Source organism: Drosophila subpulchrella, chromosome X (assembly GCF_014743375.2).
Source record: "Drosophila subpulchrella strain 33 F10 #4 breed RU33 chromosome X, RU_Dsub_v1.1 Primary Assembly, whole genome shotgun sequence".
Taxonomy (NCBI): domain Eukaryota; kingdom Metazoa; phylum Arthropoda; class Insecta; order Diptera; family Drosophilidae; genus Drosophila; species Drosophila subpulchrella.
Window position 1 is genome coordinate 27364682 of NC_050613.1, and position 50491 is coordinate 27415172.

Below are 50491 nucleotides of genomic sequence, written 5' to 3' on the forward strand. Positions count from 1 at the left end.
GGGTCACCTTTTAGAAAAACATTAAAAAAGGGCCACCAAAGTTACTATCATGAACAAATCATAAATCATAACAAATTATACTTTTGAATGTTGATTACTATATTTGAAACCTCGAACTTCTAGAGGTAATATGCCATTGGGTCACCTTTTAAGTATATTCTATATTTCAATGCACTAACTATATATACAAGTGTACTTTTTCAACATATCTATTAGATTCTTCCCTGGAATATCTCACAGATTCATTCAATATAATATTGAAAGACAGATTATCAGATAATAAGAGAGTTAAACCACAAAAAAATGTAAGAGTATAATAATCCAGCTCAAATTGTTATATGATTCTGAAAGTTGGGGTCACCTTTCAGAAAAACAATAAAAAAGGGCCACCAAAGTTACTATCATAAACAAATCATAAATTATAACAAATTATACTTTTGAATGTTGAGTACTATATTTGAAACCTTGAACTTCTAGAGGTAATATGCCATAGGGTCACCTTTTTGGGTATATTCTATATTTCAATGCACTAACTATATATACAAGTGTACTTTTTCAACATTTCTATTAGATTCTTCCCTGGAATATCTCACAGATTCATTCAATATAATATTGAAAGACAGATTATCAGATAATAAGAGAGTTAAACCACAAAGAAATGTAAGAGTATAATAATCCAGCTCAAATTGTTATATGATACTTAAAGTTGTGGTCACCTTTCAGAAAAACAATATAGAAGGGCCACCAAAGTTACCATCATGAACAAATCATAAGTCATAACAAATTATACTTTTGAATGTTGATTACTATATTTGAAACCTCGAACTTCTAGAGGTAATATGCCATTGGGTCACCTTTTAAGTATATTCTATATTTCAATGCACTTCCTATATATACAACTGTTTTTTTCAACATTTCTATTAGATTCTTCCCTGGAATATCTCACAGATTCATTCAATATAATATTGAAAGACAGATTATCAGGTAATAAGAGAGTTAAACCACAAAAACATGTAAGAGTATAATAATCCAGCTCAAATTGTTATATGATTCTGAAAGTTGTGGTCACCTTTCAGAAAAACAATAAAAAAGGGCCACCAAAGTTACTATCATAAACAAATCATAAATTATAACAAATTATACTTTTGAATGTTGATTACTATATTTGAAACCTCGAACTTCTAGAGGTAATATGCCATAGGGTCACCTTTTTGGGTATATTCTATATTTCAATGCACTAACTATATATACAAGTGTACTTTTTCAACATATCTTTTAGATTCTTTCCTGGTATATCTCACAGATTCATGCGTTTCCAGAAGGCCTGGCTGTAGGAGACTTCCTGGCTGGATTCCGCGTTCAGGCGCTGGCCACCAACCACTGCGCTGGCGACCAGATCCTCGAAAGCTTCGCCCGCCGTTCTGCCGGGCAGGCTGCTCTGCGAGGAGCTGGACGTGGAGACATCCAGCTGGAGAATGGGTGGTTCCACCTGTTCGCTGATTGTGTGAAGAGTGGGCGCCGTGTGAGGGCGTTGTGGAAGCACCAGGCTCTCCACCAACCCCGTTCCCGATCCTGCGATGGGTGCACTCACAGGTCGGTCCGCTCGTCTGGTTGGGATTGAGTTAGCGGCTGGTTTAATCGGATCCACTCCGCCAAAGAGCAGCTGCATCTTGGCCATGGACTGCTGGAGCTTCGTATTCGGTGACTTGCCGGCCCCCAAGGAGGGCAATCCCAGGTTGGAACTGCCACTGCTGCTGCTGCTGCTACTGCTGTCCAGGAGCGGATGTGGCGTCTGCAGGCCCAGGGCTTCCTTGGCCCGCTGGAGGAGCAGGGTTATCTCACCATTGCTGCTGCTGCCCGTGAGATCGGCAGTGAGTTCCGGCGGCTTGACGGGACTCGGGGCATCCGGCAGCTTCGATGGCAGACCCGCCAGCCAATCCCCCGCCTCCGGCATAATCCTGCCCAGCAGCTTGTTCCTCGCCTCGGAGATGGCGTTCGTGAAGGGATAGCTGTCCTGCTCGTGACCCTCCTCCAGTTCAGACAGCCACAGCGGCGAGGAGACCTTGGAGTCCAACATGGCACCGGGTATAACACGCTGCTGCTGCAGCTCCTCCAGCTGGGCCAGACTGGCTACATCCTCCTTGCGCACCCGCCGATGCCAATCCCGAAAGCCGTCCAGGGTGCGGCTCATCTGCTCCCGTTCGCGCAGGCAACTGGAGCGAATCCTTCGGGTTTTCGGGGGCTCCTCCTTGGACTTGTGGCCAGATGTCTTGGCCTTTGCCTTGTCCAGGTAGGTGAGGAAACTGTGTTCCAGCAGGTCGCTCTCCTGTTCCAGCTGCAGCATGCGCTTTCTAAATGGAGGAATCAGCTTTAGTTATGCTTACTATACATTTTATTATATAGGTAAGATATAGGTATAAATGTAAGGATCTCTTTTGAGTAAAACTTTTGAGAGTGAACGCAGAATAGTCCGGTTAAAACTAAGCCATTTTGAGCATGATGCTCTTGAAATAGCGTTTTTTAATATTATCTATATCTCTTCTATCCGTTTGTATAATATTTTTTCAGTACTACCCCAAAAATAGCTTGTGAAAATATCGAAAAATGTAATTTTAAAAAAACATACTTGGCACTTTGCAGAGCCTCCTCGAAGCTTGGACCTTTTGGTGATTTTCTAGAAGATGGCTTGAGTGGTGCCAATTTCAGTGGCACAGGAGCCATCGTATTGGTGGCCACGGAGTGCATTGAAGGCTTCGGAGGAGCAGAAGGAGCAGGAGGTTCTGCTGGTAATCCGGTAGATGGCTTAGTTGGAGGTGAGATGGATGCAGTGGAGGGCACAGCAGGGACCACAGGCGTTGGGCGATCCCGAGGAGCAGGCACTGGTGGAGGAGCAGAGGCACCACCTCTCGGATCAGCAGGATCTCTGGAAACCATAGATGAAACCATGAGATCGAATGGAGATTACAAGAAATTATAAATTAAGTAGCTTACTTGGGAATGTTTTCAGCTGAATTTTTTCGGGAACTAGAAGTTTTGGTATCGCTGGGTTTTGGGAGATCACTGCCAGATCCTGCGGGAATGTTAACAGGTGGTACCGGCGCTTTTGACTTGATGATCGGCGCCGGAGGCTGGACAGGATCCGCTGCAAAATGGACGGAGAGGCGACGACTCACTGACACAACAGCGCCTGCAACTGGTATTCCACCTGGAGGACCAAGTGCAAGGAATTGAAAGCCAACTTTCTTAGGCGGAGGAGCCGAGTCGGGTTCTCCATTGGTGGGCGAAGTGGTCGTGGTCGACGCCGCGGAGTTCCAGTTCCTGGAAGCGTCATCACCATCGCCATCTCCGTCCGTCCACAGGGGCAGGAAGCGAGCCGCCTGCTCCGCCGCCAGTTCCGTCTCCTGGATCTTCTCCGTCAGCTGCTGGTGGTGCGTCTCGTAGTGCTCCAGCAGCCGGAAGATCTTCTGCACCAGTTCCCGTGCCTCCGTCGACGATTGCGAATCCTCCTCCACTCGTTTGCACAGCGTCTGGATGGGATATTCATATTGGGCATTAATAAATGGGGGGCATTTCGGGGGCCGATCCCCTCGAGAGACTCACCCGCCAGGAGTTCTGCCGCCTGCTCAGCCGGAGCATCTCGGCCTGATGGCGCAGCTTCACCTGGAAGAGCTCGTCCAGCCGCGCCTTCTGCAGCTCCAGAGCCTTGACAAGGGAGAGTTCGACCCGTTCGAGGAACAGCTGGCCATTGGAGGTGTGCAGCATCTCGTTGATCCACTGTTCGTAGGACTTATGCGACGACTCCGGCGGCAGATTGGCCTGATTGGAGGCGTCCCTGAGGTGCCTCCTGCTCGTCTGGGTGTGGGCATTCCCATGGTGCGTCGATCTTCTCGAGGTTTGGGTGCCCCTACTGGCGACGGCCGGTGGCTTGGCCTCCACTTGGACGGCGCTTTCCCGCAACTCGGGCGGCGGTGGCCTCTCCTTGTCCCTCTTCCGCTGGTCGAACTGCTCCTGCTTCTGACCCTCCTGGCGACCCATGTAGTGCCCGTGGCCGAAACCCTCGCGATAGCCCGCCTTGAAGCCCTTGTGCATGCCCACGGCATGCTCCTGCTCCATGCAGAGGTTCAGCAGGTTGCCCAGCAGCTGGACGCAGAGGCAAACGTCGCCCATGAGGGTCTCAATGCGCTCCATGGACACATACATTCTGCCCTGCGGCTGGATGGATTTCCTATGGGCCTTCTCCACGGACTGTCGGATCACGGCCAGGCTGGCCAACTGCTCCTCCTGGAGGTAGGGCAGTCGGGGCAGGGCCACCTCCAGGACGGGCAGGCGAATGGGTCCCACCTCGGACTCGACCACCTCATCGTTCGGGTTCCCTGCACAGGCCACCGTGTTCTCCCTCTCCACGGGCTTCGCCAGCTTAATAGCTGTCTTGGCGGGATCGAAGCCAATGCCGGTCTTTAGGAGGCGCTCCCTTTCGCGCAGCTCCCGCCGCAGCAGATCCTCCAACCTGGTGGTGGGCATCACCTCGATGGGCGGAGCACAGGTCTTCGCCACCTGCCGGAGGTTCTTCATCAGCTGATTCATCTTCTGCTCCACGGTGTGCAGCGACTGAGAGACGCGGCCGCCCACGAAGACACTGCGTCCGTCGGCGCCCAGGATCAGCTCGTTCTCCTCCGCCTGGTAGAGTTTGGAGGTGTCCACACCGGGACGGACTTCCAGGCAGGCGGAAGGCTCCGTTTGACAGCCGGAATCCTGCATGGAAACGGGTACGGGCTGCTGCTCCTCCTCTTTCTCCTTCTCCTTCTCCTTTTCCTTTTCCTGCTGGACAGGTCTCCTGATCTCCACCAGGGATCGCATGAGGGCCATCAGCAGGCACTGCGTCTGGCCAGCCAGGTCCTCCTCGTAGTGGGCCCAGGCTATCTGGGTTAGTTCCGCGTCCGGTGGCGTCTCCTCGCCGCCCAGCACGGCGGTCAGCACCTGCTGCAGTTCCTCCTCGCGGAACCGGAACTCCGGACGCCTGCGGAAGTCGGGCAGTCGGTTGCGATGCGGCGTCTCGCTGCAGAAGACCGACAGGCTGAAGTGGCAGTTCTGGGAGTGCAGGAACTCCGCCACCAGGGTGTGCAGGGTCACCGCCAGCGGCGAGAGGAGCAGCGAGTGCGAGTGGGCCATCTGCACTCCGGCGGCCTTGCTCAAGAGCTGACCTGGAAAAAATGGGGTACTATCAATGGAAGTTCATATATATAATACCTTTTTTTTACGCAATTTAAGGTTATATCATATAAAATTGGGGTATCTACTCCTTTTAAAACTTTACCCAGAGCCGTGTTATTGAAGCAGTGAATGAGTTCCACGCGAAGGTGCGAGTGCATTTCCCGGGCAATCCCCTCCTGGTCCAGCCACTGGCGGAACTTCACCTCGAACTCCGGTTCCGACAAGCCGGCCAGCTCCTCCAGCTGTTGTCTCAGGCGATCGGCCTTGATATCGTACTCATCCGGTTCCCTCTTCTGAACTTGATTTGCAGGAGCTGCTTTTTGTACCAGTCTTCCCGTGTAAATTCCGACTGTTCTGATTCCTAATGATCGCCAGAATCACAAAAATAATGTTATTTAGAAAATGTTGTATGTACCACATTTTTTAAAACTCTTCAAAAATCAACACGCTTTGGAACTTTAGAGGGTTACTTTTCTCTGGGCGAGCCTAAAACACCAATTTTTTTTTAATACTTGCGACAGCTATAAAAGCAGGGGTAAATTCATACTAATATTAACTATAATATTTTTTTTACACCAAAATGTAAGGCACCAAATAAAAATATTTCCATATTTAAATTGGTTAATTTTTGGCCATTATTAGTTAGTATTAAAATAAACCTACAAAATTATGATATGCTTTGCTCTTAAAATTTAAATTTAAGAGGTTTACTGCTATTGCTTTAAATGGGAATTTGATTACACACTTAAAACAGTATTTGCCCTGCTTTTCAAATTTTAGAAAAAATGTCTTTAGCTTCCACTTTAAAAACCATTTTCTTAAAAGATTATTTTTTTAAGTTAAAGAAAACATCGAAACTGTCTCCAAAATTCTAAAATGTAAGGCAAATACTTTTGTGTAGCTGGCTCTACTTTGTTTTGAAATAATAGGCCCACCTGCAGTGACTTTTGGTCCTCCTCCCAGTCCCGCATTCCTGGTGATCCCCTTGGCGAGCGGCATCCTCCTGTTCTTCGCGAGATTCGCCTCGATGGCTCCCATCCTTCGATTGTGCAGGCGCACCCGTTGCGCCGCCGCTGCCACCGCCGCCAAGGCACGCTCCCGCTTCTGCTGCTCCTCCAGCTCCCGCTTGGCGGCCTCGTGCTTCCGCTCCCGCTCGCAGGGCATTCCGATCCCGCCCAGCCTCCCGCCCGCATCCCGCTGCTTGGCCCGGAACGAGGCCGTCGTCATGGTCGCCGGCAGCTGGCGGGTTTTCATCGGAGGATCGGCTTAGGGATCAGCAGTATATATGTATGTATATGAATAGATCTTTTCAAACGGCGTGCGTTCCTTAGCCGTGTGCGAGTGACTGAAATTTCCAGGTGAGGCAAGCGCGAGACACACTCACCACCACCGGCGAAATGTGACAGGTGCGACGTGGCATGCCCTGCCACCTGGAAAATGGGTGAAATAAGGGAGGAGCTCGGGTGGAACCGACCGACCAGGGGTTGGTCCTCCGCAGCGTCAGCTGTGGGATAATCAAATAAATTACAACTATGGCAAATAATTGAAAATAATCTAATACAAAAACTTAATATTTTGTTATATTGAAACACATAAAAATTAGGTCTGTTTTCTTTAAAGGCAAAAATATAACTTACATGTTTTGTAAACTTCTCTATCTTTAATAATAAATAAATAACTTACATGTAAACCAAATTGTTTCTAATAAAAAACCTGTTTGTTCTTTTTCAAATTTAAATTTAAAAAATCGATTAGTATCGATTAGTTACGTTCAACACTAACTGCTATAAAACTGTAGCGCGCAGCAGCGGGAAAATTAAAAAAAAAACTATACTAAATAAAAACGTAGAAGTTTTGTGGATGTACACCAAGGGGGAAAACTTTGTCTAACAAAATTCCTGATTTGAGAACGTTTTGTTCTTGAATCTTGTTTTTTAAAACCGATAGCTGCCGATGGAAACTATCGATAACATTGATTTTTAGCGTGGCCGCTCGGAATATTTTTGGTATATATCTTAGAGCCGGACGGTATTATTTATCGATGACAACGCGGTCACACTGGTTAACTGTAAAATAACAATAACATATTTTATTTGTGTTCTGAATTTCCTTTAATTTGTGTTCGTGTTTTCTTTTTGTATAGATTTTGCTCGCAAAGTTTTTCAATCAGTTCTAGTTTGTTATTTGTTATTTGGTAATTTGCTAAACGCAAGGCAAGGGCAAAAACGCGGAAATCGCTGACTGCGCATCTTTCTTTGTTGTTGCACCCAGGAACACATGTGCGCGGTGTAAGAACAAAAACATCACATCTTTTGGGTAAATATTATGACTTGCTTTGTGACGTGGTCCATACTTTAACGTTCCATTCTATATAATTGTGCAGTATCAGCTATTTCGCCGAACTTTCTGCATCGTCATCTTCATTGTGATCGAAAATGTCGCACCTCGACAATATATTCATCCAGGTTCGGGCACGCCTCCAATCCGAGGGCGTTAAGCTGTGGGAGGAGCCGTACTATTCCGAGGATCTTGGCAGCATAGAGGGCGCCCTGGAGGTACATACGTAATCCCCCAATGGATATTTACCTTCTGATCTCACAGAGCACTAACACCAGCCCAATTTCAAAACTCAGTTTGTCAAACGTGTGGTGAAATTACTATTCAGTTTTAAAAAATCTTTGACAGCTCGAATTTTATATACCCTAGAAATTGTAAAACGTATACATGCTATACATGTGTCATTATACATTTTTTACTTAATAATATTTAATTGAACTTTGCAATTAGAGCTAGAAATGGAATTAAACTGCGAATTCTTTAGAGCAAGAGGAACTAACTTCTATCACACGGATTGATTCAACAAAATAATACCGCGAATTCTTAAGGAATTCAAAATTCAAAATGTCACACGTGTGGTGAAATTACTATTCAGTTTTAAAAAATCTTTGGCAGCTCGAATTTTATATACCCTAGAAATTGTAAAACGTATACATACTTTTTTTTTATCCAATAACATTCAATTGAACTTCGCAATTAGAGCGAGAAATGGAATTAGACCGCGAATTCTTTAGAGCAGGATTAATTCAACAAAATAATACCGCGAATTCTTAAGGAAGGGGAACAATAATTTCCAATTTCAGCATGTTAAAGTGAACTCTAAATATTCACTAACCGCAAGAACAAGAAGGTGAATTAACTTAAGTTTGTTTGAAGAAAAAATTTTAAAGGCTTTAAAAAAGTATAAAAATGTACAATGTAAGCTATTTATAAACTTATACGATTCTCCGACCACCAGAAGCTAGTAATATGGTTGAAATAGTTATATATATAATATTTATAAGTATTGTAGTTGCTTGTGTGAAAGTGGTTCAAAAAACATGTGTTAATATTTGTAACTACCCATTGCAGAACCTGGCCAAGGAGTACTCCAACATCATGGGCTTCGACCTGTGTCGCTGCAAGTTCATCCTGACCGAGTTGCAGGAGAACGCGCTTCGCAAGCTGGCCGCCCGCCGGGAGTACAGCTCCACCGGACTGGCCACGTTCAAGGTTCGCCGCATTGACAAGCACAGCGGCGCCACCATGGTGGACATCAAGTGCGACCTCAACTCCCTGGGCTCCGACCTGCAGGCGGCCATAGCCGAAAAGCTCCAGATGCCGAATGCCGAGCACGTGAAGTGCATCGCCGCCGGAAGAGTGGTGTCGAGCAATGCCTCCTTGGCTGACCAGCTGCTGAGGAACAACCAGCAGTTGATTGTGATCGTGGGCGATGGGGATAATAGCGGCGAGGCCCTGTACGAAAGGATCAATCGCATCAAGGCAGATGTCCAGGCAGTGGTGTCCTCCCAGAACCGTCTCATTGAAGTGAGTTAATCCTGGGGTAGATCGACATTTGGAGGTCAGACTTTGACAGTATTTTTCTACCCTTCCCTAGATGGAGGACCAGAACGGCAGTCCCGTCTTTCTGCCACCGGCCGAGAACCGCGCCCTGCTCCTCGGCCTGGGATTCTGCGAGAAGGCCCGTGCGGCCATGTTGCGCGAAGATTACGAGGAGGCTCTGCTCCTGCTCTTGGAGGCCGACCAGTCCTTTGCCACCTGCGATTCGCAGTTCCTCGAGTCGGTGGACAACTATGCTTTGCTCAACCTGGACATAGTGTGGTGCTATCTCTGCCTAAAGAACGTGACCCAACTGCCGGATGCCGACCGACGGCTGGCCGTCTGCGGCCGCAATTTCCGTCGCAGCTATGGCGAGAATTTCGAGAGACTGTACTCCATGAAGGGCAAGGCCTGTCCGGAAAGGGCTTTGATTATGCGCCTGCAGCTACTCCAGGGCGTGGTCATGTTCCACCAGAATCGCCGCGATGAGGCCTTCGAGCGCTTCGAAGCGGCCAATATCCTGCTGAGGGAACTCAAGATCAACGGCGATCAACTGGCTCTCCTCGTCGAGATGGGGTTCGAGCCCGCCGAGGCTCGGCTGGCCCTGCGCTCCTGTTCGGGCGGCAGTAACATTGAGCTGGCTGTACAGTTTATCCAGGAGCGTCGGCAGCAGCTCAAGGATGCCCGCAAGCAGTCCAAGGCAGAGCGTGCCCTGCAGCGCCGCTTGATGCGCTCCAGCGCCAACGATAGCGACTGGGTGAATCCGCGCAGTGTGTGCACCCTTACCGAAATGGGATTCGAGAGCGGACTAGCTACCGTCGCCTTGCAGCGCTCCAAAAATGATCTACAAAAAGCGGTGAGTTTATCTGTTGGTTAGCTTATAAATATAAAGACCACATACTTATTGTTTAAAAAAGATTCAAACATTTTAGAAAAGTACAGAAACATGCTTAAGGGGATTTCTAATTATTTACACCTTGCTTATACGAATATTCCTTTTTCAGGTGGAACTGCTGCAGACTGAAGCCGACGTGCTGCGTGCTGCCTTGCCCCGCAACAGGGTCACCAGCGACCAGGAGAAGCTGCTCCAGCTCCTCCAGCTGGGATTCAAGGAGGACAACTCGCGCGTGGCCCTCGAGAACGCATCGAATAACATTGAGCGGGCCATCGAAAGCCTGCTGAGAGCCTTCCAGAGTGAGGAGGAGCTGAAGGAGACTCTGGAGCGTGTTGGCCGCTTGGCCGGAATCGAAGGTCAGAACTGGGATGGTCCCTCCACCTCAAACGCCTCCATTGGGGCACAGACTGCTCCGCCATCGCCCCTCATCGAGGCGGTTATGAAGCATGCTCGCTCTGAGATAGAGACTTACAAGGCCTATGAGCGCTTCAACGCCGACATCAGTCAGAATGATATGGACTACCTGGACTTGCCGTTGGTCCAGGAGGAGAAGGTCCTGCATGAGTATCTCAATCTGTTGCAGCAGTAAGATGCATTCGCCTTATCTTTGCAATATCTCTATAGAAAATAGGAAAACAAAAACCGGTTGTGGACATAACTGTAATCATGACTTGTCTATATTGCAAATCGCAGTCTTATAATGGCACTTAAGTGGCATTCAGTCGGCTCCCGCCACCTCCCTCCTGGCTGTTGTTTGTCCAACTCGGCAAATAGTAACATATAAAGATTTATAAGTACATGCCTGCCCCTTCTATTGACAACTGCGAAATGTGATTACGCCGAGACAGCGGCAGAATCCACCTTTCTGAGCCACCTGAAACTTGTTAGCGCCTCTGGCAGTTACTTATTTTTATTTCTATTTTTTGTCGCTTGACTCTCGACCCCGGCTCAAACGGCAGCGCTTGATTGGCTCCAGTCGTGACCTTGTCGGGGCCAAAGGGCGCCGCCCACTAAGCTCATCCCCTCGTCGAATTGAACGCAAAGCACCCGATCATCTATAAAAACAATCAGCTTCGCAAAGCATTTTTGTTAACTATTTTTATAGCAATATGTACGATGGCTCAAAGACTGAAGAAAAAGGGGACATTTGCAGGGACTCATTTGAATCATTTTGTATACATTTACAAAAAGCCTTAAAGTTAACATGCGGGCTTATACGGGTTTTAAATAAGCGATTTTATAACCCCTCCAGTAAAATGGAGTTTTTGTTTTTATTTTAAATATTATTTGTTGATATTGTTTCCATTCTTCTATAAATTAAATTAAAATCTTAAAGGGAAAAATCAAAAGAAGGAAATCAGATATTTCCATTTTGATACCGAAAAATGCTAAACATGCATGTAAATAATAAGTCAATCGCACAAATATTCTATATTAATCTTATAAAGAATAATTTTCAGACATGTGATATAAGTAAACATCGATGTTCATGAATAAAAACCGATTTCATTTTGATAAAAATGCCCTCTTATATACTTTGAATATATTACATATATAAAAACATATTTTATGTACTTTTCATTAAGTAATTTCCGATTTAAAAAATGTATTCAAATAGCAAATGGATAGGTTATGGAAGGGGAAGTCAAGGGCCTGAAAAGCTGCTTGATTGGAAAGCAGCTAAGTAGAGATTGAGTTAAGCGTGCGACACTTGAACCGCCCACTTCCCCCATTAACCCTTCTCTATTGCAAGGGGGTCGTATGCGTGCCGTAAGTGGGAGGTGGCGTGGGGTGTTGCGGTAACACGTGGCAGCCGGAGCAGAAGCTGAGTCAACCGACTTCCTATCTATATTCATTTCGGAGCAAGTCTATAGCAATTACTTCGGCTTAATGGAAATCGGCAGTGAATGAACCCGGAATGGTATCAAGGAGAAGGAGACAAAAGACTTTCAGGTACAATTAAACAATTTAATAGTTAAATAGATTGCCTTAAAAGTACTTCAACATATTTTCATGTCCTATCTAATGCCACATATAATTATTTATTTTATCTGGAAGATTGCGTTATGGATCATAGTTCTTTGTTCTTTTGTCTCGGGGGCTAGTTTACTAAATTTAATTACTCTGGCTTAACTTTATGCCACTTTAGTTTCCAGATTGTCATCGCTTGTTGGCCGTTTTTGTTCTGCGCTTCGCTTTATTCCGATAAACAATTTCATAATTCAGATATATAATTTAAATTTCAGCATTTTGAGCGTTTAGTTTTTTTTATTACGATTTCTGCCATAATGACTTTGGGCATTATGCGCAACTGATACGCAGCCAAGCGAAACTTTTGGACATTCTGGGTCCGTGGACATGGACGTCGAGAGCCGACTGAGAACGAGAACGGTTCTGGTTGGCATGATTCCGGGGGAGAAGTGGAGAAGTGGGGACATGGGGACATGGCCACCTGGACGTGGTCCAAACGAGTGGATGTGGATGTGGATTTGGATGGCTGGTGACGCAGATCACCGGTCGTCTTGATTCTAGATTCAAAAGCACTTGACAATTGTTTGCACTCTCCCCCAGGAATTTCCATATGTCCCCCGGTATCCAGTTTCCTATGAAAGAATCGTTTTGATTTAAATTCTCTGATAATAACGGTTTGGAGGCACTGGAATTGTGGTTTATATATTCATATCATACCTCCATTGAGTCTGTTTTCTCAATTGATTGCACTCTTTGGTGTTTCGCGTTCCTAGAAATTATCTTTCAAAAATTAACTACCTTTGAATTAATATAAAATCACGCTGTTTATTACCATTAAATTATTTTAAAGTAATAAGTTGTTCTGAGATTTTTTGCCAGCTCATACATACTGTCATACTTATCATATTTAAAAAAAGCAACATTTATATTTGAGCTTATAAGTTCACTTAGTCATAGTATAAAAGTAGAAATTATATGCAATTATTCAAAAAATTGTATTGAGTACAAGTAGAATTCAGGGGTATTTAGTCTGAGTTTTCATAAACCTAACAAGTGTATTTGTAGTCAAAGTTAATAGTACCCTCAAGTACATTTATTTATAACATTTCAATCGACCTTAATTATTGACTCCCTTGAATCTAGAAATCTTTAGCCAGGAACTTCATATTTTTGCCAACTCATTGGCGTGCTTATATCATATTCCTGGGTTCCGATCCATTAGCCTAGTCCAGGTACAAAGTGCGAGCGTTATAGCCCTCTTTACACGGCCGACTGGCTCTCGAAATTGGCACTAATTCGTGGATTCGGTGTTTCGGGAAGGGTTTTCATATATTTTGGCATTTCATTGGATATAAGTACAGTTGTCTGATGGCCCAGGGCTGCAATTAGTAGCCCCCGAAAAGAAGGGCTAATTAAATCCAGCTTTGCTTTTGACTGCGTGTCACGCACACGCAAGCGGGAAACAAAAGAACAGTTAAAAGCAGGGGCGTATAGGGGTGTTTTTAATGGGGCTTTTTGAAAAGCTAAAATCTTGATTGTTAGCATTCATGACTGACTTAACGTGCTTTGTGATTATCTTTAGCTTCTGCTAAAGTTTCCTATTTTGTTTAATATTGGTTATTGTAAATGGAATCATACGATATGTATGCAGATCTAAAGAATTCGCGATACTCAAGTTATACAATCTTTTTTTTTTTTGAAAAGCTAAGATCTTGATTGTTAGCATTCATGACTGACTTAACGTGTTTTGTGAATATTTTTAACTGCTGCTAAAGTTAAATTTTTTTAAATATCTGTTATTGTAAATGGAATCACAAGATATGTATGCAGATCTAAAGAATTCGCGACTCAAGTTGTAAAATCTTTTTTTTTGGAAAAGCTGAAATCTTGATTGCTAGCATTCATGACTTACTTTAACGTGTTTCGTGAATATCTTTAGCTGCTGCTAAAGTTTTCTATTTTTTTTTTAATATTTGTTATTGTAAATGGAATCACATGATATGTATGCAAATCTAAAGAATTCGCGATACTCAAGTTGTACAAAAACAAAGTGGAATGCTTGATTGAATAATAATTGAAATCAAAAATGGTATTTGGCATGTGATTTCTCGTTTCACTCGTCACTATGGAGCTTGCGTTCGAACCCCCTCGCGCACGCCCATGGTCAGAGCGGGCAACATGTTGCTGGTGTGACGGACGGGGGCAACATGTTGCCGCCCCCACGCAACAACAACGAAGTTGGAAGTTGGCGATCGACGATCGACGACGTTTTTTTTTGACGTCGGCAGCGGCAAACTGGGAGCGGAATTAAATAATTTTCCGTAAGCGCGTTTAGTCAAGCTCAGTTCAATTGCGGCCAGCTTTGTTGGCGGACGTCTCAGGCGGTACTTTTTATACCAAAAACCAAAACAAAACAGAAACTAAACCGAAATCTTCTGCCGTTTTTTTTAACTGTGCTAAATGTGCGAGCGAGAGGGCACAAGTGAAGAGTAAAAACTCTAAAAAGAAAAAGAACGGTGTGTGGAGTAAACAACTGCAGTGACCGAAAAACCTTTAAAAGGTAACCAGATAAAAGAAATACCTGCGAAGAAGAACCCAAAGCGGACGCAAGAAGAACAACAACACGTTTAGCGGGGTTAGTAAGTCACCAATTTTTTACCTTTCCGCTTGTTATTGTAGCTGTTTTTAACAACTTCCTAAATATTTATTGGTTACTGCAGCGAATTGCAAAATCGAAGCTGCAACAGCTGTTTTTAATGGCTGTCGCTTTCGATTTTGGTACACAGTAATTAAAGTCCACTTACTTTGAAAACACTTTGATATTATCACAGTTAAGTTGTAGTCTTTAAAATAATTTATGTATCTATACTAAATTTAGGTAAAGGGTGTCTAAGAACACTGTTAAAATAAACTTTTTTTAATGTTACACTTGTGATGACTAGGACTTGAAGTCAGTATACAGTACTTACTTTCTGAAAATATAAAAACATTTTTACAACGTTCTTAACTAAAGGTGTTATTATTTTAAATATAAAATTATATTTTTAAATATTATTTATAAAATAACAAAAAACAAAACTAATGATAATTAAATTCTGAATTCGTCATTAGTTCCCAATAACAAATAAAATAAATTTATTCACGTTTAAAAAAGATTATGTTCACCTAAACTCACAGATATTTTATTTCATCTAGACTTGGCCTAAATAAGTAACAACCCAAATAAAATATAGTTTGAAAATATTGCTTTTACGTGTTATTAATTAACTAAAGATCCAATAGATCTTAATTTTTTTGAGTGCATTTCTTGTGCTTTTGTTTGGTATCTGACGTTTCTGGTTTTTGAGGTTTCTTGGCACGTTTTTTGGCGTTGCTGGTCAAAAAGGGCTGGCCAAAACAAAAAGTCCGGAGCAAAACAAAAGAGTTGGACAAATTGTCCATACGAAATACTGTATTTAACATGGCAACAAAAGTTGTAAATTTATGTAGTTAAACGCCAAATGGGCGGTACAAAAAAGAGGTGGCTAAACAATAACAACAACAAGCGATGAAAGTGAAAACGCAAAGAAAAAACCAACAAATGGAAATGCGAATACCCTAAATTGTTATAAATTGTTTGGAAAGCACACAGAAATATGTTCAGTACTTTTATTGCAATTTTGAAACTTATACTTGTAAAAAATGTTTACAAATTTTAGATAGCAGGTAAAAAGGGTTATTATATTTATATCCTAAAATCCTGAGTTGGTGGTTCCGTTTTAAGCAGTTAATATATCATTGTTTATATCTTTTATTTTTATTTGTGTTTAAAAATATGATACTTTATATGATACTAGCTTTAACAGAACCTTAAAAGCAGGGCACTCATCTAAAGCATGGGATCTGTAATGAGCATAGCCAAGTAATTATCACGTGTGAAGTGTATATGGACATTTTCCCTGGAGGGTATCCGTCATGGATTTTTTCCGGCAATCGAATCTAATGTTTAAAAGTTACAAAAGCTCGAAGTGTGAGATTTCTAACAATTAGCCATGTGAAACAAAGGCGGGGAAGAAGAATCAACTTAGGATGCATTAGCATCTCAGATGCACTTGGGTAATTATTTGATATTCATAAATGTATACCCTAGATGTGTGATGCAAAATAGCAGATGGCTTTGAAAATTAAATTTTTTTTTTGAGAATTTTTCGAAAATGTAAGCTATATACATTTGTCTAAGCTTTTAATATAATTTAAAAATATATTACTGTACTGAATGCATTTTTTGCAGAGTTTATCGCAGATTATATTGGCTTTACTTTATGTTTTGCCAATCGATTGGGAATTTAATTACGAGCTCAACGAGGTATGACATTCCCAATTCCGACCTTATTTCGCAAAAAACACCTAGTTAGCTTGGGTCAAAAAAATAGGTAGAAGAATTTCAGACAAAAATAACATATTTTTTTGCAGTTTTTCAGTCGTAACTTGGTCAAAACAAGGCGCACAGCTGAAAGACTAACTGTTTTGAGCAGCTAACAACCTAGGCTTCCGATCCCCATCACATTCCGGGGAATTTATTTTTTGACTAAATTTCACATTTTTCATAAGGGGTAACATCGTCTATTTTTGCGAAAATCAGTCAAAAATTAAAGTTTCCGGGCTTGAATGCCAATCGATTGGGAATTTAATTACGAGCTCAACGAGGTATGACATTCCCTATTTTGACTTTATTTCGCAAAATGATTGCCAAAAAACCTAGTTTGCTTGAGTCAAAAAATAGTATTTTGATATTCTGATTTGTATTATTTGACATTTAAATTGTATTATTAATCGGTAAAGAATTATATTAAAATTAAAATAAAAAGGTATCTCATATCTAAATGATCCTAATGTAGCACCTTGCATACAATAAGTACCATATAAATTAACCGGTAGATAAAATTAAATACAAAACGCAGCTCTTAGTAGTCTATTGTTCTATTTCACTGTGACTTGCGGACAATAAATAAGCCAATATATTGGCTGGAAGTTTAGTTAGAATTCTTGCTCCGTCTTCCGTTTCCTGAGCGTCGGTCGATTATCGCCGGCATTACCATAAAATCTTTAGCATACCGCTTCCAGAGGCCCTGAGCGCCATTATCAGACTGGTTATTTATCCAGACTTAATTGCATTGCCAGTTTTTGCACATGTAAGCAGCGACCTTGCTGGCTGCTGATCAGGCTTAAAAAGCGAAAAAGCAACAAGTTAGCGCTTATAAATAAATAAATAAAGAGCGAGCAGCATTTCCTATGGCCAGCCGAATGGGTTTTATAAATAAAATATGCGGCAGAATCTACATGCGACTGGGAATATAATTATAGCCAAGTCTGCGCCGGTTCTTGTCGACTCATGCTGATCGGTTGATCGGGCGGCTTGAAGTGGTTCGATACGATACCAACTTGAAGTTGAAGTCGAAAAATCAGAAATCAGAAATCAAAAATCAAAAATCAGAAGTCTGGGCAGGAAAACGCGTGCGTTTTAAAACGCTTCACTGCCGGCAATCGCGTTTTTGTCAGTCGGAGAGGAACTACCATTGCAACTAATGCAATATTATTGAAATTATTATATTACAGTTTCTACTAAATTATACTTATTTCAGGTAACAGTAAATGATTTATTTAAATCATTTAAATTTAATTAAGAAAAGTCAGAATTCAAACTATGTATGTCAAAGCTTGAGCCAGAAAAAAGAGGAAATTAAATACCAATCAATTTTGAATAAATGTATTAATGAACTGGAATGCACATGTCGAAGTGCACTGAAAACTGTAAATAAAATTAAAGAAATTAATAAAAGAAATGCCAGGAAATATGTGAATTGAATGCAAAAAAAAAATACAAAATACAATATATGTATTTATGAGATGGAATGCAGTTGAAATACCTAGATATAAATGGGTGCATAAATTGCACTGTAAACGCGTGCGATTTTAACTGCTTGACCACACGCGATTTAATCAGCTTGCCCGGAACAAAAAAATGGGTGCTTGGAGGGGGGGATAAAGACTAAAAGATTTCCATGTTACATTTAAGTGGGATAATCATCCAAACAAAGTGCATTACACCAAGCCATTTAAAGGGTAAGGGGATCACTGTAGCTTATCTGTTTATCTGTCAACAAACCTGTTTAGCCTTACTTATATGTACGGTGATATACCACTATTTTCGTTTCGCTTAGCGAGACTTGCTAGTTTTAGCGATTAGTGAAGACTCATGGTCAAGGTCGCGCTGAAACCCGAGTTAGCCAATAGATCGATGATATATTGCGGCTAGAATCCACTCAAGTCGGCAGTTAGCAGTCGTTTGGCGGAGTTTTATGCTTATGCTGATTGCTAAGAATGCACAGAGAGAAAAACTCGTTTCCTTCTATATTGTTTTTTAAACAGCAAACATTTTTTACTTAAGAAATTACAAATATATGTATTATGTCTTTGTGTAAGTTATTTTTTTCTATGTATTTGTTAATTGAAAAATTCCTTACTTCTATATTTTTCTGAAGGTCTACAATATTTATTTTGGAAATGATAATAATATGAGCTTATTTATTTCTTTTCTTTACATTTTTTATTTGCTATTTACTTATACAGTTTTTTTTTATTTTTTCTATTATATATTATATATTCCATTTAATGGCTGGAACAATTATATGAATATGTTTTTTTACACACGTATTTTACAAAAGATCTTAGAATTTGTTTCTGTGTTCATTTTATTGGTTATTGGTGGTTTTCAGGTAGGAGAACCAGGGGGTCAAGTTCTCACCTGAATTAGTGCGTCTGTCAGTTGAGGCCAGTTGTGATGAACGTATGTGTGTAGGCAAATGCAAATGGAATAACACTTCACACATCAAAAAACCTGTGGAATTTATTTATTCAAAACTAACTATAGAATTTACAACTAGAAGAAACAGTTGTTGCCGTCTTATAACACCTACATTACTAAATAGATATTAATAACCTAATATACATAAGTAAAACAAGAATTATATATTTTTCTTTGTTTCGTGTTTTATAGAATACCGTGTTAATCTGTCCTGTTTTAATTGAACATTTCAAGTTTTAAATTAAAACGAGTGATGGAACAAACCTGTTGAAACGCAGTTATACAATACTTCTAATCTAATCGGTCTCGAGGTCTTAAATAGGTATCTCCGCGAAGACTTAGAACGAACTTAAGTGCTTGTCTGGGGTAATTCCAGGAATTCATCTGCATCTTGAGTAACTAAACGTGATCTAAACGAGTTTTATTTGATATATAAGTAAAGGGAATCTTGAAATCGCCACAAAATCCCGTTTCGCAACTGCATCTGATTCGCAGCTTATTTTCGCTTTATTTTAATTAGCCAAAAAGCAAGTATTAGTTTCGGTTTGCAGGCACCTGAAAAGTACGCGAAAAAACATCTGGTTATTATGGTTATTTGGGGGGCTACTACTGGTTACTGGTTGCTGGGGGGATTACGTGCCGGGAGTGTCTAATTGCCACTGGAATCGCAGGCATTAACACATTTGCATACGGCAGATATCTTCCTTGAACTGAAACTGGAATGGAGTGGCAGAGTTGTGGGTGGTTTTACCTGTTAATTAAAGCCGCGGTCGTTCATCATTTTCCCTATTCAGAAACTACCTTGTAATTATCGGCCACAAAATCCCAACTGAGCTGATAACACGATCGCAAATAACCATATATACTATGCATCATATAGAATACCGTTGCAGTTGGCCCAGTTTTCCGGCGGCGGGAAACTGGAGCGATCGGTTCACGCAACATTAGCCGGGGATCAATCAAGTATTAGATAATGCCGCCGATGATGACATTGGCTCGACTGCAACATTATGCTATAGGCCATTGACTAATCAGCAAATGCAACCGAAAGTGGATTTGGAACTGGAACTAAATCTGGTATTCCACTAGATCTGGTTCCATAGGCTTTGCCAAACGAGTTGCCGGTCGGTTTGGCTTTTAATTTGGTAGGCTTAGAAACTAATTTAATTGTATTAATTATTAGGAAACACTTTAAAGTTGTTGTTTCAATATTCTTATTTCGCTTTAATATATCTTGTAGTAATTTAAATAATAACTAACTAATATATATTTGGATCTGCTTAAAGGTAAATAATTTGAAATCTTATAATAGTTCTTATTTTTATAATAACCAAAGGGTATTATAATAATATTACCTTAGTTGAATATAGTGTAGAAAGCTAGACATCAATAACAAATACAAATTTTGAACACAAAACAGATTAGTTTGTTGTGAATTATTAACTAAGGCGAGAATACGAATGCAAGATTGATAGAAAGCTTATCTCTGGGCAAAACTACGCCCGATTTAGCAATCTATGTTTTAATTATTGTAAACAATGATTGGAGTCGTTTATGTTTTTGCTACATCACCGAAACTGGAATTATTTTGTGGCAAATTCTTTATAATATTCAAATTGGGATCATAGGGTTGTACATATATTTTTTACATCTTTAAGTTGTGCTTCTTGAAAGTCTTAATAGCCAAAGTTTCAGTAATGTGTTAGCCAGCTTATTAAAAGTCGAAGTACCCTGGGCCAGATTTTAGTTTCTGTTTATATTTCCACACATCTTAATATTCTTTTGTCTCGCCTCTCGAGATTTTCCCACTTTGATTGCAGTCCCCATCCAAAAGTCAGAAGTCAGAGTGTTCACAGCGGCTCGGTTTAGGTATGCATATATATATATATCTATATAGAGATTGTTTGTATTCAATCGAGCTGGAGTTGATTGGCATCTTGGCAAGATCGGCGGGTGGCGTTCATCAAAAGTCGCGGGCCGGGTTTTGCATACCAAACAAAAAATGGTTAAAAAAGAATAAGCACTCTTTTATTGCCTGGCTGTACGTCTATTTGATTTGCAACTGGTTTGGCGAAGTTCGACATTGTCCGGGTCATAAATCGCCCGCCGGGTAATGGATGCGGCTCATCTTTCATCCACAACTGACTCAAATGGACAGCTGGGCGCCATAACGCCATTACGATCTCGAGCACCTTCACCTCGGCCATGTGGAGCTCCTGCTTAAGGCCATAACTCTTTGGCCGATCTCCCAGTTTACGAGGGTCTAAGCCTTGGTGGGGATCAAAGATATAGTCTTGTAAGAAAAATTGCATTACCCATGGGTAAAATCACCGCTTAAATAGAATTAGTAAATAGTATTGTCCCGTAAGCTTACAGAATAAAATTATTTAGCTTTTATTTTATGGTGTAAGTATGGTTTATTATTATGAGTTTTGTTTTTATACTGCATTTTTTTTATTTGCATACGGACTTATAGATTTAGGGATGCGAAGAATATATATTAACTATTAACTTGTCTGTTTTCATTAAGCCCAAATTTAAAAAAAGTTGTTATCTTAGGTGCAAACAATAATCGACGTATTTGTTAATATGGTAAGGCTCATATTTAAGGCCAAGTTTGTTTTGTAATAGAAAAATTCCTGCGTCTACAGTTATAATATTTTAAAACTTTTTTCACTCCATATATGCATGTTTAGAATAAGGAAACTGCTAACTTTCCACTTGTGCTTACTGATTGACTGTCCATTTAGCTGTTGTGACTCAGAGCTATTCGCTGAATAATTTAATTCAAATTACAAAAGCACGCTTTAAAGTAATTGTCAACAAATGGCATTTACTGACAGAGGTGGCTGTAGAGGGTTAAGGGGGCGGAAAGAGGGACTTAACTCTTCGTTTGCCACCGGGAAGCATTTTGCCGACAAGGCGAACCACTAAATAGCCCGAATTAGCAACGCGGCAAGCGGCACAAAGGCGGTTAACAATGCGAACAGGGGTTAATTATGCTGGGGAAGCGATATCCGTAGAAAAGCGATCCTATCTGCCTGCACAATTAACACACGACTCTCTTCCGCCGCCAAATGGAGTAAAAATATCGAAATCAGTAGTATAAAGATACTTGAAATGTTAAAGAAATCAAAGGCAATATGCTTTTGGATTATATATTTTAATGATTCTAACAATTGTTTTATACTTACAAACTTAACAAATATTTTTGGCAAGAACTTTAAAATATTAAATCGGTTAGTACCTACCCATACCATTTCAATTTTAATTCAGACAACATTACATTTTAAATATTTCTATACACAAAATGTTATGTGCAAAAATATTTTAGAAATTTTAGGTTATCTCATTGAAAGCAGAATACTAAACAATAAGTATAGAAATACCCGATCATCGCTTAATATATACCTTTGCCATCTCATTATATATAGAATAATTAACAATAAATAATGTTTCTAAATAATTAACAATTTAGAAACACACGAGCACATATTTAAAATCAGGCGAATAACTTTTTGCGTCACCTTGACATTTCGATAGGAGATATTTATTTGGTTAGATCTTTGACTTTTGTTTAAGCTACTGAAATATGCTTTTGGATCAGCTATGAAGAACGATGTTAAAAATTGACAGTGCTTTTGATTTTCTCTGTGCAGACGACAAAGATGCCCGAGTGATCGAGCCGAAGCAGCGATCGCCAGTGGGAAAAGCGGGAAAAGTGGGAAAAGCGAGTGGAGGTCATGAGGATGCACCTGAGTGGTCGCGAGGTGCGGGAGCTGCTGCGCAAGGATCTGCTGGTGCGATGGCGCCAGAAGGGCCTCAGCCTGATCCTGCTGGCCTGGCCGGTGATGGTGTTCATGCTGCTCTACCTGATCCGGCTCAAGTACGGATCGGAGGAGGTGGCGGCCTGCCAGTACCCCACCCGCCTGCTGCCCACCAAGAACCAGGTGGTGCCCGCCGCCTTCTCCTACATCTGCAGCATTGAGAACCGCTGCCAGCCGGCGCATCCCTACGAGGAGTACTCCCACTGGAAGGAGGCGCCGTAAGATCATCTTAGAGTCCCAAAAAAAAAGAATCCTCACCACCCTTAACTACCCTTAATTCCAGTCTGCACTCCGTGATCGATGTGGTCAACGCCTTCGTGACCGACGAGCGGCTCCACAAGGCCGTCGTGGAGCTGGCCGAGAAGGCCAACTTTGTGTCGGCCATCACCACCCTGATCACCAGCGATCGACTCGACATCATTCGCAGTAAGTACCTTGTAATTAACCCAAGTTAACCAGTGGCAACGAGCATCAGTTGAGCATGTCGTGCAATTAGGGGTATTTACAACACAGCGTTCGCGACCCTGATCCTTTTCCCACTTCTGAGCTGTTAACTTGGCCTATTCGAGCACGATTTCAAAGTCGGAAAACCTATAAAAATTTATTGAATACTTCTCTATACATTTTCAAGACAATTACAATTTATTAGTACTAGGTACTACTTTATATATTTTTGCTAGCACAAGTCTGGTAATTTATAAAATGTTTATGCCAGTCATTATTTGCTATTAATTTCTTACTCTACAGAAATATGTTAGGATTGTTGGGAATAACGAACAATTGGGTAATTAATGTCATATTATTTTGAAAAACCAAAAACAGCTAAGTATCTTTTATTTACAGTAGTAAATTTAAATGGAACATCTTTATATTTCTGTAATTAGTTTATAGTTCTCCTAAAATTGGAAAGCTCTGTACATACAACATTCTTTTTAAGATAATAAAAAATCTATAGTGTGTTTCCAAAGTTTCAGATAATAAAGCTCATTGGGGGTTAGATGCTTTTAGTAATTGGTCGACCAGCATCTTATAGAAACCAATTGTTTTTATCTTACAGGTAACATAAGTGAAATAATTTCCCTGGTGCCCGAAATCGAGCGACGGATGAACTACAGTTTCGACATCAAGAATTTATTCTCGAGTATGTTCAAGTGTAAGCCCCTTGTAAACCCGATAATCTCAACTGATTCCTCTGGCAGATCGCGAGACCTTCGTAAAGCTGGGCGTCCTGCTGTGCGGCCATCCTTTCCCCAACACCGATACCATACCGCTGGTCAATGAGATCCTGGAATCGGAGGACTTTAGCCAAGCCAATGATGCGGAACTCGATGCGATGCCGAGTGAGTTGAATCCTCCGAGGAGGATATCCCCTGTTTGAATTCCCTTAAACTGCAAATTGCCAACCTTGCTCTGCCTCCAGACCGTCGTCGTCGTCGATCCGAGGATCTCCCCACGGACTGGAGGCCAAGTGAGCATGATCAGAGATCTTTATGTTACAATAGTTTTTCTAATCATTTTACAAGTTGCTTAGTTCGCATTTGTAAATTTTGCTAAAATGGTTTTGGGGGCTATGCTTATTATATTAATATTGGTTCCATCATATGCCTACAGTTTATAATGATCCTATAAAAAATGTCATACTATTCTAATTTATGGAGTGTGAAACCTTTTTCTATACTTATTTATTCTTGGTTTATATTTTGCATTGATTATAATAAAACCATTCCAACCCTTAGCCAAATACTGCAAGCGTCTCTATCGGGATGTGACCTCTACCAACCAAGGAAAACTCACCTGGAACACCATAAAGCCCATTATCCAGGGTCGGATTCTATATACCCCCGCCAATGTGGCGACCGACAGCGTGGTGAAGTTTGTAGGTTATCTTTATCTTTATCTGTAATATTATATAATATTTATGTTCAATTAAATTCACCCCCAGAGTAATGCCACCTTCGAGGAGCTGGACAGGCTGAAGCAACTTTCCCGGGCCGCCGCCACTATTCTCACCAAACTGCACACAAATGCCACTTTCCAGGAGGCCTTCGACAGTCTCCTTAAGCTGGCCAGATCCCCGCTGGTCAAGAGTTTGGTTGGCGATGACTTCGATGTTGGGGAAATCGAACGGGTGTTCCAGTATATTCGCACCAACCAGCTGATATACGATATTCTTACCACCGTGGCTGATCTCATGGATTGCGTATCGGCGGATCGTTTCGAGGCTGTGGAGAGTGTGGAGGAGCTGCAGAAGAGGGCCTACGAACTGAATCAGAACAAGCTCTTCTTGGCCGCCCTCAATCTGGAGGATGTGGCTCTCAAGCAGTCCTCCTATCGCCTGCACATGGACACGGATAATACGCAACCGACTTTCGAGAACCGGAATAGATTCTGGTTCCCCGGACCCGCCGACAGCATGGTCATCGATCTTAAGTACCACCGGGGTTTCGTTCAGCTCAAGCAGATGGTCGATCTGGGCATTATCAAGTACAAACGAAACGAGACGGGTTTCGCGCCGGAAGCGGACCCCCTTGAAAGCGGACGATCCCTGAGCAGTCTATTCAGTATCAAGCATGTGGACACCGATGAGGATGACGATGATGATTTCGATCTCAGTCTGGAGGGAAGCGGTTCAGAACAGGCCATCCAAAAGGTTTCGCCATTGGCAGAGGATCAAGATAGCACCACAATGCCCCCTGAAGAGGGAGGGGTTGAGGTCACCACCGAAGAAGAAAGGGTCACCACGGAACAGTTGGCGGTAAATGGTGAACCCGATCTTCTGCTGCTAAACAATGAGGATGTTTTGAAGCGCTCCAAGCGCCAGGGAATCTTCGATTTGCTTGGAGGATTGGGCGGATCTGGGGATGCCAGCAAGAAAAACAAATTCGAAGTGGACAACATGCAATTCTACACCAAACAATTTCCCTATCCCGCCTTTCTCAATGATGTGTAAGTGACCACGACTACTTTTTTGTCTCCTTAATAATATTCCTAAATATTTTTTATTAGCTTTAAACGTGGTTTGTACTTGGCCCAAGGTGTCCAGGTGGCCTACCTTCTGGGTCTGGTGGTTTTCGTGGCCCTTTGTGTGAGAGAACGTATTTGGATGCGGGAGAGCCGAAATAGCATGGTGAGCAGAAAAAATATAGTAGATTCCGAGACTCTGATTATAATAATAGATGGGTCACCTCTTTTTCACACTGATAAAAGAAACATAGTATATGCTATTCCATTTTGTATCAGTGTACCTAGAACATTTTATTTAAGGGATTTAATATTTAATTAGTATTAAAGAACCCCCATATGTAATCCATAGTTAATGCGATCGATGGGCCTGAAGGCACATTCCGAGCTGGTGGCCTGGGCTCTGATGAGTTTCCTGGAGCTCTGCGGGATCTTCGTGCTGATCAGTGTGGTGCTCTACAGTGGCGGTATCTTGGGCTACACCAACTGGTTCTTCATGATGTTCTACTGCCTAAGCTTTGGCATTTGCCTGATTTCGTTCTGGTAAGTAGTTCATATAGGACCTATAATAATAGATCTGATATATGGTACATTTTTGCAGTTACATGTGCTCCAACTTCTTCAATTCGGCGAACATTGGAGCGGTGGCCTCCGCCCTTCTGTTCTTCATCAGCCTGTGTCCCTTCATCATTGTGCTGATGTTCGATGCCAAGTTGAGTGTCTTCGAGAGCTTCCTGGTGGACCTGTCCTTCACCACGGCCTTCGCCAAGGGCTGGGGCGAGCTGATGCGGATGGAGCTGCAGCAGGAGGGTCTGACCCCGGGTCACCTCATCCAGGTGGGTCCGGCGAGGAGCGAGTGCGCCATGGCGCTGCTAATGTTCCTCCTGGACTTCCTGCTCTATGCGGTCATTGGGCTGGCCTATCAGCGTTACAAGAAGAGTAAGTGTTCCCTAAATTCGGGGTACTAGAAATTCAAATAATGTTTTTTTTTTAATTTTTCAGATAACTATAGTTTTGTAAAAGTCAGTCGGTCGCAGTTGGACGATAAACTGGGCGCCTCGCTGGTCAATGTCACCAAATTGTTTGGCAGCAAGTGCGCCGTTTCCAACCTGAGCCTCGACTTTGCCCGCAACCAGGTGAGCTGCCTTCTGGGGCGGAATGGAGCCGGCAAGAGCACCCTGATCAAGCTGCTCACCGGCCAGATCCGCCAGAGCAGCGGCAAGGTCCTCCTGGCCGGGGAGCACCAGGTGGGCGTCTGCTGGCAGGACAATATCCTCATACCCACGCTGACTGCTCGCGAGCACCTGCATCTGTATGCCCGGATCAAGATGCCGCCAGGTGAGAGCGGCGGGGCTGAGGAGATCCGCTCGGAGGTGGCCCGCACCCTGCAGAGCCTCAACTTTGGCCAGCACGAGTCCTATCCCTCGTGGCAGCTCTCCGGGGGCTATCGGCGCCGCCTCTGCGTGGCCATCGCCTTCATCGCCTCGCCCAGCGTGGTCATCCTGGACGAGCCCTGCAACGGGGTGGACGCCAAGGCCAGGAAGGACATCTGGCAGCTGATCGAGCGCCTGCGCCAGGGGAGGGCCGTCATCTTTGCCACCCACTTCCTGGACGAGGCCAAGTACCTCAGCGACTCGCTGGTGATAATGCGCAATGTGAGTAGGGATGACGAACAATTTTTTAGTGATATGATAGGGTGTTGCTTGATTTTTCCTAACCCAATATATCCCATTTTAGGGTCGGATTATTGCCCAGCACAGCCGGGATTCCCTGCAGCGGTTATGCACCTCGAACTACAGCATCCGCATGCGATGTGCCGATGCTACTGGAGTGACCTACATTGCCCAGAAGGCCCAGCAGCTCCTGCCCCAGAGCCAGGTGATCCCTTCGGGAGTCGCCGATCATCCGCACGGCCTGACCATCAGCGCCAGCTATGCGGAGCACCTGACACCGGGTGCCGTGGAGTTCCTGGAGCTGCTGCAGTCCCAGGAGGCGGCTGGCGGCATCAGCGATGTGGAGCTGTCGAGCAGCTCCAGCCTGGAGCAGGAGTTCGAGCAGCTGAACAGAAATGGCGAAGAGCCACGACGACAGGCCAACGGGGATCGCAGTAGGGGCGTGGTCGCCGGACCTGCGATGGTCACCGAGGATCCACCGACGGCATGGATGCAATTCCGACTGCTCATGGGCAAGCGGCTGAGGCACCTGTCCCGCAACTACCGCCTGCTGCTCTACGTGCTCCTGCTGCCGGCTCTCTTTGAGCTGTGCGCCATGTGGTTCGTTAGCTATCGCCTGGAGGATGACTTCGACACCGTCCTGCCCCTCAGTCGCTCGCTCTATCCGAAGAGTGCTCAGTTCCTGTCCCAGGAGATCCCCTCCAGCTTCTCAGAGCAACTGTATCCCCGGCTTAGGACCTCCTGTGATCTGCTAAGTGGTGACTCCTGCAGGGAGTTCAATGGCTCGGACAAGGCCTACGATTGGGTCTTAAGCTCCTGGGATGAGTATCGCGAGAGGCGCTATGGAGGCTACGGATTAAATGGCTCGGGAGCGACCGTGTGGTACAACAACAAGGGCTACCACTCCATGGTGGCCTGGCTGAACGATCTCAACTCGGAGCTACTGCGGACCACTTTGAACGACTCGGAGTTCGGGATCCTCACCCTCAACGAACCCTGGAAACTGGGCTATGCCGAACTGAGCACCAGCTCGATTCTCCGCCAGGCTGGTGACGGATCCATGGTCTTCATCCTGCTGATTGCCTTCGGTCTGGTGGTGGCCGCCGGATCCGTTTACCTGGTCAACGAACGCGTCAATGGCGAGAAGCTGCAGCAAAGATTGTGCGGGGTGAGTGCGGTCACCTACTGGCTGGTGGCCTTCGTCTGGGACTATCTGGTGATGGTCCTGGGACTGATCGTCTGCCTGGCCGTTATCCTGATGTTCGGGATGCCCGTCTTCGTGGACCGCCAGCAGCTGGTGGGCATCATTGGCCTGTCGCTGGCCTTCAGGTGGGTTCTAAAAATACACGCATATCCACAAAATTGCACATTTGATAGCAGGATTTTGGTCAAAAATACCTTAGCCGTTTTTAGTCGTAATTTGGTCAAACCAACGCACACAGCTAAAAGAGCTACTGTTTTGAGCAGCTTACAGTCGAGGCTAACTATCCCCAACTCTTTTTGAGAAATTTATTTTTTGACAAATTCTGAAATTTTTTGTAAGGGGTTGTATCATTTTTTTTTCGAAAAATTTTCAAAAATTTAATTTTTCAGATTTAAATGTCAATCGGTTGGGAATTTAATTACGAGCTTAACGAGGTATAAAATTCCTTAATCTGACTTCATTTCGCAACTTGTCGACCAAAATAGAGATTTTTTTTTGTGCAAAAATAGGGAGTATTATTTTTTGACAAAAAATACGTTATTTTTAAGCCGTTTTTAAGTCGTAATTTAGTCAAATAGAGGCGCATAACAAAAAGACCGACTGTTATGAGCAGCTAACAACCAAGGCTATCGATCCCTACCACTTTTCGGAAAATTTATTTTTTGACTAATTTTCGCATTTTTTGTAAGGGGTTACATCATGTTTTTTTGCGATAAATGGCCAAAAATTAAATTTTTCAGATTTAAATGCCAATCGATTGGGAATTTAATTACGAGCTAAACGTATCACATTCGTAATTCTGACCTTCTACCGCAATTTGTCAACCAAAATACTGATTTTTTTTGTGCAAAAACAGGGAGTATTATTTTTTGACGAAAAATACATTATTTTAAAGCCGTTTTTAAGTCGTAATTTAGTCAAACCAAGGCGCACAGCTAAAAGACCGACTGTTTTGAGCAGCCAACGAACTAGGCTAACGATCCCAAGTTTTCGAAGGACAAATTTTGTTTGACCACTTTTATTCTCTGCATACTTTTCGACACCTAATGTGATTTTTATTAGTGATTTCAAAACGCAAAAAAAAATTTGGGTATATAATTATCCCATATTCCCTATAGCTTCGCCTGTGTTCCGGCTGTACATGTGGCCGAGAAGATCTTCAGCGACTCGAGCATTGCCATTGTGTCGATCTTCTGCGCCAACCTCATCATCCCACTGGTCACCATGGGCATCGTGCTGATCCTTGGCGTGGTGGGCGATGGTCCGGCGTGGGACAGCTGGCGCCACGCCCTCAACCAGGCCTTCCTCATCTTCCCCATCCACGCCCTGGGCGATGGCTTCTTGGAGCTGTGCAAGAACTACATGGTGGCCCTGGTATTCCGGCGCTACGACATCGACTCGTACAAGCATCCGTTGGCCAGTGACCTGCTGGGGCGCCACTTTACCGCCCTCCTGCTGGTGGGCGTGGCCGGGCTGGTCCTCAACGTCCTAATCGAATGGCACCTGCTGCGGAAGCTGTGGCAGCGGGTGGAGCGCATGCTGGACTGCACCTACCGCCGAGAGCTGGACAAGATGGGCCAGCTGAAGCTGGTCAACATCCAGAGCATCTTCAAGAGCTGCGTGGCCGCCGGCGAGGCTGTGCGGGCCGAGAATCTCTGGTTGGCCTACCGCCGCGGGCGGTACGCAGTGCGCCAGGTGCACTTCAGTGTCCAGCGGGGCGAGTGCTTCGGTTTGCTGGGCAAGAACGGAGCCGGCAAGTCGACCATCTTCAAGCTGCTCACCGGGCAGCTGCAGCCCAACGTGGGACACATCTACTTCGAGCAGGTGGGTCTTCTTGTGTGGGATGATGGGGAAACTTATTCTAGCGGAAGGTCTAAAGAAATTCTGCAGAGATTTCCCACTCAGGCCTTTTCCGTTTTTCGCTTTCAAGTATTTTTCATTAAGAATAGTTTAGTAGTAACGGTTCAGATGACATCCAAGTTGCCTAAAAATGATATTTAAAGTCAAATCGAATTAGCCATTTTTCGAAAGTAAAAATCAGAACAACAAGTAATTCTAAGTAAGTCACAATCTTATTCATTAGTTAGATGTGCAAAGAATACAAATTCTAAATTAATTTATTTAAAATTAATACATTTGGTAAACTAATCGTTGTTTTATAGCTATAATAAATAATGTATTACCCATACGCAGTGTTGTCTAGCCTTTTTTAAATGGCTTGTGCTTTTTTTATAGTCATGGAAAGTTTTTTTGTATTCTAAAATCTATAAGCTGAAAATAAGTCGTATTCAATTTAAGCTCTAGGCTAGCCAAGGGTCAGCACCATTTCTTTATTTTTATAGTCACAATTTAAATATCTAAAAATGCATTACTCATACGCAGTGTGGTCTGGTTTTAACTTTCATTTGTGTTCGCTGTGATTTTAAGTAATAACCCTAACTCTATTTTGCAGCCCGGGGTCTCGTACTGCCCGCAGAGCAATCCCCTGGACCCGCTGCTCACGACGAGTGAGTGCATCCGCTTCTATGGGCGGCTGCGCGGTATCCGCGACCTGGAGCAGTTCCTCGACCGCGTGCTGGACACCTACGAGCTGCGGCCCTACAAGGACGTCCAGGTGCGGAACCTGAGCGGCGGCAACCGGCGGAAGCTGACGGTGGCCGTCACCTGTTGCGGCTGCACGCCCACCGTCCTGATGGACGAGCCGACCAGCGACATGGACCCGGTGACCCGGGACCTGGTCTATGCCACCATCGAGCAGCTGCTGCTGGCCCGTCGGGCGGTGGTGCTGACCTCGCACTCGGTCTCGGAGATCGAGCACCTGTGCCAGCGGGTGGCGGTCCTCCGGGCGGGTCAGGTCATCGCCAGCGACAGTCCGGAGCGGCTGAAGGCGGAGCACGGTGGCTACTATGCCGTCACCTGCTTCTGCGGTCCCGCCCAGCAGGCCATCATCTCGCGGGGTCTGGGCCAGCGGGTGCCGGGTGTGCGGGATCTGCAGCACTACGGGCACAGCCTGAGGTTCCTTGTGAGGATCCGATCGCCTGGAGCCCCGGGCGACGGTCCCCTCCTCTCGGAACTCTTCGCCGCCCTTCGGGATCTCTGCGTGGACGTGGCTCGCTTCTCGCTGAGCCGCTGTCGCTTCGAGAGCGTCTTCGAGCGCATCCTGGATAGCTGCGAGGCCAATGGCTCGAATGGTGTCCACAAGGAGCGGCAGCAGGATGGCCGCAAGGATCTGCCCAGCAAGTCACCGGCCGTCGGCGGCTCCCTGGAAACCGGCTATATTCACTGTGGCTACGAGGAGACGAGAACCTAAACTACTCGGCCATGTTCTCATTTTAAACCAAAAAGGACTAAATTCAACTCCCCTTAATTTGTTTTTTACACAATAAAGGCTTTTATCTGTGACACTTCCAAGATATAACATATCAAAATTGTAGAATTACTCTAAGAGTTTACAAAAGTGTTTTTGGAACTATTTTGGAAAAGTTTCTTTTACAAGAATATTTGATTTTGGAAAATGATCGTCACTTTACCTACTTAAGCCTGACAAATTGAATTAGAATATTAGAGCGGTATATGTTTTTCCCTGAAAATAATGTCTAGATATTTTTTATAGGGCCTTGACAATAATAATTTTACAGTGTTGTTAGCATGCAGTCAATTCTATTGTATAAATATCCAACAAAAGCCTGTACATTTATATCCCCCTTCATATTTTTTTTGTATGTAATAGGTAGACCAGTTTCTTGTGATAAGATGTGATAAGTTCTGCCCCCACGCGGCAAAAATTCACTTAATTTCGGGTGTTCTGCTTAGCCATTAAGAGTCCTTCCCTTGCCCCAAAATATTATCCCCTAGAGCTTTAATAAATACGTACTGTGCGCGAGAAATTTAATTAAATTTACATTTATATAGGTACGTGTATATGTCGAGGCGGAATCCTTATAGGATCTGCCCGAAGTTTTGTATTGCAAATTGATAACTAATAAAGTGAACGATGTATATATATTTCATTATATTAAGTTTTATTTTATACGTGATACATGTCGAATTAATATTGGAAGAAAGGGAAAGTTCTAAAGTAACGAAGTGCAACGAGAAACAACTATCAATATTCAAAAATTAAGAATTAATATTCAACATGAAACATTCAACAACCAATATGCATTTTTCTACAGGAAAAATTACTAATTACTAATTACTAAATTCAATATTATTTTATTATTATTATGTTGAATGTTTGATAATAATAATAATAAAAATGGTACATATATATGTATGTTATGTTTTGAATGTACTACAAGTAATATTTACAATGGGCCACGTCATCGATAATGATAACTACAAAGTGATCTCCTCAGTGGGTACTTATAATTCCCAACTGGTTCTAGCTAAAAAGTCATGACGTGAGTGCTATGGTAGCCGATCAATCAGTTGATCGGAAGTTCCCAGGTACAAAGTGTTGCTGATTGTTTAGTGATGAGAGGAGATATATCAAGATGTCATTATAGAGGAACTGGGCTCCAGGATGCACTGCATCGAGGACCTCCCCAGGTATGTGTGTGCCTTAGTTTTTAATTTATTTCCAAATTGGTTATACTCGTGTTTCAAATGCTTTCACCTGGTTTTATGTTATTAAACCATAGCTCAAAAAATTGAAAAAGAAGCAATACCCCGCTTTATATAGCTATGATGGCAAAGGTTAAAATTTAAGAGTTTACGTTATAATGCGGATTATGCAGGCGACCAAAATGAAATCAAAAGCCAAATTCGCCGGATAAATAATGTGCTCAAATGCGGTTAAAGCTGCATAATGCAAATGAATGGGCTTATCAGCCCGATGCAATTATTAAATTATCGGCGAATGCGGCTATCTCGCCTGATATCGCGAATCGGGGAAAGTAGAGGGCCAAACTTGTTCCCCTTATTTAATAAAGCTGTTTGAAAATGGCCGCGGAAGTGAGCAAAAAGGCGAGTGCAGCAGTTCTTGGTTCAAAAGCCAAAAAGTAATTAAACCAAAATGGTGTAACATTAACCGAAACTCCCCAAAAAACCCCTCGACATTCCCGTTATCGGCGTTTGGCATTTGAATAGACGCTTTTTGAAGTATTTTTTTCCGCCAGAGCTGGAAAAATTCGTTGGCCAAAGCGCTTTTATAATTTGGCTTTCCTTTTTCCCCTCGTTTGCCTTTTGGGTTGCCTTTGCTGGTCAGTTTAAACAAAAAAAAAAAAAAGGAGATATTTTTTTGTTTTTTTGGTCTAAAGGATTAAATTAAATTCCATTTGGTTTGTGCTGCAAACTTAACGAACGCAGGTAAAAATTAAATCAGCGAAAAATCAACATAATTAAAAGCGTTCGGTGTGCGTTGCCCCTCCCCGCATTTTCATTTGTCCATTTCACACACATTTTCTCGTATTCCCATTTTCCCATTTTCACGTTTCAGAAAGGCAGAAACGAAGCGATGCATAACCAAATTAAAAAATCCACGTGTGTGGGCTTTTATTGTTTTTTGGGATTTTCTCCTTGGATAAACAAAGGGGCAAGCAGGCAAAGACAACGAAATAAATACATTTACAAATCTAGCCAGATATTATGGGACCCTATAAAATTAATATAGTATAAATGGGTATATGAAATAAAAGCCTCCTGAATAATTCATGCCCTCTCATTAAATCTTTTTTCCCTGTTTATAATTATTCAATTATGCGTTTATTGAGTTTGGAGTGGCGTAAAAAATAAATGCAAAAAAAAAAATCAAACCAATTTAATTGCGGCCCTAATGAAAATGCTAATAAATTAATATGAAATTATTTGTTTGTCCTTCCGCTTTAATTATGCACAGACATCGGATATGCAAACGTTTTTTTTTTGCAGAAATAAAAACAGCAAGCCGGAGACGATATAAAGAGTTTTTATTAAAAACCAATTTAATCAGTTTAATACTTTAATTTCATTACTATCCCAGTAAATCTGGAAAGTATTTTATTTTATTTTTCATCTCTCAAAGAAATGTTCACGAATGTCCTCTGAGAATAAAGACTCTACAACCATTATATCAGCATGGTATTATACATTTTTAACATCCCTATTTTCCCCCTCCCAGTTTTAATCACTAGAAAATCGATTGAGGGCCCAAAACTGTTGCGCTGGCTGTTCAAACATATTTTGGCAACTAATCAAATCAGATTCGGGCCATTCAAAGTTCGATGATTAATACCAAGGCCCCTTTTTCGGCCCTCTGTCCTTGGCCTTGTTGCCAATTTGGGGCTGATTACAATTCATCAAGCGATGGGGTCGCAATGCGAGGCCTAAACAAACGGACCGGCCACAGAACTTTGTCCCACAAAGGGCTAAATGCCTTCAACACCAATTTGTTTACACGCCAGACGAACGCCCCCCCGTCCTGGGGTCCTTTTCGTCCTGATGGCGTTATTTATTGTTATCAGACACTCGAGCACATAAAACATTTTATCACTTGGCCCAACAAAACAGGGTGCAAAAAAAAAGGGGAAAAGGTGGCGAGAGCCAAAGAGGATAACAAAAAAAAGGGAGAAAATGATTATGCTGGGGAATAGGCCAGGCCAAAAGGGGCGGGATCGGGGGCACAGGGGGCGTGGCATGGGGCACGGGGGCAGGGGGCAGACCCTGGAGCCTCCGAAACTTCATCACTCAATGCGCCTCGATGCGAGTGTTGAATGCTGGACCGGAAACGGAAATAACGCGTCGTTGCCCGACCTCCGACCATCGCCCACCGACCCCGCCCCTTGACTCCAGCCACATCCTTCACCTCATCCGGTCGCTCTATCTATCTTTAAGTAATTTGTGCGCTGTCCACCACTGTTTGCTACACGCTAAAAAATATTTCATGGTCTTGGGAGGACTCTCAATATATTTATATATATTACAAACTATATAAGGATGTTTTGGGTAGCTTTTTTTGAGTATTTCAACTCTTTTGCATTTTATTTTCATAATTTTTTTATTTTATATTTTTTTAAATTTATAAGTGGCAGTAAATAATTTAAAATCTTTGTGATCTTAAAATTAGGCAACATATAATGAATTTAAATTTTAATCTCTAAGTTTAGTGATACTAATATCTCAACTTATTCGTATTTCTTTAAATTACAAATATTTTTATAAGCTGAAAGGGGTCACCTAAATATTTTAACATTTGTGTGACATGATTTCTTTAAAATAGTAAGAATCTAAGAATCTAAAAATCTAGTAGACAAGGACTTTAATTTTATCATACCCATTTAGGGGGATTTTTTTCCAGTGCAGGCCAGCTAGCCGGAAACGCAGACAAAGACAGACTGGATGGGAAAACGCAAAGAAAGCGATAAACGAAAAAGCAACGGAAAAATCACATTTATGTCTAATAGTTTTTTTGTGCGTCCCGGACTCACTTAGCCATGATTAATTAAGCCTGCAGCGCACGCCTAATGGCCATGGAGCAGGAGCATTACCAGGAGCAGGAGCAGCACTCCTTATCCTTATCCCGTTTCCATTTATTTTTCCCTGACCATCCAGTCCGGGCCATTGACCTTGGCAGCCATGCTATTCGGACTAATTGGTAATGGGGCTAAGGAGCGATGGCACTGGATTTTCTGGATTTATGGAAACGGAAAATGCAAAATGGAAAACGGAAAATTAAAATGCTGTCCCGGGGGAATGGGTTGGTTGGGGGTGGTGAGTGGGAGGAGCAGTCGGGTCAAGGTCGAGCCCGGCGGTCGGCTGACAAGGGTTAATGAGTCCGGGGAGGCTCGAATGGGGTCAAAGATGATTGCACATTTTTCAGCATTGATTGCACAATCAAATGGGGTCTCTTGATTTAATTCAAATGGATTTCCCCCTGATAATTATGACCGTTTTTGATTTTGTAATCATATTTCACAAGTATAAGCAGATTTGGTGACCCCAATCTTTTTGTTAAAAAACAATCGATCCGCTCTTATTAAACTTTAGACTAAGAGGAAATATTTTTGGAAAATTTAGCCGATTATCATCAACCAAAATGTAAAAAAGTAATTCAGTGCAACAGCTTATATCCATATTCCAGCTCGCATGCCATATAAAAATATTATATTTGCTTTTTATATTAGAGCTATAAATTACTTTGGCTTTTAGTGCCTTAATCAGCCAAAAATTATTATTTACGCACAATCAATTAGTTTGTGGGCTTTTAGTGTCCTTATCAGCTAAAACCAATTTACACTCACACACACAAAGTGACTAATGTGTCACTTTTAATTAGCCCAATTTATTTATTCCTTTGATGTGATATTCCAGATTTACAGGCCAAAAAAAAAAACAATTATTATGAACAGTTTTGATTTCAAAAATAAAATAAATCATGGAAAAATCAAGGATGTGACACAATAATGTGCAATGATTCTCCTTAGCTTCTTCAGTATTATTTTCTGTACGTTTAATAACCATTTCGAGTGGGTGGGTTAATTGCTGCTCGCTTGCTGCAGGCCAAGCTGCACAAATAACTCAATTAGAGCTGCCAGAATTTTCCACCCCCCCCAACTGACCAATGGGGCATTTTCACCTGGCGCTAACTTCGTTTCTTCGATCCCAAACTTTTGCCCGACAGAGGGCGCGTTGATGAAGAAGTGCGGCAAGGACATGAAAAGGAGCTGGGTGCAAACAACTAACAAAAACTCTAACAAACTCAACGCGGGGAAAAACCCACGGGGAACACCTTCCCCACCTGCCGGCCCCTTCTGATTTTCACTTCAACTGCAGTTTTGCAAATAAATAGAAGCATAAAAGCGCAAAAGTGCGCGCCGGAACTTGGCCCAAAAAACAGCGTGAAAATGTAAGCGAAAAACAAAGTTAATTGTCGGCAGCCCCACCCCCCGTTTTTCCCCTCGCTGACTTTCCCCATTTTCCAGCGCACAGACACAAGTGCATAAATAATGAAATCTGTCTGCAGCTCTCAGCGATCTCGAATTAGTCGCAAGTGGCAGACTAAATGGCAATCATTCAGCGGGCGACTTTCAACTGGCAAACAAACTGAAACTGGAAAGTGGAGAGTGGAAAGTGGGAGGGGTGGTTGAAGTTGGATGCTCAGGACCCCTTTTCCCCAAATAGGCATCCTTCGAAAGTCTGGCAAAGTTTCCTCACGAAAATCTCAGTGCGCGTTGGCTGTTAAGTTATATACAAATCTTCAGGAGAGGTAGTCATTATAAGATTTTTGAGGAAGATACACTGAAGAACTTGCCACTTCTTCGTTTTAATCCGTCTTTATACATACATAGGGTAATGTATCTATTAAATATATTTTGGGTAGTATTTGTAGTGCTTAGAAAAATTCTCGTATTTCTTAAAGTTATTGGGTATTTTGGGTGGGTTTTTTGACGTATCCTGAAGGTATTAACCGTTCCGAAAAGTATTTTGTAATATTTAAGTTTTAGTATCATGTTATGAAATTTTTTTAATACTAGTCTAATTTAAGTGGTTTTTGGTATGCTTTGTTTTTTAGCTTAGAATGGATAGCTATATATATGTAAAGATAATTTGGATACATTTAAAATAATGTTCTATTCAAGTTCGATTATGTATCTTATTAATTGTAGGTTGATTGATTGTGTAAATATTACGTTGATCACTGTTAAAATAAGTATCTCTGTGCTAGAACTCATATGCTGCTGAAATAATGCCGATGTTGGTGTTGTCATTCCTATCGATTTACTGGCTCCCCATTTGAGCTCGATTTAGCAGACTCCTCCTGCTGCTGTTCCACTTTCCCGGATAGCTTGCAATCAATATGTCAACTCGGGGGACTTTCAAATCTCCTTAGCCTCCTGCCAAATCCCCTCCTTTGGCGGGCCTAAGGACTTCCCGGGAATATTTGACATATACATATATATTTTTTGTAGCTCCAGTGTGTTGGCGTGCCATAAGCTTGCTTACTTATCATAAGGAACAGTTACAGTTAAATTTAAGTGACTGCCATTGTACAAGCCTCTGAAACACCCCTGAAAACCCCTTGGAATCCCCCCCTGAAAACCCCCTTCGCGTCTTAGCCACTTCCATGCGATTTTGTCAATTTCGTTTTACGCGCTGCGACTTTTAAATAAAAAGGATGCTTCCTTCGGCTCCTCCCACTTCCGGTTTTTCCGTGCTACTCACACCCCTCACCCCCTCCCCCCCTCCCCAGAATTTTCCACATTTTCCGCCCGCCATATGCGCATTGATGCCAGCAGAAATCCGTGCGATGTTGCCGTCAAAATGTGTGCACACACGCGGCCACGCCTCCTTTTCCACCTTTTACCGCCCATTTCCAAAGTTGTAATGGGGGTGGCCTCGGAGGGGGGGGGGGGGGGGGGGGGGGGGGGGGTGGCTTATAAGCACCCCCTTCTGTTTTTTGAGGGGGGTTCTTGTCATAGAATGCTCGCGTAGACAAAAGAAATGCTAGAAGATGCAACTTCGATTTCAATTGAGCCAAATGCAACTTGACAACGCTGACGACGTCGCTTTGTAAGTTGCTACCCTCTTATAACCGACCCCCTTTTTCCTTTCCCCTCCCCGCCCAGAACCTTAACCCCTGCAGCCCCCTCCCTGTTTTCCCGCCCCCCCTAAGCCAGCTTCTTCACTCACAGTGTGTACATCAAAGTCATCGACAAGTCGCCTCGGAAAGTGCACTTAGAGAAATGAAGAGTTTTTAAATTTAAAAAAAATTGTAACAACATGTTTTTAAAAAATGTAATTAATCAATTTTAACCAAAAAGGAATGCAAACTTAGCAGTAAAAAGGGATTCTTAGCCTTTAACAATAAAACCTTTAGTTTAAGATGAGCGAAATGTATTAAATATGATTTTTAACGTGTAAAAAGCCATGAGGAAAGTTAGAGCAGGTGACTTGCCACTTAGCTGCTTACCTTTAAATGCCAAACAAGGCGACACGAAGGGGGCGTGGCACTTGGGACAGGGTGCAAATGGATGGCTGATAGGAGAATCCGCTGGCGGATTCAGATGGAGATGTAGATATGGATGTGGATGGGGATAGCGATGAAGACATATGCTAATCTACATCGATGGTAAGCATCGACAATGGATGGCAATGGCAGGATCCAAATGGGTGGAAAATTCCTTTGTCTTCAATGCATGAGCATTTTCCATCAACTAATGTGATAGGAAAGGTGACATTTTAAAATATGTAAAAGCACTTAAAGTTATGGGAAAATAAATGTGTAGAAGAATACCTTCAAGTCGGTAGTAATAATAATTTTATATAAAAAGTTTTTCATCATTTAGGGAACTATAGAATCATTTAAGAGTTGGGTTCTTTTTAAATTTGTGCACAATAAAACTTGTAAGCAATTCATCATAAACATATTGGCTGTTTTGTAAAGGTGCTGTTTTAAAATAATCCAATCAAGACATTCAAGTTAAATGAACCAGTCTTCCAAATGTACACACATTTTTGCTAACGATTGTTATGTATTTAACATCAAGTTGGGTGTGATTATGGTTTAAAACCTTTTGACCTTCTTAACATTAAACCCCAATTAAATGAACGAGTCACACCCAAAATTAAACCGTTGCCAACATTGAAATTCAATCCAAATCAAAGGGCTCGAGGCGCCGAATTTTGGGGTTGCGATATCCGTTTCCGGTCGCCGTTGTTGTTGTTGCCGTTTTTGTTTGGCCTGCGAGTGTGTGTTTATTAACTTCATTTGGGTTTAAGCAGCAAAAACGGTTTGCATTTCGCCCGGGAGTTCTAGTGGAAAATGAAGGAAAACTCGGTGTGTGTGAGGGGCGAAAAGAAAGCGGGAGTACGAGCAAGTTTTTGGGCGAAACTTTTACCTTTCACTGCACTTTAGCCGCTGCTGCTGCTGCTGCTGCTTTTATCACCCATTTTCCGGCCGTAGCTCACCTGTTGTTTTTGTGTTTATCCACCTGAGCGCCCAAAGCTGTGCTTTAAAAAATTAACTTGAGACGCTGATGATGATGGCGCAGCGGATGCGGATGTGGCTCCTCCCAGGACTTTTTATCCTTGGGACTGCGCACTTAATGAGCGTTTAATTGGCTTCATTGTTTACATTGTGGGCGTGTCCTTCGAGGGGCGGCTCGAGTTTGGCTGATTGAATTTCTTGAGGAAACTTTTTAATTACATCCCATTGTTGCTGCAACAAAGCAAACAGTTAAGCAAACAACAACAACAACAACAACGGCATCAAATGATGGAAAGTGTTTGGGGGGAAATTCACCGCTCAGTGCGTTTATAAACGCGTGTGCGATTTTCATTTGGCAAATTGCTCGGGCGGCTATAAAAAATGTAGAAGGGAATGTAAAATCTGCTACAAAGACAAGACTTGGTTCTTTTCGTGTTTTTTGTTTTTGGGCCACCCCTCGATTTATTTACAAATGCTGCAGCATTTTATGTGGCCATTAAAATATTTTATTGCTCTTGGCGTAAATTTTAAGCAACAATAAAGCGTATAGGAAGCGGCCGACAAGAACCCGGAAACTGAGCCACAAAAACGTGAGCCAGCCTCAAAAACATCTCACAGAAAAAAAAAACAAGCCTTACAAATCCGGCAAGAAAAATAAAGTCGTTCGGAAGAGGGTTAAATATGAGGACTACGGAGTACCCTTCCTTACCGGAAATTACCAAAAGAAATCATTAAGGTTTTAAATTCACCCATGAAGGTGTCTAGAAGTATGCTACAAAATATTTTAGAGTCGAAAGTGCAAAGTATTGAATACTTTTAGACATATTTATAAGTGGTTTCAAAATGTGTATTATTTAGATACTTATTTTGGGAGACGTTTTTTATATTTGTTTAGTAAATCCAAGCCGTACATCCCTTTCCTGCCAACATTTCGTGGTTCCCCTGACTTTTTAGTAACGCCCACATTCTTGCGACTGGCCGCATGGCAAGGCGTTTTTCCAGCGATTTTCCCTTCTGCGATTCGGTGAAAATTTAATTTGCATTTGCGCATAAAATGCTGCTACATCACTAGTGGCCATGGGCGTGTGGCAGGAGGGGGCGGACCGCCACGCCCGCTAGTTTGACTTACACCTTAAAGACCCCCTCATGTGCGGGTCTCCTTTTTCGTTCCGGTTTTCCCTTTTTGCCAACGCTTTTCCCACCAACCATATTTATGGCAGCAGCTGTTCGAGGAAAATGTTGAAAAAAAAAACGTATAGAAGGCAAAAATGAGAGGGGGCGGCCCTCCGCCCATGTTACGCATACAAATGGCAGCCAATTGATTTACTTGTGCTGGCAGTCATTTGTTCTGCAACCCCCTACCCACGCCCATGCCCGCCAAAGGAAGCAGCTTAAATTTTCCTATTGGAAAATGGAAAATGGAAATCGTCGTGAAAAACAGGGTCTGTGTTTTATGGCAGTCCATGTAAATTATGTTTATGATGGCCGGAATCGAGAATCGAGCGAATCGTTTGGTAAAAACAACATCTACTCGCACCGATTTCGTTTCAATTAAACATCCAGTTATTATTAAATTTGTACTTAATTTCATTTGGCGAAAATCCATTTTAATTTGTTTTCCCTTTATTTGCTTAATAATTCTATTTAATTTGGGGGTGAAAAAAAGAGTCGAACATTTTCACCCTTTCCTCGTTTTTCTTCTGTTTCGAATTGAGCAATGAAAAGTGTCTATTGAAAAAATGGCTGTGTGAAAATATGCAATATGCAAACGAAAGTCTCTCACCTGTTTATGCAAGCCAATAAAGGTCTACCTGTATGCCCATGTGTGTGTGTGTGTGTGTTTGTGTGTTTGTGTGTGTTATGCAGCAATAACTGTAAATGACAAACAAATGCGCACGTTAAAATCGTTGATTAAAATCAGCATAAACACACACAGGACAAAGGCTAAAATGGCAACAGGCGGCGGCGAAGGGGGGCGAAAAGTGGGGAAAGCTGCAAAAATGATTACCCACAAGGTGTAAACATTCGACTGAGATATACCCTGGAGAAATTGTTGGATCTTAGCATGGGAGTTATTTAAAAATGTATTATTAGTATAAGCATTTTACCTTTAGTTTACTCCTCATATTTATTAGATATGTTTGTACAATGTACATTGTACACATCTGAAAAAATATTCCCTTATTAAAGTAATATACTTTTTGTACTTTACAAATTGTGCAAGTTTTTTTTCTTAGCAACTATACTTTCTGTTAAATTATAAGGTCGTTTAATTTCATAGAAGAAACAGACAACTCAGAATATATAACAAGTTAAGGTGAAAGTGTGGAAAAATAATGCTTTATACCAATTATTATTTTGATCATGAGCCAATTGTTTGTGCTTACACAGAGAAAACTAAGAAAATTGTTCTTCAATTGAGAACATTGTTCTTGAATTGAGAACATTCGTTCTTAAAAACCGTGTAAGTACATTTTGGTATAAATGTTCTCAATATTATAAGGAAATGGTGTGAAGACAAAAGTTAAATTGAGTTTATTTAAGAACTTTTTGATAAGTATACACTAAGGACTGAACTAATAGTTTATTTGTACATACAATGTACTTGAATACCGCCAATTCAACTTGATTCGAGCAAAACAAAAACATTTTCAACTTAAAAACGTCGTTCTATTTTTAAGAAGATTTTCAACTCAGATGAGAACGTCAGAATTTTCTCTGTGAACTTTTTTTAGAATCTTTAGGTTCATAAAATTTGGTAAAGATGTTTTTAGTTTATAACCATAATTGTACATGTTTATAAAATAAGTTAGTGACTTGTAATTTTTTATTTATGGAGTTTTTATAGTTCTAATTTTGTTCACCACCATATGCTGTTCAGATCAAGGGGTATGCCAAACAAACCAGCAAAGGACGAGGGGAGGGCAAGGGAAAGAGGGAGGGGGCAGGGGCAGGGGACAGGGGCAGGGGGCAGGGGGACATTCTGCCAAAAGGGATCCATGCAGTGCGTCATTTATGCGGGCCTATGAGCAGGGTTTTCAGCAGGGCGGGAAGGCAGCATTTCGGCTTGGTCCTGCTCAGGTAAATAAGTTGCACTTTAAAGCAAACACGGCCCAAAAGCAGTGGCCCCCTCTCGCCCGCCCCTGCCATTTTCAGCCCACGCCCCTGAGCCTCGCCGACATCAACATCAGCCAAACAAAATGGCTTCTGTGTGTGTTTGGGCTCGAGTGTCCTGCACGGACTGCTAGTTACAGAGCCTGTAAATGTCATTGGCAGACACAGACGAAAATATTTTAATAACTACTCGTATTCGTTCTGCTCCGGCAAATGTTTTCATTAGCTGGAAAAACAGAGAAAAAAATATAATCGGGGAAATATATACGTATGTATAGGGGAGCTGCGAAGAGAACTAGATGGCGCAGAGGAAAACAAAAGCCAAATGAATGGAAAGTCCTGGGAAAGCCAGTCAATTAAGCCGAAGAGAGCGGAGAGGTCCTCGAGTAATTCCGCAAATAATTGCACGACTTTAAGGCCAAGTGAAGCGCACTCCTGCACTTTTACAGCCCTTGTCATAGGGCCTTTCATTTCCCATTGATCTCCGGGGAGTCGTAAAGCAGGGCTAACATTTCGGCAATTGGAAATGCTTAGCTGGCAAACTCGAAGGGAATTTGCATAAGGAAGAAGCCTTGAAGGAACATTTATTTTTCTTAATTATATGTAAGTGTACTTTTGGCACTTGCTTTTAATGACTTTCGGCTCCGCATATCATATGTGACACAACTAAAAGCCCTAAATATTCCAACTGAAAGCTTAGAACATTTGCATTAGGTCTTAAATTAAAAGATCTACTTAATACTATAAGATCATAAATGTATTTTTAATTTATATTACATATTATAAAGTATGCTGTGAAAAACTTACGTCGTCTTTATAGTGGTTTCTTTGAAATGGTTTCTAAGGTGTTTTAAAGTATGCTGCATTAAAAAGTTCGTCTTTATATATTTTACTTAATACTATAAGTTTATAAATGTATTATTAATTTTAAATTCAGTAGATTTTAAATAGCTTTTAAAGGCGTACAAAAGTATGCTGTGAAAAACTTACGTCGTCTTTATAGTGGTTTCTTTGAAATGGTTTCTAAGGTGTTTTAAATTATGCTGCAATAATAAATTCTTCATATATTGTTGCCTACTTTTAGACACCTTTTATGTAATTATTTTGATAAAGTGGCGTTTTTAGCCCTGACACTCATCTGAAGAAGTGCTGATTCCGTCTAAGGCCCTCCATTAGGCCCGCTAAATGGCTTGACCAATTTCATTAACCCCTCTCAGCTGAATTTTCTCTAAAATCGCGTGGTGTGGCCGACCAGGGGTTAACTGGTGCTTGTGGTGGTGGCGAACAACATTGTTATTATTTTTAAAAGCGATTTTCGCAACCGGCACGCAGCTGGGCTCGTTAAAAGCACAAACAACGAAAAGATGAAGGGGTGGCAGAGGAGTCAGGGGGGCGGAGGAAAACATGGGTGGGTATAAGGGGGGGGGCTTGGATTTTTGGTAGGTAGGAACATCCCACACACACATACGGACATGGAAAGCAGTTAGCCCCGCGGTGTATACACATAAGTCATTTATTGAAAATCCACTGCAGCAGGAAAAGCTGGAAAAACAGGAACGGCAGGAAAAGCAGGAAAAGCGACGGCAACGGCTGCCGTCCAAAGTATGACAAACAATAGCCAAATGGGTTTTTCCTACAACAACAATTTTTCAATATGCTCCAACCAAAATGACCAAAGAGCCGGCTCCCCCAAACTGAAAACCGAGCCCAAAAAATACCCGGAAAAGGGTAGCACAACGGGGTTTTTTTTGGGGGTGTGGGCACCATTCGCCGTTATTGTTTGCGTAACCAGGGGTTGGGGAAAACCAGGGTATCATAAGATAATGGGAAGTTCCCATGAAACTTGAGAACTATTTTAAGATACCATCTATAATACGGTACAATGAAGGATTATTATATTAATGTGCGACTTTTTAAAAGAAAAATGAAACTCATTGCCAATATGCTGCCATTACTTCTGGAAAACTCTATAACCTATTCAAAAATGTATCTAACTTATTATTTCTCTTATACTTATAGGGTATTTATAGCTCGACTTGCTGCCCCATTATTTTATCCTACTTGCCATTATTGCGCATTGTGAGGCTGCTGCAGCTTCAGCTTTTTCTGCCCGATCCTGTTTTCCGCTCCTCCCATTTTCCCACCCACGACCACATTTTCCCACCCCCACACGCCCACTCACAGGATGGCCAAGGCAAGGAACATTCATAGGTCGATTGTCGCTGCCATTAAGTGTGCATAAATGTGACAAGAACAACAATAAAAAGGATAACGACGGTTAAGGATTTCGAGTCATGTTCAGGTCGAGTTCGACATGCCCTTACGCTCGGAAAAGGGTTTTGTACAACAGAAAGTAATAGCAAGATAGTAAGGTTTTGTAAAATAGATCATTAAAATAGGAATTTTACAATAAGGAATTGTTATAAAATAGCATGTATAGCCAGTGAAATGATTTAAAACCACTACCTAAAATCCTTTGTTTTTCTAATTTATGAAATGTATTTATTTAACTAAAGACTAATTATGAAATATCAAGTAAAGTAATTAAAGCAAATAAAAATGGAATTATTTGTAAGGTATTTTTGTATAATATTTAAAAAGTATTTATTTAGTTTTGTAACATAATACTCTAAATCCTTTGTTTTTCTTATTTTTGAAGTGTATTTATTTAACGAAAAATTAATTCTAAAATATCCAGAAAAGTAATTTAAATAAATTAAAATGGAACTATTTGTTAGGTATTTTTTCATAATATTCAAAGAGTATCTATTTAGTTTTGTATTATAATACCTAAAATCCTTTGTTTTTCTTATTTTTGAAGTGTTTTTATTTAACAAAAAATTAATTCTAAAATATCCAGAAAAGTAATTTAAATAAATTAAAATGGAACTATTTGTTAGGTATTTTCTATAATATTTAAAGAGTATCTATTTAGTTTTGTGATACAATAACTTGTGCCATTTTATGTTTGAAACTAACCCTATGTAAATGTAAGCCAATACAATGTAGTCACCTACTAGAAATTCTACAAGCTTCTACAATTTTGCAAATTTGTTGCATGCAAAAGGGGTAATATTTCCCAGCTGAACATTGTTATCAAAAAATGTAATAGATATGAAAATAAAAAAATAAAAAAAGGCTTAAATCTGCTTTCACGGATTGGAAATAAGCTCGAACTGCAGCGCGCTGGGCGGAGTGTTTGCATTTGTTTATTTGCCGCTGCTGCAGGATGCCAGCTGCTGCCCAGACACCAGTTTCAAATATTCAGGAGCGAATCGGGTGGATGTGGATGCGAATGGAGATGGGGATGGGGATGGAGATCCCCCTGCCTGCCCCGAAACCTTTAAATAAAAACTGTCAGAAAATAAATTTTAATTTGTGACATTGGCCATGGGGCAGGCGAAAATGGATTGAACGATTCGATGGGTGGGCGAATGGAGTGGGTGAGCAGTTAACAAAAGGACATAAAAAGCGAGGAAGCACTGCAACGGCCATCAAGGCTAACGATATTGTGACAGGTTATCGATATTGTCGCAAACTCGAATGGCTGACAATCGAGTGGTGCTCTGGAATTGGTCAATTACTTAACTGCCAGGGAAATCGGTTTGGTTCTTGATTGCAATTCTGAAGTGTGCTCGTCCTCGGGCTCGCTTGTTGTGTAGTTGTCGCCCGTTGAAGTACACGTTTTTTGGCAATTGTGCGGACTTTAAATAAAGGTGTTTCGGGATTCTATGATGGGAAATTTAAATGATTTATTGAAGCATAGTGGAAGTACGTTAAACATACATTTTAAGCTTAAAAGTGTTAACTACTCTTGAGTAAGAGTGTTTAGTGGCACATTGATCTAAGGAAATTCCTTATAAACGAGAAAGAAGTGTATTTTCCGGTAAGTAGTGGGGGTCGTGATTTTAGGTTTTCTTTTTACGATTGGAAAACTGCTAAAAATTGGTATTTTCGGCCCAAAAATCAGTATTTTGGAAGGCATTGTGCGAAATTAGGTCAAAATAAGGAGTGCCATACCTCGTTGAGATCGTAATTAAATTCCCAATCGATTGGCATTAAAACCTGAATATTTTAATTTTTGGCCATTTTTGCAAAAATAGATGATGTAACCCCTTACAAAAAATGCAAAAATTGGTCAAAATATAAATTTCCCGAAAAGTGATGAGGATCGATAGCCTTGGTTGTTAGCTGCTCATAATAGTCGGTCTTTTTGTTGTGCGCCTCGATTTGATTTAATTACGACATAAAAACGGCTTAAAAATAACGTATTTTTCGGCAAAAAATAATACTCCCTATTTTTGAGGAAAAAAAAACAGTATTTTGGACGACAAATTTCGAAATGAGGTCAGAATATGGAATGTGATACCTCGTTGAACTCGTAATTAAATTCCCAACCGATTGGCATTTAAATCTGGAAAATTTAATTTTTGGCCATTTTTCGCAAAAAAACATGATGTAACCCCTTACAAAAAATGCGAAAATTAGTCAGGAAATAAATTTCTCAAAAAGTGATAGGAATAGTTAGCCTAGGTTGTCAGCTGCTCAAAACAGTTGGTCTTTTAGCTGTGCGCTTTGGGCTGGCCAAATTATGACTGAAAATCGGCAGATAAAACGCATTTTTGTTAAATCCTACTTCCTATATTTCGCCCAAAAATATAAGTGTAGAAACACTAAGTATATTTTGGACAAGAGTGGCTCCAAATGGCTACCAACTGAGACGAATGCCGCATGAGATGCGGACTTTTTCCGCTGGCGATTGGAAAACTTGGTATTCAGCTGCTGACTTGGGCGAAATTCGCTGGCCTCGGGTGCGGGGAATCGGTTGAAAATTAAACATAATCATGTGCAACATAAATATGCAAGTGGAGTGCGGCTCGTCGTTTGCTATTGATATTTGGCCAAAAGCAGGGGGAGGATTCGGGTGTGGGATTCTGTGGGAGGAGCAGGAGCAGGAGCAGCCGCTGGAGTCGCAGAAGCCACCGGAGCAGCAGCGACTGCAAAGTTTGCATAGCAAACAATGTGCACTTCTGGCAACACACACCCTGCACACCCTATATACACTACACACTGCAAACTACACACACCCCGCACACCATCTCTACACACAGGCTGTTCGTTAGAGTGGCAAATCAAACAGTTCCCCCACATCGCCCGATGAATATGTTTATGCCAGTTGGCATTGCAATAACTTCATAAATATGCAGTGCAGAATGCAGACGGCGGACGGCAGACTGCATGCTGCATGCTGCATGCTGCATACAGCATACTGCAGCATTCGAAGCCGAAGCTGCTGAATTTAAATTCAAGCTGCGGCAACAAAGTCGAATTTAATGCCGCTGGAGCTGGGCAGAACAATGCAATTATGATTCGGCTGTCAATTAAACGGCAAATTTACAGCACTTCAAGTGCAGTGGCAGCCGAAATGCGGTTGAGGGGGGGGTTGTGGTGCTGCCACTGGTGCTTCGATGGCCGAGTGGAATGGGCATGAAATAAAATCATATAAAATATCAATAAAGCACACAAATTTATTGCAGAAACATACACGGGAAGAGCGAGCAGTTGAGCATCCTGCAGGAGCCCCTGACTGCAGACTCTGCCTTTCCTTTTTTTGATACCCTTGAAAACGCATCTATGTTACGTGATTATTTACTTTGATTCCCAGCTATATTGCTTGATATATTTATTTTGAAAAGCATAGTTAGTTGTTTAAATGTCAGATATAACTGAGAATAATGTGTTTCATTTATAACGCTCTAGCTTTGCAAGGCAAAGTATTTTGTTATTACTTGTATAACCAAATTCTAAACATTTCAGTTTGAATTTTTCTTTAGTTATTTTTTTTTTCATTACACTTAGTTACTTGAACAAGAATAAAAATTAATAAGAATACAGGATTTAATTCAAAAGGCTCAATTTTTCCAATGAAAAGTACATATTTTGCTATCATGGTCTTAACTATTAAAAATACAGAACAAATTCCGTAAATTTGTTTAGAACTTACTTTAAAGAATAAAATAAAAATAAAAAGACTAAAAACGCATCTGCATTTTGATTGCAAGTTGGTCAATCTATTATTTAATTTCTAAAATTCGACTTAACAATTAAAAATGCATATATCATTAAGAATGAGGTATTTAATTCATATAGCTCTGCATATTAAAGGTATTACCAAGCTGCTTAAATGTTTTTTTGGAGTTATTTAAAATATTATAATACAAGAACTACAATTTTATTAAATATTTTTTTACTTATCTTTTAACAATGTAAATATTATTTAAAATGAAGCGTTTCTTGAGTGGTTTTTAATTCGATTAGGGTACAACCATCTTCGCTCTTCGAGAAGGACTTCCTTTTATTTGCGCTGCAGTGTCTGAGTGTTGGGAAATACTCGTAAATAAAATACTCTCCATGGCTCCACCCCACCCCCTCCCCTGCTTTTCCACCCCCATTTTCCCGGCGCCCCGAATTTTCTTCCTCTGGTTGCGCCAGCGGCAAAACGATGACGAGCTGACGATGTCGTTGTAAATACCATAAAGAAAATCGTTGCCGACGTGCGGTGTCCGTGTCCGTGTGTCCTGCGAGTCCTGTCTGTCCATGAGTGTGTGTGTGTGTGTGCCGCCGTCTGGAAGGAGTTGGCCAGAAAGGAGCAACAGCAGAAGGCAGCCGGCAGGAAGCCCTGCGAAATGTTATTTATTGGAATTGTGTAATAAATGTGACCGAAAGTGCACTCGACGTAAACGAAATGTTGCATGCCACATCCTTCGTTGGGGCTTCGAGGACTCGCCGCTGCATTAGGAGCCACCGAATGATGCAAATGAAGGTGGACCGGCAGCCAAAACATATGCGCATCCAAATGACCATTATCCATTATCCTTTTGCACGTGCACAGATGTGGGCTTTCAGCGTTATAGGTCCAACGGTTGGGATGACAGCACATCTTGCGAGGTCACAGATCTTCATTAACCCAAGGTCTCCATTACCATGTGGCTGAAACCCAGAATGCATTT

General features: G+C 41.9%; 3 protein-coding genes across 4 annotated transcripts; 2 read left to right on the plus strand and 1 right to left on the minus strand.

Annotated features, from left to right (window-relative positions):
- Window positions 1-1217: 1217 nt before the first annotated feature.
- LOC119556602 lies at window positions 1218-6600 on the minus strand. Its single transcript, XM_037868914.1, has 6 exons — window positions 6147-6600; window positions 5315-5572; window positions 3601-5201; window positions 2992-3527; window positions 2627-2923; window positions 1218-2351 (listed from the first exon to the last, which is right to left on the minus strand). The coding sequence occupies exons 1-6, from the start codon at window positions 6463-6465 to the stop codon at window positions 1298-1300; spliced, it is 4065 nt and encodes a 1354-aa protein (XP_037724842.1). The 5' UTR covers window positions 6466-6600; the 3' UTR covers window positions 1218-1297.
- A 659-nt stretch (window positions 6601-7259) lies between these two features.
- LOC119557315 (NEDD8 ultimate buster 1) lies at window positions 7260-11503 on the plus strand. The gene is made up of 5 exons (XM_037870027.1): window positions 7260-7527; window positions 7595-7766; window positions 8620-9075; window positions 9146-9943; window positions 10092-11503. Exons 2-5 carry the CDS (start codon window positions 7647-7649, stop codon window positions 10569-10571), a joined length of 1854 nt encoding a protein of 617 aa, XP_037725955.1. The 5' UTR covers window positions 7260-7527; window positions 7595-7646; the 3' UTR covers window positions 10572-11503.
- A 2792-nt stretch (window positions 11504-14295) lies between these two features.
- Window positions 14296-32475, plus strand: LOC119555908 (ATP-binding cassette sub-family A member 13). Of its 2 annotated transcripts, XM_037867599.1 has the most exons (15): window positions 14296-14588; window positions 22457-22842; window positions 22908-23050; window positions 23682-23765; window positions 23824-23964; window positions 24045-24092; window positions 24361-24500; window positions 24567-25570; window positions 25631-25751; window positions 25938-26128; window positions 26187-26524; window positions 26588-27240; window positions 27323-28587; window positions 29581-30286; window positions 30915-32475. In XM_037867599.1, exons 2-15 carry the CDS (start codon window positions 22541-22543, stop codon window positions 31770-31772), a joined length of 5994 nt encoding a protein of 1997 aa, XP_037723527.1. In that variant the 5' UTR covers window positions 14296-14588; window positions 22457-22540; the 3' UTR covers window positions 31773-32475. The 2 variants fall into 2 exon arrangements, with proteins under 2 accessions (XP_037723527.1, XP_037723528.1); XM_037867600.1 differs by lacking the exon at window positions 24045-24092.
- The last annotated feature ends 18016 nt before the right edge of the window (window positions 32476-50491 follow it).

Coding starts and splice junctions, on each gene's coding strand:
- LOC119556602 (XM_037868914.1), bottom strand. CDS start 6,465: ATGAAAACCCGCCAGCTGCCGGCGACCATGACGACGGCCTCGTTCCGG. Junction 5,573..6,146: donor AGGACCAAAAGTCACTGCAG/GTGGGCCTATTA, acceptor GGCGATCATTAG/GAATCAGAACAGTCGGAATT. Junction 2,352..2,626: donor GAGGCTCTGCAAAGTGCCAA/GTATGTTTTTTT, acceptor TCCTCCATTTAG/AAAGCGCATGCTGCAGCTGG.
- LOC119555908 (XM_037867599.1), top strand. CDS start 22,541: ATGAGGATGCACCTGAGTGGTCGCGAGGTGCGGGAGCTGCTGCGCAAG. Junction 23,965..24,044: donor GGAACTCGATGCGATGCCGA/GTGAGTTGAATC, acceptor CTCTGCCTCCAG/ACCGTCGTCGTCGTCGATCC. Junction 27,241..27,322: donor CGCTGGTGATAATGCGCAAT/GTGAGTAGGGAT, acceptor ATCCCATTTTAG/GGTCGGATTATTGCCCAGCA.
- LOC119557315 (XM_037870027.1), top strand. CDS start 7,647: ATGTCGCACCTCGACAATATATTCATCCAGGTTCGGGCACGCCTCCAA. Junction 7,767..8,619: donor GCATAGAGGGCGCCCTGGAG/GTACATACGTAA, acceptor TACCCATTGCAG/AACCTGGCCAAGGAGTACTC. Junction 9,076..9,145: donor CCCAGAACCGTCTCATTGAA/GTGAGTTAATCC, acceptor ACCCTTCCCTAG/ATGGAGGACCAGAACGGCAG.